At 39.9% G+C, this 71,723-nt stretch overlaps 2 protein-coding genes across 4 annotated transcripts; one reads left to right on the top strand and one right to left on the bottom strand.

Moving 5' to 3' along the window:
* Positions 1-13,145: 13,145 nt before the first annotated feature.
* HEATR1 (HEAT repeat containing 1) lies at positions 13,146-51,448 on the top strand (the record flags this gene model as incomplete). Its single annotated transcript, XM_080341451.1, has 44 exons — positions 13,146-13,287; positions 15,389-15,605; positions 16,528-16,669; positions 17,193-17,294; positions 18,224-18,364; positions 18,928-19,139; positions 20,356-20,489; positions 21,309-21,417; positions 21,758-21,868; positions 22,276-22,393; positions 23,590-23,697; positions 24,111-24,212; positions 25,188-25,276; positions 25,632-25,843; positions 26,114-26,235; positions 26,713-26,910; positions 27,958-28,141; positions 28,407-28,555; positions 30,127-30,319; positions 30,818-30,990; positions 31,317-31,484; positions 32,320-32,562; positions 33,294-33,425; positions 33,997-34,103; positions 35,178-35,321; positions 36,029-36,147; positions 36,412-36,533; positions 37,973-38,101; positions 39,331-39,561; positions 40,237-40,363; positions 41,200-41,366; positions 42,060-42,106; positions 42,962-43,085; positions 43,946-44,086; positions 44,301-44,590; positions 45,337-45,487; positions 46,005-46,163; positions 46,888-47,022; positions 47,280-47,384; positions 47,478-47,646; positions 48,421-48,575; positions 48,936-49,094; positions 49,796-49,904; positions 50,317-51,448. The coding sequence occupies 44 exons, from the start codon at positions 13,146-13,148 to the stop codon at positions 50,403-50,405; spliced, it is 6,480 nt and encodes a 2,159-aa protein (XP_080197577.1). The 3' UTR covers positions 50,406-51,448.
* A 136-nt stretch (positions 51,449-51,584) lies between these two features.
* On the bottom strand, positions 51,585-66,547 carry LGALS8 (galectin 8). Of its 3 annotated transcripts, XM_080343051.1 has the most exons (10): positions 66,440-66,547; positions 64,736-64,872; positions 60,489-60,577; positions 59,577-59,787; positions 58,809-58,925; positions 57,012-57,068; positions 56,906-56,932; positions 55,403-55,491; positions 53,315-53,480; positions 51,585-52,875 (listed from the first exon to the last, which is right to left on the bottom strand). In XM_080343051.1, exons 2-10 carry the CDS (start codon positions 64,829-64,831, stop codon positions 52,726-52,728), a joined length of 1,002 nt encoding a protein of 333 aa, XP_080199177.1. In that variant the 5' UTR covers positions 64,832-64,872; positions 66,440-66,547; the 3' UTR covers positions 51,585-52,725. The 3 variants fall into 3 exon arrangements, with proteins under 3 accessions (XP_080199177.1, XP_080199178.1, XP_080199179.1); XM_080343052.1 differs by lacking the exon at positions 57,012-57,068; XM_080343053.1 differs by lacking the exons at positions 56,906-56,932; positions 57,012-57,068.
* Between the last annotated feature and the right edge of the window lie 5,176 nt (positions 66,548-71,723).

The following is a 71,723-nucleotide window of genomic DNA, read 5'->3' as shown; positions in this document are numbered from 1 at the left end:
AATGACTTTAAGCCTTCAAAGTCAGTAAAACCATCTTTTTTTTAATTCACTATACACATCACAGAGTTTCTAGAGGAAAAGCAGGAAGAAGTCAGAAAAGTCCAAGAAGTTAAGCTATAATGCTCTGAACCAGGGCTGTCCCCTGTGCAAAGAGTTCTCCTGCGCTGACAAGACCTGTGACCTTTCATGCACTACTTCATTAGAGCTTCACACCTTTTCTCAGCACTGCTGTATCTGGGGATCTACGTGGACAAATTCAGGTGGTAGCGTACCACTCCCCTCTGTGCAGTATAGGTGAGCCTTACCAGTACCAATGGCTTCATACTGGGAGGTAATAGTTAAAAGCCACATTTTATTTGTTGGCCCTCAGCCTGTAACACAGGCCCAGAATACCTGTGTCACGAAATAAAAATGGAGGCATGATGATGATAAAGAGTATCCCATCACACAATGGATTAAGACTAGACTTAGATCCATGCCTAGATTTCTGGAAATCAACAGGAAATCTACCAAGATTGTATAGAATTCTGAAAGATAGATAACAAGTTTTTCATAAAATAACTGGATTTGCTCAAAACATAGCTAGCCACTGCTGCAAAGGTACTGTTCATTTTTTCATGGTTACTTGGTACAGATGTAAACTTACTACCTTCAAAACAAAACAAAGAAAACAAAAATGTCATCATTTTTCCAAGGAACCAATAGCTAAAATAGTATCTCTCAGTCTGACAGATAAAAAAAAAATAAGTCAATTCCAAATAGGAATAAACTCACATTTTTATATTAGGAGTAAATATTTCAAAATCCACTTTGGGTAGGTTATATTAGTTCCTTTTGGATGAGAAAAATATTTCAGAATGAAAAATGTGATTGTTTAATTCTGAAAATGTCAAAATAGGAGGCTTCAACTTCATCAGTGTGCATTTTGAGACAGTTGGGCTTTTAACCTATGAAACAGGAAGCTAAATGAAATATATCCATTTTTTTAAAAACTGCTTATCTTTATGGAATAGGACCTGTTTTACATTCTCTAAGTAACTGCTTACTGCCCCTTAATCAGACAGCATGAGTAGGCAGGGGAGATATTTATAGATGGAGCTTTAGGAGGAGTATCTGGTATTTTGTTTACTACTTTAATTTAATTTCATAAACGAACAGTGTAGATGGTAATGAGAAGCATATGAATGGAGGTCTGTAGTGGAAAGAGAGCCAAAATGGAGCTCTGATGCCAAACTTGAAGTGGAAAGGGAGCTGCCTCTTCCAGCTTACCTAGAGAAAAGGAAAGCTGTGCCCAGCAGAGTAGTATGAATAAAGCAGTGTGCTTCAATCAGCTTATTCCCACATCAGAGATAGGTTAGGACTATCCCCACTGAAGCTGGCAGAGTCACACAGCTACAAACTATGTGTGCATAAGGAGAAAGAAAATCAAATCAAAACAGAAATAAGCAAGCTGAGCAGGAAAGAAAGGACAGAAGTCCCAAGTAGAGAAAGAGCAAGAAACACAGTGAATCTCATAGATATGGAATTTTAAGCTGACATGGCAAGATACCCAAGAGTCAGCAGGTAAATTTGAGGACGAAATTACACAGATTGCTTACAATGTGGTAAGATGAAAAGAACACTTATGATTGCCAAACAGATTAGAAAAAATAAGGTGGAACAGGGAGATCAGAAATGGACATGACAGAGCTGAACTGTCAACTCTTTTTATCTTCTATGTGGCAAAAGGCATGCAGTTTTAGTACATGCCAACATAAATGCTAGGAAGGGCCTACCCAGGAGAATCCCTTTACCCCAGGAGAACACTGTGGTAACAAGATATCATTTTCCATGTACAATGAGGACCAGGAAGGCCAGAACTTTCCTACCAGGAGCAGCAGGTCTGTGGGTGAACTCTCTTGGGTATTTCTTAACAGATTTGCAACTTATGAAGGATCTTTGAATCTAATACCACCTAAGTGAAAACCGTCTGGCACACTTTGCATTAAGCTCCTTGAGAATCAAAGAGCTTTTCTAACTAAAGCTCAGTTTTCAGTTTCAGATCTTAAACTGTAACAACATTCAGGGAAAAAAAAAACCTCAATATGTAAAGACAATATGAATAAATGTTAAACTTCTTCATATTTCTGAAATGAACAGACATGGAAGGAAGGCAGAAAGAGAGCAAAGAAGAGAAGCATGCATCTGGGAACCAAAATTCTGATTTTTGTCTGAGCTAAGGAAAAGCACCATGGACACTGAACATATTAGCCCTCACACATCTCACACTGAGAGACACAAACTTTAATTCTGAAAAATCCCCATGCTACTCATGTGTGGTGATATTAACTGTACAGAAGTATACATTATAACTATTTTTTTTTTAATATTTCAAATTACAGGTTTGGAAATAAAAATGGAGAAAGAGTTAAAAAAATGCATTGCTGGCTTCATAGTAACTGACATTGTCAGAAGACCCTGAAGTATTTCATCAGCTATATATAGAGACGACTTTCTCTGTTCCTGAAATTCAGCCACGGATGAAGTGTAGCAAGAAACATTTATAGGACAGACAAATACTACCAAAGCATAGCTTGGGCTTCAGGAGTATGGAGAAAATGTTGACTGCACTGACATCACTGGCATTTGCCAACCCTTTGTGCGGAGGGGAAATCACGGGGCTGAGATATGGGGTGACCCACACCAGCTTAAGATGCCCTATATGACCTTGAGCAAGTAAATTCAGGTAAAATTTCCCCCCCCAAAAAAGCTAAGTGTTAGCCCATTAGACTGCTCTCACTGGAAGATAAACAAGCTCTAAAATAGTGTCAGCAATGCTTCCTTTGGTCCTTAACGTCTGTCTGGAATAAAAACTCCCTGAACCAGAGGCTTTTTCTGTTTAAAAGGCCTGAGGATCCTACAGAACAATTATGATTACAGTGTACTTTACCTGCCACACACCCTTCACTTCCATGTTTGTCTCTCAGGTTTGTGTATAGCCTGCACATGAAAATGCCTAGCATTATTCTAGTATGTCAGGTTTGCTCTGTCATTCAGGATCTCTTATACTCTGGAAGAGATGCCCCTAATGTTTGTAGGGCCACACTTGCAGCCTTATAGCCTGCAGCCGATGGTCCTGATTCCCAGAGAGACTTTACAGCAGATGTTAGTAGGAAACACTCAACATCTGGTCTCTGCCACAGTATCACTAAGCAGTACTGTGATACTAAATAACAACCACAACCTGCAGTGTGAGTGCTGAAAGATGTAATATAGCAGAGGGAAAACCCTCTAGTGATGGCAACTGCCAGGCAGCACTACACAAGATCACAACTGTCATGAATGAGAGGAGCTCTCAGATCTCATATTTGACACATTTCTATTAAAAATTTCAGAAGAAACCATGATACCTGAATTCTTTTACCCCTTGAGCTAGCCTCTGGAGGTTGCCTTTTTTGTTTGATAGTTCTTGTCTGGGTAGATGCAACTCAAAAAGACAGATTAGATAATGAACTAAATAATATCAGAGGTTTCAACAGATGCTTTGCACAGTTTAGAAATATAGCATCAAATGAGAAACTGGGAAATGTGTACGGTGATTTATATACTACACTGCAGTCAGTCTGTTAGCTCACTGAAGTGTAGAGCAATATGCAAACAGTTACAATGTAATACACACGGTAACAGGTGGGGAAACTACAAATAGTGCTGGCATAAGATTGGAAAAAATGGCGAGACAGATCCAGGATTTTAAAAATGGTTCAGTTATGAGAATGCAGGGGGCAGGGCTAGTGGTATAGCATGGCCTATTACAAGCCTTCTGAAGAAATCTTCAAACCATCATGTGTTCCCATAGTCCTGGCTGTGTTCCTGTTTTATGTTGGCTTAGCCTTATCACACAAAGATACTAAGCAAGGAAGAAACTGTGTGACTAGGGCAATGCAAAAACCTGCAACTGACCATACAATTTGTGTTTCATTAATACTACCAGTTAAAAAAAAAATCTTTACTAAGACAGGCTGTGACCCATAATTGGATTACCTGAGACTATTTGTCTAAAAAAGTACATTATTCATCAACAGTTTTGGTGACACTGAAAAAAGAGAACAGAGACATGTGCGTGAGGTAAGGAATGCATAGGCAACATGCCTTTATTTATCTAGAAACAAACACCACCAACTAAGTCAGAGTTTCCAGACAATAATTATCTAAGGGGCACAGATGAAACCTGGCAGGTTTTAAATCACTGAGGTATGAGGTAGAGATTATGGGCACAGGATGTGAGCACTAGATATCAGACACTGCTGTGTTCTAAACTCAGCATTTGTACAGATTAACTGAATGATCTTAGACAAATCATAGTCTCAATGCCCTTATTTCTCTTTCCAAATACACCAGTGCAATTTCACTAATATCAATGCAATTAAAGTTACACACTCAAGAAGGCAACCTGGTTGAATAAAGTGCCAGTCTGCAAAAATGAATACTAACTACTCATTATTCATTCCACAGGAGTGATACAAAGATTAGTAAAAGGGGCAAATACATCCCTGTATAAGGCAGCATTAGGTGCAACCTGAATTACTGCCAAACAGGGATAACATGTTCTTTCTGCAACAGGTATATTGCAAGTTTTCCTCTTCCAGAACTGTTGTCCTTACACCCTGTCCAACAGAGTTTTACTCTGACACTTGGCTGTATGAAAATTCAGCACCAAGAAAAGGAGCAATGTTCCTGTCATGCTTGACATGAAAGCAACAAGGCCTCAATTTTCCAAATCCTGTTCTGAAGGCAATTGTTCGCTGCTCAACTATGATCTCTCTCACTAACTTTGGCCCTATTCTCATCTCAGGAACAATGCCTATCAGTTTTGCACAACATACTTTCCAGTGCGAGACTGGTTGCTCTTGAGATCTACCAGCAATAACCTACCCAGGGTGATGACTCTTGTATATTCTCAGTCCCTCTGAACATGGACAAGTCCTTTGTTTCTTAATTGGCTCATTTCCCTACATGAATCCAGGTTAGCATAAGCAGAGAAGGAGAGGAGAGTATTTGCATGTTTCTTCACTTTGAAGCCAGTATGTCAATAGGATAAATGCAGTGGAGTTGTGCTAATGTGCAGTCTAGATCTCTGTTGTGTCCCATAGTAAAAACTGGAATAGCTGTAATCTTCCAGAATTTCATAATGGAACCTAATCAAGAGCATGTTTGTTGATTGGTTGGTTGGTTTGCATTTTGTTTTGTTTTTCCAAGCCAGATGCTGTACTAGGTATTTTTCCAGTTCATATGGACAATAGTTAACTGGAGGTGGAGTCTGCAACTAGGACAAAGGTGAGTGTATCCTTATAGGCTGCAAGGCTCCACATGTATTTATAGCAAACTCTGGAATTCATTTTTTAGTTGAAATAGTCTGAACACATCTTCCTCTGGCCACTTTGTTTCCATGATAAAAGCATTCAGCAGAAAGCTTATTTTGCAGTCCAAATAGATGTATTCAAATATATCTTGGACTTCTCTAGGGGAGACTATTCAGTTACAAATGCACTTCCAGAACACTAAGACACTTTTTGATTTTTCCCCATGGCTCAGCAGTCCCCCTCGCACCTCCTTCATAGGTAACCCTGGCACACAGATGATCTACGGAAAATTAGGCCAATCAGGCCCTAGATTTGTAGGGTCTGATTTTTTACTGTTAAAGTACCAGTGGTAAAAGTCAGGCAAGTCATAATCTGTACATTCAGTTGCAGGAGAGAATGTTTAAAACAATACATGATGGAAATACCAGACAAATATAGGATCTTGCTGGGCCTAAAGGTTCAAACCACCAGGCCTACTCAATGGGCAAAAAGATAGTATGTAACTGTAAAGCACTTTAGGGAAAACAAACAAACAAACAAACAAACAAACAAACAAATTCCACAGTATCAGCATTCAGTACCCTAAATCTATCCATAGGATGGGGAAATGGAACTGTGAACAGTCTGGGGCACGGGCCTCAGTTTTCTTTCTGTAAACCAGGAATAATACTAACACTGTGAAGTACAAGGAAAGATGTGAAAAACAAATACCCAGTAGATTTGGAATATTTGAAAGACAAGTACAACTGTGATGACCAGAGCTGAAAATCATAAAATATGTATTTGGAAATATGCTGCAACTGAGTGCAACAGATCTGCATTGAATAAAAAAAGAAATATCATAATGCTGTAGCGCACTGCTCATGCAATACACTGAACAAAGTGGGATTTCCAGAGAAAAAGTAGTTTGCAACTATCCAATTAAAGTCTACACTGTGATACATATAAAGCAGCTGAATTAAGATTGCTTGGAAAACTTAACTCTGGCATAGTCCACCAATAACTGACTTGAGATCTTGATGGTCTTGTGAGATATCTGCTCTACAACTAATTATAAATACATTATAAATTAAGTAATCATAAATGAGTTCTGAATTGGAATACAAAATGTTAAGCAAAGCACTAAAGGTTTCAACTGCAGCTTAACAGTTATATAACCACTGTAGCTTCTGCTCAAGAAAGAACATCATGTTTTGCATCTCAGATGTGTTTGTTGTATGTTCACACAAGAGTCTTTAAACGTGTTACAGTGACACAGACAGACTAGGCACATCTTAAAGACTCTTAGCACCACGTGCTCCTGTTCACTACACATTCAAGGCCAGGCTGCCATCCTACCTACCATACTAAATGCCTGTCAAGCCTTCTGCAGAAACAGCACCCTCCTGTCAGTGTGTGCAAGGAATTGCCTCTGATGTCACTGGGCCTCTTAAGACTCTCTCAAGTTATTTCTCTGCAGAGAATGCTCTAAGTCACTGGCATGCACAATACATGCAGAATGACAGAGAGTAAGAAATGCATTGAAGGAAACATTGACATGTACTTTTGTCAGTAGGATTTATTAGCTGTTATCAAGAACATTTCCAGTTGTCAAGACTATTTTATGAAAGGCTGCACAGAGTCTTTACATCATCTCAAAAACGGCAGGGTCACTACTTCAACTCTGAAAATATGGCACCTCTAGTAAATCAGCAAATCTGGAGATCTAGGCTTACCAGTAAAACTCAGTTGCATGACCTCACCATCTACATCAAACATATTATTTCTTCTAATAAGATTTTTCCCCCAAGAATTCCCAAGATACATAACATCATAAACAGTTTCCAATGCACAATGAAAGTAAATATAAAAGCCAATTATTTTTTAAACTGCACTGAAATCCAAATAAAAGTTTGGTTTGATGGTTGCAGATAGTTTCTATAATTCAGTATCACAGAAATGCACTCTCTGACTTTCTAATACTTTTTAAATGCTATAGTATTAATATCTCTCATGTATATATGCATATATACGTAGGTTAAAAAATGGTCAGTTGTTCACAGTGCCACTGTGCTAGGCATTACATGAATGCATAACTCATTCCTACCAAAGAAACAAAAAAAGTAAAATAAATGAACTTTAGAAAGTGGATAAATAAAAACATGTAACTGAATATAACTGAACAGCAAAATCAGCAGTTACATTTTCCCCTCTCTGCTACTGAATGTGGATCATACTGTTTTCAGGCATTATCATACGAAGTTGTGAGCTCATTTGAGTTCAAACCATGTATTCACCAGATATGGAAAAGGCCAAAAACAAAACAAAAACAAAAACCAAAAAAAAACAACCCGGCAAATGGGTGGCTGACAAGCAAATAGAGGTTCGAACAGCTGCAGGTCACAAATGGGTAATTGCAGCATATGAGCCCTACTGCTATTCCAATGCCTGTCAGTTGCTGAAATAACAAGGAATGGAGGGAGATTATAGCAAGACAGTGTACTGCAGTTAGAAAAGCAAGCTGTGTTAAACATGTCCCTGATTACCACTTTTTCCTTCTCCCCATCCTTCAGCTTATTGTCTTTTACTGTTTACAGCCCTGCTAAAAAAGATGAGACATCTAGTACACAACACTCTCCTTTTTGTTTTTACATCCAAGTCCTAATGCTACACTCCAGTTACCAGGTTCTCTCAATGCATTAAACTATGTGATTCACAACTACCACACAGTAGATCCATGATACCTAGTCTCTTAGTAGATTGTCCGGCACAGTTATCTTCTCATAATAATAAACAGCTAACATATACACACTGTATCAGATTTCCCAGCCTAATAAATACCAAATCATTACAAAGGATTATCACAATCACAGCAATCATGAGAGATATTTTCCTATTTTTCATTGCAACAACTATGTAGTCATTAAAATCCAACTTTCTAGCTGACTTTTTACACTATAAACAAAAAAAAATCACAATTCATCAAGGAGCTCCGCACTGAAAGGACTGGGTTTTTTCTTACACTTTTCGCTATCTCCATTTGTCTTCCTTACTCCCCCTGATGCTTTTGGGACAAAGTAGACCTACCCTAAGTGAATGCAAATGGAGTTACAAAGATAGCCTGCTCTTTTCAAGCTGATGCTTTCTCTGCATGTGCCTAGCTGAAACTAGTTTCTTTATTTGGGGTTTATTTCTCCTTGTCTAGAATGTATATTTAAAAGCTTCTGTTACAACCATTTTAATTCAAAAGCCCTCAGTTTGTATTACCATATTGGAAAGCCTTTAATACAGTAAAATCCCCAAAATAGCTTCCCGCCACCCCATCCAGAGGGTTTCTATTTATTATTAGATCTGGAATGCAGCTACACATGAGAATTTATGGCTGGGGAAGCTGCAACAGATTTTCCAAGAAAAGCCAGGGAAATGTGACACCGCCTGCCACAGTGGTCAGTAAGTCGATGACGTGCTTCATACACTGCCTAACAAGGAAGCTTCTTCCAGCCCTTCAGTTCAACTGAAGAATTATTCTCCCTTCAGTCCTGTTCCAGCAATGAGAACTGCAATTCTCTGTCACCTCAGTCACCACTGAACTACACTTGATTGTTTCTGCCTCCAGTTACATCAGCTGCACACTCATACAACTCCACTGACCTCATCAGAATTACTCCTGAGTTTCACTAATGCAAGCATAAAAAGATCAAGCCCTCAGGGCAGGGAAGGTTGATAGGGAAAACAAATCTTAACTCTCTCATTTTACATATTTGCAAATTTACACGATATGACAGCACCGATTTCTTTGCTTCTAACAAAAGCCTAGCCAAGGGAATAATGGCCTCAAGGCCTTATCAATGTATACACTGCAGAAGGGTACTGTCTCATCATTTCACCATGTCAAGAAGTGACTGCTGCATTGTCACAGAGAGCAGAAAGAACTGAAATCAGAGAAAAATACATTATTGCAGCCTTAAAGTACAGAATAAAGCACTGCACTTCCTGATAATTACAGTACATGAACTAAGAACCAAGGGGACAGATTAGCTCAGAGTAGAACAATTTAACTGCACAGCCTCCAAAACTACAAAATACTGGCATGCCTCCTGCAACCAATAGCAAAACAAAACATACTCCATGACAATAAGATTACCTCGGTTTACAAAGTGTTTAATCCACTGCTCCAGAAGACAGAAGGGTTTACAGGTCTTCTGGCATACATATATCCACATTAAACACACATACCTGTTAACACCTACTTTTGCTTTAAAAGTTAAGAGACCTCAATTCACTCTAAGGAGGTTACAGTCTCCTTTGTGTATCCTAATAAGGTTTTAATATTACTTAATTACACTGCAATCAGATAATATTTTAGATGTCAGGCACTGTCACATTGTCTATTAGCAATGGCATAAGGAAATGTCAGGGAACACACCAAGATTATTAGCAAGCAATGGTGAAGCACATGGAAGGTGGCTGTCTTCCATCTCCTTCAGAACTGTCTTAACAATCCAAAACCATGGTGATTCAGAGTGCACGAGGTGGTGCAAGGAGGAAAAAGATTAAACACCTTAGCAAATGAATTAAGAATCTTTTGAGAGTATGTAAGAATACTTAATACAGATACTCTCTAACTTTGTATGTAAACAGTAAATTGTATAGGTAGTACTCAATTCCTTATCTTCATTTTGATATATTACAATTGCACGCTACAAAACTACTTTTTTGTACCAGATGTGATTCCCTTTTCCTCTTTAAATGAAATTCCTCCCCAACTGCTGCCTATATATGAAATGAAAACAGAAGATGCATTCTGAGAGCACACCTAATGGGAATTTGGTCTACAAGGCAGAACAAAATCTAGTCTGCACAAAACGTCTGAAATTTATACAGTGTGACAACGGTTCCTCAGCATCACTTCATTCTACAAATTTCCTCCTACTGGGATGCATTACTTACCACAGCAGATAAAGCTCTACACACACACAGCTGGTGAGGTGAGTTGGAAGGAAAGGAATATAATATTATTAGATCTTTATCTAAATAAAGACATCAGTTATATTTGCTCCAGTGGTAGCACAAATTTACCCAGATGTAAAGAACATTAAAAGTTTAATAGTGTTTGCATTTCTCAATCAAATCTTCTAAAAAACACCAGTACTCAGGAGTGAATGGGCTTACAGAAAATGCTTGAAACAGATCACTTCTTTCCAAAGAAAAATTAGCATATGACAATTTATATCCTAAGACTTCAAGATTTTTAACAGACAATCTAACCTGTCAAATGCCATTTAATAGCAACCATCAGCAGAGGTGATCTCAGTTGTAGTGTGGCTACAAGAATTCCAGCCCCACACACTAGCTATGTGATGATGCAGGCACTCAGAAGCTAAAGGGACTGTTTGAAACAGGCTTTGATTTAAGTTCAGAAATGCATCTCTTTGTAGTTCAGCATGGAGCAAATGTCTGTGATATCCAGCTTCACCACTGGGGAATTACAAATCCAACTAAGCATATTTCCTAGCAGACTTTCTGCTTTTCTATTTTTCCCAGGAAACGCTTTTTCAGAATTAAATCAAAACAACTGTTTTTCCCTCTGTAGGTGTCTCTGTTCCTCCAATTAACCTCCAAAGGGAATCTCAGCTTTATTCTGAAACCAAACAAGGATGGAATAGAAAGCACAAAGGTATAAAGCCTCTGTCTTGCAGCTCCCTATGAGAAAGAATCAAGTAGGATAGGAGTACTGGAAAACCTGAACACATTTCAGCATTTACAACTTCTAGTTTATCTTTCTGGCTAGAGTATTCAAATAATGAACCACATTGATTCAAAAAATTACTATATTTCTATTTAGAAACAGCTTTCTTTCCTTTGCAAATTCTACACAGAATCACACAGAATCATAGAATTGACTGGGTTGTAAAAGACTTCAGAGATCATAAAGTCAAATATCTCAGTGTTTGGTATTTTTAGACATGGAAACATGCATATTTATGCAGGCTTTAACCATGCTAAAAATAGGTCACATGAGGGCTTCATAAAGGAAAAAGATGCACAGAAGCCACAGAGAATGTGAAAAAGTGCAATAAATTGGCCTCTTGGTTTGCAGCTCACTTGCTAGATGATCAGAATCTCAGTGTTAGAACAACCAGAAAATAATAGCAAGCCAGCAATAGCAAATCAGTAATAGTCTCCAAACACCTTGACACTGCTATAACTGCAGTGGTAGCAACTCTTAACAGCTCCGCAATTGCTGTCATTACATCCAAATAATACCATGTCAGAAGTAACATGATATAGAGTTAATATGTGGTCCCTGACAAGGCACCAGCAAACATAATCAAGCACAAAGTCAGACATTGAGCTTCATTTTCTCACTCTGCTCCCACTCCTACAAAGGCTTAACCGAATACAAGCGAAGTGTCTTGTTGAAATCAGTGGATATTCCTAATGGATAAAACAAAGCATTTAAAAAATTCTTTGCAACCCTAAACTTTTATCAGCTTTTTATATTTCTACAGCATGCTAAATGATTGCCAAGTAACACTGTTTTACTATGTGAGCAAATTTCTTATTTCTGCCATAGGTATAGAGATTCTCAACAATATAAGGAAATAATTTTCCAGATCCTCGTGCTGGAATTGTTGTCTTTGGCATCATTTTGTCCATGCACTTACATGAACTGAAATCAGGTTTGTTCTGCCGCCTTCCTTCCCCAGCACCCCAGGCTTCTCTGTTTGTCACAAGCCAGGTTCCCTTTTTGGCTTTGTGCACCAACTTTCAGGTGCAGATCCTGCAGCCCTGAATGCAAACAGCTGGCAAACATCATGGCGTTTCATATTAGGAATTTCTTTTTAATCTGAGGGTGACCAAACCATGGACAAGTGGCTCAGTGAAACTGCAGAATTTCCATCCGTAGAGGTACTCCAAATGCAACTGGATGAAACTCTGAGCAACTTGCTCTAAGCTGGCCCTGCTCTGGGGACAGACCAGATGACTTTTAGAGGACTCTTCCAACCTATACAGTTCTGTATCTGGGATCTAGCCCATACACACTACAGTAGCTTTCAAGGCTTTTTGCTCACGGGAGTCCTGCACTTCCTCTGGCACCACTCACTCCAGACATGGAAAAATCCTGAGGTGGAACAACTCTGGTTGTGCACACCCTTACTACTAAGACAGGATGCCCTCGTTTAGTGGATGCCCACCCACAGCTGGGGCTGTTGCTGGGCAGCAGCACACCTGTGCCACAGACACCTTGCTGAGGCTTCTCCCTCCACCCGCCGGCGCTGCGGGCCTTCGCACCTCGAGCTGCTGCCTGGACCGACCGCTTCCCCAACACGGGCCGGCCGGTCTCCGCCCCAACGCACCAAACCGCCGCTAACGGCGACTCCAACGGCCCCTCGTGCCCAGTGGCCCCCCGCCGCGAGCCAGCACCGCCGCGAGCCAGCACCGCCACGCCCGCAGGTGGCGCGCGCTCGGCGGGGTGGCTCCCTGCCGCTCGGGGGCGGGAGCTTCCTGTGCCGCTGGAGCCGCTCCTTCCGGGTTAGCGGCGCGCGCAGCCCACGTGGGCCCCGGCACGGAGCGGCCAGGTGGGTGTTGGGGTCCGGGTCCGGGGGTCCCGTCACCGGCTGCCGCTGCCCCTCTTCTCGCCCGGCTTGTCCGGGCCCGGCGCATCCCCACGTGTGCGCGCCCCCGAGGGGCATCTGGCAGCCGGGCCTGCAGCGGGGGTCGGGGAGGACGCCGTGTGTCCGTGCCGCTGCTGTAGCCGCCGGGTGGCTGCGGTTCTCTGCCGTTAGGTTTCTTCGGAGGCGCCTTTCCTCGGCACGCCAAGCCATGACGTCCCTGGCGGAGCAGCTGAAGCGGCTGGCGCTTCCCCAGACCGACCCCAGCCTCCTGCAGCGCAGCGAAGCGGCGTCGCTGCTGTTCAGCTGCCGGGAAGCCGCGGCTATCGACAGGGACACGTTCTTTGCCATCGGTGAGTCCGGCTGCCCAGGTGCCCGTGGCTTTACAAGCCGTGTGTCTATCCAGAAACAGCTGGGAAAAGATAAACGGGACAGGCAAGCCCACATACAAAAAAGGTCTTAAGCAGGGGTAGTTTTAGGACTGTAGGAGCAGTTACATTTATACAGTCCTAAAATTACATTTGGCCCTTCGAAGGCAACCGTGAGGCTGATGTGGCCCCTGATGAAAATGAGTTTGACACCCCTGGTCTAAAGGATAATTCAAGAAACTATAGGCTAGTCAGCATCACTCCAGTCTGTGGGAAAATCACAGAGAAGGCCCTTTAGGAGCACATTTCTCGTGAGGTAATGGGAAAGACCCGGGGGTGGTCAAGGGCTGGAGAATTTACTCTCTAAGGGTAGACTGGTGGGAAGAACGTGTTTGGTCTCATTCAGTCTGCAGAAGAAAAGGGTTTGAGGGGTCTAATACCAGCCTGTTTGTACCTGTGAGGATGCTTCAGGATGGATCAGGCTCTCCAGAGTGAATGAGTGGCTGGAGGACATGAAACAATGGACGTAAGTTGAAAAACTAGAGGTTGAGATTGGATGTAAGGAAAAGCTTTTTCACCATGGAGACAGTCAAGCAGTTGAACAGGTTGTCTGGGGAGGATTGTGCTATCGATCCATTTTAAAACCCCAACCAGATTATGGCCTGAGCATGCTGGTCTGATCTCAGGGCTAACTCGGCTTTGAGCAGGGCCTTGGACTCAAAATCTCCCAAGGTCCGTTCCAACCTAAACTCTGTGGCTTCCTGAAAACATGCTGACACCCTGCTCTTTGATAGCATTATGGCCACAAATAATTTAAAGTAGCAAAAACCATTGCTGTGTTTGCACGCTTCAAATCTTGTGCTTATCTCTTTCCATTTTTGTATAGACCTTTACCCAGGTATGTGATAGTTCTTGAGTAAGAAAGCTGTTTTATAAAACCACAAATGTTGACAACATATATTGATTTTAAGTAACAAGTTTGTAGATATATATGCCTGTGATACAACTGAGTATTTTTAATTACTTAAATAGTTACTATAAAACTCCTGCAAATAATAACTTATTTTTTTCCATATTTCACCCAGCCACCTGGTTTCTTTATTTCAGAAGAAATGTTTGGCTTTGTGCTTTATTTACAGGCATGTGTAAAAGAAATCATTCCAACAGTTTTCCAGTCGTGTACATGGCACATTGTATTTTGATTTGTTCAATGAGTTACTTTTACTTGCTTCATCCATATAAAATCATAGAATAATTTTTGCTGGAAGGGACCTCTGGAGCTCATTTGGAACTAGCCCAACTGAGGACAGGGGTAGTTAGCTCAGGTTGCTCAGACCTGTATTTGGCTGAGTTTGAGGATGCAGGTTGCATGATCTCTGATCCAGTACTAGGCCTCTGATCCCATGTTTGAACACCTTAGTGTTTAAAAAAAAAATCAAGCCATACATTGACTTGGGATTTTGTGTGTTCTGGCTTGCATCTGTTGCCTCCAACCCTTACATTGTGCACCTCTGAGAAGGGCCTGTCTCCATCTTTTTGATAATCTATATTGTATCTCATTAAGTATTTGCAGACAGCAGGAAGATTTCCTTTTGACTGTCTCTTCTCCAGGCTGAACAAACCCAGTTCCTCTTTTTCCTTGTATGTTATTGTCCAGTCCCCTGACCATCCTCTCAGTATTCCCCTGCTGGACTTGCACCCATATGTCAATGTTTTTATTTTACTGATGAGCTCAAAATTATACAGTGCTCCAGATGCAGTCTCACAAGTGGAGGGGGCAGTTTCCCTCCCTCAGCCTGTTGGCTGCACTCTCACTAACACAGTCCAGGATGCTGCTGCCTTGCATTGCTGTAAGAGTGCTCTGCTGGTACTCATTAATGTTCTTATTCTTTGTCAGTTAAGAAATGTGTTATGTGTGGCAAAAGTTTTGGTCTTAGACGTGCTGACTATTTGGTTTGATTTGCTTGGTGAGGATGACATGTGCCTGTATAGAAAGGAAGCTGGATATGCCAGTGAGAAGGTAGGTGGAGAGGACCAGGGAGATAAAACGTTTGCGCTTAAAGCAATCTTCTGTCTTTTACCACAGGATGCACTGGCTTAGAAGAGCTGATGGCGATTGATCCTTCATTTGAAGTGTTCCAGTCCAGTTTGTTTAGTTCCACATCCAAAGGCCTGGAACGCAGTGTTCAGTCTAAAGCAGTAAATCAGCAGCTGGATGAGAATATTTCATTGTTCCTGATTCACCTGTCCCCTTATTTTATGCTTAAACCAGCCCAGAAGTGCCTTGAGTGGCTGATTCACAGGTAATCCACTGTCCTACATATCAATAGAAAAGCCTACTAGAAATGCCAGATTTTTTTCCCTGTGAGAAAAAAAAAATTGAATAATTTTACTTTGGTTTTCTGAAAATACAGGTTAAAATCTTAAAAATATCCATTTGGGCTTAGTCTTTACGAGGCCATATGTTCTTTGCCAATTAGATTTTCATATTTTGATAAATTTCTGTGAAAATTTTGATCTGTCGTGCTAGTCTGTATAAAAGCAATTATTTCCTTGCCTGTCTTTCACCAAATTTGCCCAGCTCTAGCTATCTTACAGAAGACCTAGAGAGGCATTTATTTAATACGCTTTTAGAAATGGGCTGTGTAAAATAGCTAATTCTCAATATTAACTGTGAACCATGAATGGCATGCCCTTATGAGCTAACTGTTCTTATTTCAAGGTTACGTAGGAAGGTGTGAAGGAAAAACAAACCACGTATTTGGTGAACTGATGTATTTATTTATGTAAATTAACTGATCCAGATACGTCAAGTGTAATATTTCATGTCACAGAAGAGTGAGAGATTTTGTTGATACAACCCTTGAATCACTTTTTTTTTTAATGTGTGTATTATACTGGCATTCATATTAGATTGTTGTAATGTCAGGCTTAATATTGAAATCTATGCAGAAGACACTAAGATAATCTTCAGTCCTTTAGGGACCTAAAACTATTGAGAATGAGGAGGAAAATTGCTAGCACTCTTTCTTTCCTGTAGCCCATACAGGCTAGTGGCTACCTTGGGATTCTGGACTGTAGGCAGACCACGTGTCTGAGTCAGTCTGACAGTCATCTCTTCTTGCTTAAAAGCAAGTAAGCTGGGTGTTGTGAGAAGAACATGACTGTGTCTTTATTTTGGACTTGCAGATAATTTTTAACTGTATATATATGTTTTTTCCTTAGATTTCACATCCATCTCTACAATCAAGATAGTTTGATTGGTTGTGTTCTGCCATATCATGAGACTAAACTCTTTGTGAGAGTTATTCAGCTGTTAGATATAAAAAGCCCAACTCACAAATGGCATTGGATGGATCCAATAAGGGTAAAGTATTTAACAGATGCAAGTTGGGAGAAACATGAGGGACTGTATTAATAATATCTTGACTCTTACTAAGTTTGATTATAGTCCACCTGTTCATGTGGTTAGTTGTAGGACTGTACTGAAAGATATAATTGCAGGGATGAATCCTGAATGCCCACATGTTGCCCCTGCTATTTTTCCTTAAATATAAAGTTAATTATAAAAAGTTTTGATTGTAATTACTCTTTGTTTTGGCAAAGATGAAGTATGCTTTTAAAATGCAAGTGTTTGCTACTGCTGGGAAGATAAGTCAATTACTGAAATATATGTTTATTTGAATGTAGATCATATGTAATGTTCTTAATTGTCTGTCTTAATGTAGATGCAAAAAATTCCAAAGAGATGTGTGCATTTCCATTACTTATTTCAATTCAAATGGTGTTAACTTATCGGTGGGATTAATTTAGAGATTATACTGATTTTTACTTCAGGTACTTCACTTTAACCTTGAGTATTCTAATTTTACTTTTTTCATCATGTAAAGAAACCTGGAGTTCCACTGGCAAGAGGTACTGTCATTACACACTGCTACAAAGACCTGAATTTCATGGATTTCATCTGCAGGCTGGTGGCAAAATCTGTGAAGGTTGTTCATTTGTTTTAAAACATTACTTGTTTGTTGTCACTTGGTTTTCCCTATCTCTGTATTTTTATAGTATTATGCTATTTACTAATATTTTGAATTATATATCAAATTGTAAAAGGATTAATTTATTAGTAAATAATATGAAAATGTATTTTCTTATTATTTGTATAGATGACAGTATCAGAAATTCTTACAATGAAGTGACTGAGAACCAACAAGCCACTACAAGACAATTTGGCAATACTTTATTACTAAAAGATACTATATTTCTTTAAAGTACTTCATTGTCATAATTTATTTATAAAATCATTCCACTGTTAGTTTGTAACTGCTTTGAATTTGGGTGTCTCTTTTGGGGGTTGTCATGGGTGTTTTAAATGTACGTCTTCAAATATTAATGGGAACTTCAAATTGAGAATGTTAGAAGGTGAACAGATTTATTTGGGTTTTTTTCAGTTAATGTCAAATAAAGAGCTAGTTTTATAGTCTCAGAAGGGTAAGATGTACAACAGTTCCAATTATTTGGAGAACTAGAATGCATGCACTATCAAATGAAACAAAGCACACTCAATAACAGGGTTTGTTCACAGGTGTGGTAGGGGCTGTTAAACAGATACCAGTCGGCTCCTTGGCTGTCCAGTTCTCAGTCTTGAGCATTACACCAAAATCACAAATGATTTAGGTTACTTTATTGTGGTTAACTACAGTAGCTGAGGAATAGCACCTATTTCCTTCTGCCTTGTCTGCAAGGGGGAGCAGTAACTTCTGGTGAGGGTTACTGCTGGGAGGAGTTGATGACTTCAGTTGAGCCTGCGGGAGCTGGTAGAGTTCACGTGCTGGAGTTTTGATGTGTTGCTGGTGTAGGGGGAAGCCAGATGTGTGTTTCTGCTTCTCCTGATGCCCGAACAACTAATATTTCTGTGGTACAGGTCTTTTCAGAGTATCCTGGCAACTCAGCTCAACTGAGAGTTCTCCTTGTGTTTTATGCCTCCACCATTGTATCAGCCCTTGGAGCTGCAGAGAAGATAACAAACTCTATAGTCTCTATGCTACTGCCTTACATCCAAAAGGTACATGAAGCTTTGTTTTCCTTCCTATGTGATGAAGTGTACTGTGTCATGCCAACATGCTTTCCGCAGAAAATATTTAAGAGGAACATCCTATGTGACATGTATCGTGTCACTCTTAACGTGCTTAGAAACATGGGGCAGGTGAAAGTCCACGACTAGTAACACTTTCTCACGCCTCAGATGAGGGTTGTAAGAACTGTTTCCTGTGTAGCGTGTGGAATAGAGCTGTGAGAAGTGGGTACACAGTTTGAATGAACCTGTTTGCCTTAGAGACTTATCATGCTAAACAGTGAGGAAATGGAGTCAGGGTGGACAGCCTGCTTTAATATCCTCTTTCCACCAGGTTTGTTGCTCTGTCAGCAGAGCAACAGTTAATGAATGTGTCTTCTGCACAACAGCTTTTTCTTCTTGGAAGTTGAATTTATAGTTGCCTTAAAAGTTAACATATGGAGAAGAAGGTAGTGTGATTCCATGGATGTCAGAATGAAAATGGTATTTATGTTAATGTACTTTTTTTTTCATTTCTGTGTGTTTTAAAAATCCACCTTTATCTCTTTTTATAGGGCTTGAAATCCTCTATACAGGATTACAGAGCTGCAACATACATGATAATCTCCCAGATGACAGTGAAAGTGACAGTGGAGACTTCATTGGTGCATTCCTTGATGTTACAGATAAGCAAGACATTATCTAAAGTGCCCTCATTAGTCAGGGAAGGGGTGGCGTGCTTGAACCTACTTCTACAAACGCAGAAAGGAGACAACCTTGGGAAAAAGTAAGTTTTCATGAATTGAAGTTTACCACTTCTTAAGAGCTCAGACTGCACTTTTATAATTTTTTTTTTTTATCCTTCTATTAAAGAAACACTTTCCTAACAGAAATTTTGGTAGTTGACATTTCAAAGGGCTCAGAAGTTTCTTTGGTGTACTTTGAAAATTTTTATGCTCACTATAGCTAAGGAGTCTCAGTGGTGCAAGTCTGTCATCTTTTGGTCCCTGTTCTGCTGCTTCCCTCAGTAGAGGATTACTGTCAATATCCAAAACTGAGCCCTTACAGTAAGAGCTTTTCTTGAAAGTGGAAATCCTGGAAGAGAAGTCAGCATAGTAATGGTAGTGCAAATTTGAGGTTATTTGAAGAGGTGGAAGGAAAGAAGTTCTGTCCCTGCAGTGGAAGGGCTTTGAGTTCATGTAGTTTAACACTTGAAGTGTAAGTGCTTCTATACCACCACTTCTTTGGTCCCACAAGTCAGGTGTTCTTCCAGAAGTACAAGTGGTACTTCCTTCTCATCGATCTGTCTGCCCTGCCCTGGTACAGTTTGCTGGTAGTGATGATGTGCAGTTGAACATGGTGATGGAACTCTTGCATGCTACAGGGTGTTGCTTGCTGGCAGAGGGGTTAGTGTGAGTATTTCAATAGAGTAAATCTTTGCTGGGATAAGTACAGTGATTATTTTCCAAATACCTCAACACAGCATAGAAGAGGAAAACGGCTTAAAAGCTAAGGTGTGGGAACTAGGGAGAAGCATGCTTGATGCGCTATGCAGCATCCAGATGAGAGAAACTCCTTGTTAGCAGGAAGGAAAATTGCTTCTCCTCTCTTAGAAGACCTCCTGTCATTGAGCTATGATTTCTCCTCCCTTCCTTTTGCTGCTGCTGGGTGATAGATATGCTCTTTGCAATGTCAGGATAGCTCTTCATGCAATCCATACAACTGTTTTTACTTCTACTACCAACTTGACAAAAACCTATGTATGTTCACTGTGCTCAACCTGACTGGCAGTATTGTGTTTTCTTCTTGGCTGTTCAATGTGCCAATAAACCTCTGGCAATAAGAAAGTGAAACCCTTTAAATCTTTTCAGCATTTGTTTACAATGAGGCTGTTACCTGATGCTGCAAATTGAATCTTTAGGAAGTCTGCATGGTTTGAAAGGGTTGGTAACCCAGATGAGTGTGCATACTTGATTTTTTAATTTCCCTGTTTGATTGTGCAGGCCATTTAATTATCTATGCAAAACCCCAGAACTGGTAACACTTTTGCAAGACCTTTCATCAGGCTACGATATCTCTCCTCTTCTGCGTTACCTCTTGCCTCATCTTGTTTGCACTGTCGTGAAAAGTGATACGGGTAAGTTAGCATACATTTTTACAGTTTTGTTGAGTCTTATGGACACATGGCTGTGGTTAACATTGTAGCTGTGTAATTTTAGTTGCTTCTGCCTTTACAACTGTGCCAATACATGTGAAGACCTGATTGTGCTTTTGTGTATGTGTTGCTGATTGTTTTTCCAGATCCTACAGAGGAGACTATTTTAGGCATTGTTATATCTATATTGCTTTGATTTAGATATTGATTTGCAGTATTTCAGCAGTAACTTAATTTTGACGTATGAAATTCCTGACTGACAATATATCTGAGATGCATTGTAGTACTACAAAAGAATTTTTAGGTAGATCATACGTAGTCCATATGTAGTTTGACATCCATGGTTACCTGGTGAATTAAACTTGCCTGGGAACAGCCCAGGACAGTGAGGCTGACTGGCCACGCACTAGTAGCTGGTGTCTGCACTAGTAAGTCTGTCTGCACTGTGGACTCGTAACTGCCAAATCGTGGTTAGGAAAGCTCTTTTGTTGAAAAGGGCCAGATTAATGCCAGGGAATGCTGTAGGGAGTAGCTGGCACAGGTAATGGTAGCAGGAGGTCTGGAATGTTCCAAAGCATACTTAAATTTATTGGTAGCAATACAGCCTTTGGCATTTTAATGATGTTGATACAAAGCACTGCTGGCACATGGAGAGTTAGTGCTAGTAATCAATGAACGTTGTGGTCTTCAAGTTGTGTGGTTAGTACAGGATGATGCCTGTACAAACTATTAGCTTTAATCACTGTGAGGGGGTTATTCTCAAACTGTTCTTCATCTTTTATGATCACATGTTGTCCTTAGAGGAACAGGAAGAATCTGAGGAGACAGAGAATCAGATTTACATCAGACATCTTGAAGCTATTCTTCAGAGTATACCACTGGAAAAGGATTTAGATCACCTGTTGGCTTCGTGAGTTAACTTTGATTGTTTTTCTTCTGCAGTACTACAGTAATTTCTGGTTTGATAACAACTAGTTCCTGGCAATGTCATTAGCATTATATGAGCATGGGTTTTGGAGTTCATAAATTAACGCCAAACCTGGATTTTTGAAACTGAAACACTGGCTAATCCAGAAGAGCCGTGCTTTTGGTATTTGTAGGACAGAGTGAAACTTGAAGCCAGGAGCAAATCTGTACTTGCAATAAGTAATGCGTATTAATCCTAAGCTGTTCAGCAGTGTGCTTTATAACACTGATGAAAATTGTACCATCCAAAAAATGGTGACTTTTTCTTTTGTTTGTAATTTTAGTAAATTTCTTGAAGAGTTTATCTCCTGTGGTACAGAGGTTGAATCTAATCCCACCAAAATGGCTGCACTCAATCAAAAGGTGCTTCCTCTTATCAGACTTCTTGAGAGAAAGTAAGTTGCATTTTTTTATGACAGACCCACAATCTGTGGTGTGGCGATGTCAGCTATGATCTTGGCTTCTTGTGTGTAGTAGGCACAATATTCTTGTCCGAGTTTTATTCTACTGATCTATTCTTGTATATTTTGTTGTCATTGTAATACATGGACACAGACCTCCTGGCTTTGTACAGCTGTTTGCTGTGGAGCATGACCTTTTCTGTTCATTATTTATCCTAGTGGGCTGCATATTGTTCATCCATGTTAACACATAATGGTTGATTGCCTTTGTTACTTAAAATAGCTGGTTCCAATGAGCGCGTGCGCATTCGTCCTCCTTGTATTTCCCTGTATTTGTCTAGTAAATAGGTGTTCTTGTGTAATGCTCTGTGGAAAACATTGGGGCTTTCGTCTGTTGGCAGGTATCCTAAAGCCTTAGATTCTGTATTGGAAAAGCATCTGGAAGATTGCATAGATGAGGCTGGCCAAAATCTTTTTCACCAATTTATTTCTCTCTCATTAAGCTGTGGCAAATACAAGGTAGGTAGAAGCTCAGTTTGTGATCCTAGGTCTTGTTATCCTGTCAGAAAGCTGATGTTTTGGCAAAGTTCTGCTCTTTCTTCCTCTTTTTAAGTGAAACCTCTACCAATTCCACCAAAAAACCCCACACCTTACTTAAATGTGATTTGGGGGAGGCTTGATCAAAATTATGGTAAAACCAAAAGCTATCAGTTCTCTAAAGTTCATGTTTTTTATGAGCATTCGTAAGCGTGAGCTTTTTTTCGTGGTTAAAATTTACATATTTCTACCTGCCTCAATTGCTATCAACATTTTTTCTTCTTTGGGAACATGACCCCTACATACATTGTACTGGTTGATAATAACAACATGGTGGTGCCCAGCAAGGCCTCATCTTACTTAAAGATTTTGTCAGTGTCAAAGGTGTCTGTTTTGGGAAAGGTGACAAACAACTTGATTGCAGTTGAGAGAAGGTGGCTCAGTCCTTTTTGTTGCACTGATTTTCTGAATGTTTGCAGTCAGTAACATGGAAGAATAGAGTGACTACAGATTTCCACCTGTGCCATTTCGGACGAGCATTTGAAACTCAGCCTAACATAGCATAACCATTAGCGCAACAGACCTGTCCAAGGAATTTATTATTAAGAGATGGTTAGTATTATGACTGTTGTTTGCAATGACTGAACAACTGAAAGCACGTAGGAAAAGATAAGTGGTTGACGTATTTTTGTATTGATTTAACGAAGGCACAGATTCTGTGACTGAAAAACAAGTGGATTGAAATAAAAAACAAAAACAAGGCATGCAGAACACAGGCATATGACTCTCTTCTAGCCTTCAAGGTTCCTGAGATAACTGCACACAGTTGAACTGGCAGAGATGCCTTTTTAACAGTTTCTATCTGTGCTCTGTCACACTGGCACTGTCACTAGAGCTTTCTCAGAATCCTTAGATAAGTGTAGTGCTTTTCTAGGAAAAAAGGTATCTGTGGCTTACTGTACTTTTCAAGCTGTATTCCAAAAACTGTCTGTCAAAGTGAAGACCAAATTCGAAACAGTTACACAACATTGTTGTTCTGTAATTCATGCTTTTTTTGTCTAAATTGTATGGATTTTCTTGGGGTCCAAAAATTTGCTGAAATAATTTATCCCGTTGTCTTTTTATATACTTAAAGTATTTTTAATATGCAGTCATTCACCCTGAAATCTGTGTTTCAGTTTCTGGAAGACTCCGATACCTCCCTTCTGCTTAGTTTGAATCATCCTCAGCCAGCTGTGCGGGTCCTGGCTCTTCAGCATTTGAAAGATGTTATTGAAACATCAAAGGTTTGTGTCCTGAATCTCCCACTTACAGAACTGACTTAACATATATCTTCAAAAAGCTGTTTGTCAGGCATACCAGTTGAAGACGAGTGATACATTAAACTATTCGTATGTCATCCTCACTGTTTTTCCTGGTGATTTCAGTATGCTTCTGTCACCATTTCCCCGTTTTCTGGAGTCTGGATGTAGTTCTTGTTTATTAAGCTGCTTGTAGTATAAGATAAAATCTAAGTTAATGGATACTTCTGTTTTTCTTTCTTTCCTTGTTCAAAGTTAGTCTTCCTGTTATTTGCGGTTTAATTTAGATAATATTACCTCTTTTCTTGTACTAGGATTCAGATATTTCATTAAAAGCCTGTAAATTGTGCTACCAACAAATGATTTTTGTCTGTTGGCTCTTTTTTTATTTTTTTCAGGAAGGCTTTGATCAGTCTTTCATAGAAGAAGCAATTTTTGGTCGGCTCAAGGATGACAACAGAGATGTTGTAATGTCTGCTCTCAGTTCTTTGGAGGTAAGTGTGCATCTTTTGATATGTCAGCTGAGATCTTAACTGGTCTTGAATATGTGTGTGTGGAACATGTTCTTTGTGATTGCCTTTGTTCTTCTCATGTCCTTAGCGTACAGCTTTTGTCATCACAAAATTTAGGAGGCTTCTGTTGTTTACATCCTCACTATTCCCTCCCAAATTTCTGCTTCCTGATCTTTCCCAAAGTCTTTGCAGTTAACCTGAATTTATTTTTTTTAATGTAGCTACTAAAGCATATTTCAGTCTTTGATTATTATGTGAAGTGTCTTTCCTGCTTATTCTGTACATTTTTCTATAAAAATGCAAGTCATATCATCTGCCTTTTGGATGGAAAATGATGCAGTGACAAGTCATTATGTTAGTGAGAAGTGCTCAGTTGATTTTTTCCATATGAGAGTCATTTGATCAGTTGATAGTGGCAAAGTACTAAAGCCCAGCTCAGGTTTATGGCACAGGACTCTGGAATGCATTGTACTGATTGTTTCCAGCTAGAGTAACAGTCTTACTTTATTGCTCCTGCTAGTAGTAGTGGAGAATATTATTAGCAGTAGTGTAATTGGTCTTGTGTGTTCATTCATCCTCAATCACTAAAAAATAGGAATAGAAGCACATGAGTGCTTCTTTAAACTTTAGTGTCTTTTGTTAATGTGTCTTATATTTTTGTCATACTATGTAAAGTAAAAGCAATTCTTATTTAATTATGAAGTGTTTTGCTTATTGTTTACCAAACATTTCTGCATTCAATAAATTCTCAATACTTTAGTGTATCAAGAGGGTTTACTGGGCAGCCTTATAGCTACTGGTTACTCTGATAAAATTTTTATTACCTGATCATCAATAGAAATGCAGTTAGTGACGTTTGATCCATGTTACCACTTGATATAGCACATGGATTTTCTGCTGTGACATGGTAAATTATTTTGTATTTTACTGTATTTGCATTTATTTTTCTTGATTACTTTTCAGATTTTCAGGGAACAAGTCAATCCAGAAGCAGTAGTATCAGGTCTTTTGAACATCTTCCAGAGAGCTGATCTTTCAAAGGATGGAAAGTGGTATGTTTGTGCCTTTTTTCAGTCTGCATTCTATCGGTATACATTAAGTTTTTTAAAAGAATACTTTAAAAATACTTTAAATACTTTAAAAATACTTTCAAAAGTATTAAATACTTTTAATACTTTTAAAAGAATACTTTAAAAACGGTTTTTCCTTCAGATACTTTTTGTCATATGTATGCTGAGTTGCAAGAGCAATGTTCAAATATTTGCATACCGTTTCCCATTAGTTGCTTACGCATTCTCACTGCTATTTGAATTCAGAAAATTGCCATCGAAAATGGAGAAAAAAATCAGAGAAATCTTGCGGGTATGATTGATCAACAGGTTTTCAACATCACTTGTTCTCTTTTAGGTACAAGGTTCTGGAGCGAGCAATACAAATTTTAGTCAAAGAGGAGATTTTGAAAGAGAAAAAAGAACTACTAGATGAAGCAGTAATGCAGTTATTACCTTTTATGGTAATGACTAATGCAAATTCAAAATCTGCAGATTGGAAAATGGCCATTTGTCTGTCAGAATCTGATCTCTGCTCCTTACACCCTTTACTGAAAGGCTGGCCAGAAGGTAAAGCATTAATTGTAACTAATTTAGTAAAAGAAAAATTGTGACAATTTAGGACATCATGCTTATTGAACCAACACACTTATTGAAGGAGACTGCCTGTCACTGACAAGCTGTCATCCTATGAGTGTGAATAGAGTTCTTTATAAAGCTCTTTGGAAAGATGAAGAAATTATCTATGTTTCTGACTGTTTCTAAATATTAAGCCTCCAGTGTTTTAATATGTGATTTGCATACGTAGATTGTCTGGTTATTATTTTTTCCTTGGAATAGCTCTTGAAGAGGCAATTAAATCTAGCAAGTCTGCAGAGTTGATTGGAGTGGCCAACAAGAAAATGATTCTGCTGTTTTCTGAAAACATTACTTCAGGAGACCCTTCCTCACTATTGCAAATGGTATGTGTACCATGTTACTCTAACCTTAGGAGTTTTTACTTTACAGGTTGTCACTGTAGTAGAAAAAATGTGATATGGAAGAACTTTGTATGTGTCCTTGTTAGCATTAGTATGCCATCTTCAAGCTCCTAGGCAAAAATGTATATAACAGATTTCTACGATAACATAAGGAAAAGAAGCAAAGCTATTATCTATTTGGACAAATTACTAGTGCAATTAAATTCCAGGAGTTTTTAGTTTCCTGAAGAAAAATTCTAGGCACTAAAGAAGTATACCTGTGGGTTGTTCATAGGAGCAGATGTTTGTGCATTCTCAGGTTCCAAAGTACCATTATAGCAGGCAGTGATTTGTTATCGATGATAGACGGTAACAAGGATTTAACTGGATATGCAAATGAAACATGGTGTAAAGTCATAGTGAAGTCTCACCATCTTACAGACTTTTTATTGTTGTTTTTCCTCTACTCCCTTTTTTAAGGTTGATGATCTCATACTCGTTGCTGAAGTGGAATCAGACAGCATGAGACAGAAAGTGACTACTCATATAATCGGTTCAGTGCTTGTTCAGTGCTGCTGCAGTACACAGATGAAGGAAAGTTATTTTTCAGTGGCTATCAGAGTCTTCCGTTTCTTGGATAAAAAAATAAAAAATCTCAGAGCTTGTGATCCTGCAGAGGTAAGATGTAAACAGTTTGGAGAGGGCATTTGCTTTGTAATGGAGAATATTTTTTTATTGGAGGTTCAGAAAGCTTGAGAAGGACTGAAAATCACATCTTCATTTCTTTTCAAAGCAAAACCAGACTTGGCAGCTGTACAAGAAGCTGCCATTAAGAATTGCTCTTATATTTTATTACTCCAGTGAATCTGCGTTAAAAAATTAAAGAACTCCAGAGCTCTAGGCTAGTATCTTACCTGCTGATCAGCGTTTCAGTGTTGTGAGCTTGGCACAAAGTTTGGGGTGTTTCTGTCAGCTACCCTGTGGCACCATGTGGTGTCATTGTTTGCCTTAGGAATATCAAGGCGTTTAGTCATTGAGTAAAGGTTTTGCTGACTTGTTCAATAGGAGAAAGAAAGAAATGCAGCTGAGTATGAAAAGAGCTTATGCTAAGAGTGGTTCCGGAGGAGAGCTACAAAAATGGTCAGAGGGCTGAACACTTTTCCTGTTTAGAAAGGCTGAGTTGGGGTTGTTCAGCCTGGGAAGACCTTATTGCGGCCTTTCAGTACTTATAGGGGCTGTAAGAGGCCCATGTAAGCAGGGCTGTGCTTCTGTGTGTGCACCCCCTCACACACACACACACACACAGAGCAATATGTAGTAATTAGTTATTCTGACTCAGATTATTCCTTTAAAGAGTTTTTGTATATACAGATACCTGAAATGTGTGGATTATGTTGCTAGAACAGACCTAGATGAAAGGATGAAACTGAATGTCCACCAAATGCTGTAACTCCTAGTGCCTTTGAAGAGATATTTTACAGAGATTGGTATTTTATTCTTCCGTTACCTCCCTTATGTACTCTGTTAGTTAACGGTAGTAAAAACTGGCCTAGGTTTTAAAACTGCAGGTGCAGGCTTAAATGTAAAATCAGAAATGTAATTGACTTCATAAGGATGCCTCTTTGAGGGTTGAAACTTAAATATTGCTGAATTTTAGTGATAATTCTATGTCTTATATTTGATTAAATTGTTACAGTATACACTAAAATGAATTTTAATTCACAGGAAACTCCCCTAAATTGGTCTGTTGAAACAACAGAGGAAACTTTGGTGCCTGAGGACTTGTTAACTGCATATATAGAAAAGCTCAACAGTGACCAGACAGCTCATGCAGAGGAGTCAGCTTTGTTCCTGTTCTTATTGAAAAACTTCATTAATGGTCTGAAACCTCCTCTGTCCTTTTCAAAAGGTAGGTGTCAAGGTTTTTACTGTCTTTTATATCAATGAAGTGAAGAAGGAAGGTTAACTTTTTTGTCTTCAGAAAACATGCAAATCTTGCTTCGCTGACCTTCTTCATTTGTTGTCACTGAGATCTGTAAAGATTACTTATTTGTGAACATGAAATCAGCCAAATATATGTCTTCTTTTAACTAGAGATGTCCTTTTTCTCATGGTTTCTGAAAGTTTTTATATTGCATCTACTGTGTCGTATTTATAACCTGTATTTTTTTTAGAGAAAGCATGGTGGAATCCCGAATCTCTGGATCAAGACAGCCAAGATTACCTGCACCTCTTATTGGGGCTATTTGACCTCCTTGTCTGTGGAGCTAGTGAGGGAAGCAATGCGGTTCAGTACAGAGCATTGATGAATCTCTTACTGAAGGTAATACTTTTGCATTTGTTGTTCTAAATTATTAGTCATCAACTACATAATCGTAAGGAAAACAGAAAAATGGAGAATGGATCAGGCAACACTGCTTATGGGATGCAAGTACTGTGAGGAGGTGAAATTCTAAGCTTGAGCTGGTTAGTTAACCCTTATTAAATGTAGTAATAGAAAACCAAAGTAAAAAAGCCAATAAGTGGACCAGTTGTGGCAAAGGTAAAAACATAATCCTGATTTGCAGGACAAGGTCAAGAGCTTCAAGTTTGAACTAAAAGTTTTGGTCCTATCTGGGAGCAAAGCAAACAGTTGCTCTGTAAAATGTGTTAGTTTTTAAATACAAAAATTGAAATGAAAACTTTTAGAAGATATTGCATGTTTCCCTAAAACATAGTCTCATGTTTTCTCTTTCACATTAAGTGATAAATTTTTTGAAGACAATGAGGAACTTTGGCAGTCTGAGTTGTAGATGACTTGGAGTCGTAACTGTACGTTCTGAGGAAAAGAGAAGCAAGTTAATTGACACCAAGCCATTGTTACTGGAATTTGATGCTGTTTCATCAAGAACAGCACATGAGAAACACAGAGGTTGGAAAGAATAGCAACATAACTTGTTGCTAATAACAAAACTTGTTTCTGATGTTAATTCTTGGGGTAACTGATAATTAGACAATGTACAAGATCTAGGGAAATGGTACTGACACTGAGAACTTTAGTGGGACTTTTGACTGAGTAAGCTGACCATGTAGCAAGCAAGATACTATTAGGAGACAATAGAACAGCTTCAAAATTAGAAGCTATCGTCATTAAATGTTGCCAGAAATGTTCTAAAGCAAAATTAAGGTAATTGCATGTAGATATGTGAAAAACTGAATTGAATCTTCTTGGAGCAGCTATTCCTATTGTGGAGGGGTAGAAGGCACTCTGCCCTTTGTCTGCGATGGTCAGTGATACATTTATGATTCAGGATTTGTTTATTTTCATCTGTGCTCTATTATTACAAAGCCTATAGAGCCAATCCAGGACAAATTCCAAGAATAAAGTTTAGCATGAATACTCAGCACAGAAAGCTGCACTGTACGAGGAAATTGGAGGCCCACCTCTTTTGAGGCACTATAGACTTATGAAAATCACTTTGTACGACTGATGAGAAAGTCAAAGATTAGAAGGAAATAGAAGTTATTTGCTTTGCTTTATTTTGCATATAGCAATTTTCTTGCGCTGTTGGCATATTTTCATGTGGATGTGGTTTTAGTCTTTTTAGTGTTTTTATAATTGAAAAGAAATCCCTTGCATTTACATAGCTATAGACTATGAGTTATCTGTTAAACTAAACAAGCCAACTGTTAAGCAACATGTGGACTTGTATAGATATGCAAGTACTGTTTACTGGAAGCATCCACTCAATAACTTTTTTCTTCCCAAATGTTTCTGACTCTAGTTCTCTTTCTGGATACTCCTTTGATTGGGTGGTTTATCAGGTGGTGTGAGTAGTAGTTTGCCAAATAAATTAAGGTTATTAAACAAGTGCTTGCTTCTTTTTTTTTTTTTTTTTTTTGGTTAACTTTAAGGTACATCTAAAAGATTCAGAGATTCTCTTCAAATTCCTTTCAATTTTATGGACCTACAGTTATAACCTTTCAAATCACCTGAACTGTGAAGTCAGTGCAATGTTACAGACTCAGGCTCTATATATTGGCTATGCACTGCTTGAATCACAGACATATCAAAAAAAGAAAGAGCTGCTATCACCCTCATCTCCAGGTAAAGCAAAATAGTACCTATCTTTCATCTTAAGACTTAGTCATAGTATTTTTAAATTTTGTGCAATTTTATTATATTTTATACCATGAAGGGTATCTATAGTTATTTATGTTCAGCTGCAGTAGGCTGAGACAACTCTCTTTCTTGCTCATTACTCGCCTAAGCTTAAAAAATTTCTTTATTAATCTTAGAAGTATTAAAGAAACATTCTCCTATGCTGAAGAAGTCAGTTACAGCACCTTACTTTCTGTGCAGTATAAGGATGTGGCAGTCAGTAGCAGTATATGAGTTCTCTGAGCTTCAACACAAACGTGAGGACTGTGATGAAGAAATTCAGAGGCACGGATCTGTGAGATTCATGTCGGTTTTGTGTAGTCTAGAGATCACTTTTTAATTCCCAAGTCCTCTTCAGGGATGGATACAGTAAAATTCTGACCACTCACTTTATTGTATTGTCTTTTCCTCCTTCCTTCGTTCCTTCTCTTGCTCTTTCTGCAGTGCTGATATCTTTGCTAATTAACTTGGGTAGTCCTGTGAGTGAAGTTCGAAGGGCTGCTCTCAACTGCCTCTGTTCCTTGAGAGGGATAAAGGAGTCTCTGTTGCATCCTATTCTTCAGCATTTGGAGCAAAAGACAGAAGAGATCATATCTGACCCTACATACATAACACAGGTATTTCTGTTACTAAGGCGTACATTAATACAAGTTTTGTCTGCTGCTGTGAGCTCCTGTCTCTTCTAAAAGAAATCAAGTTAGCTGTGCTATAGTAGACTGATATTTTAATATTTTTAAAGGACTATAAAAACATTGAAGTGATGTATCATATACAGAGAATTGAGAATATCAGTCAAATAAGAGGCATTAACCTGTGGTTTATTTTTAGATGAAGAATTCTGTTTTTATCTAGATCGCATTATTGTTATGAAAGCATTAAATATTGTCTTAAGGCATTCTTGTTGCAGAGAAATAACTTAATTTTCACTTTGCTAATGAAATAGATTATGGAAACACTATTTGAGGAGCTTGAGACACAACCAAAACAGAAATCCCATAAGAAAAAGTTATTGGAAGCTTTGGAAAGTATAATTGATTGTGTACAGAATCCTATTTTCCCATCATATATTGCAAGAAACTTAATGAAAATTCTTCATAAAGTCCACGGTGAGGTAAGTGCCACCTTTCCAGTTGTTTTATGGGTTCTGCGCTAGATTGAAATGCCGAAGTCAAATTTCATTTAGTAATAATGCTGTTAAATAACTTCATAATGTATTAGACTATTAGGCATTAAGCTGACACCTCTAATAATATGGAGTAATGCTGCAAAGTATGGTTTAATGAAACAAAATACTTGCATGCTCTATCCAGGAATGTAACGGCTGTGGTATTTTGCACTTGTGTTCTTAAGGAAACTCCCTTGATGCTACTGAAAAACACTGTTTCAGAAGATTGTTCCAGAAGAAATGTATTACCTTGGTTAGATATCAGTGAATATAGAGCTTTCTGTACACAATTGTAATGTATTAGGTAGTGGTATCAATTGTATTTGTATGTATTAACTTCCTCTTACCTAGTACATTCAGAATTCTCAAAGTGCTAGAAATACAGGAGTTCATTGTTCAAAAAATGAATGATATTATGAATTTTTATGCTTTGTTCAGTTGTATCTCTTGAAAAGTTTGTGAACCTCATAGAAGATGAGCGTTCTTGCCACACATTTGGGTTTAGTAGGAGACAGCGGTCATAAATCGGTGAAAAAAATTGCCCTGTTTCTGTACTTTAAAAATATGAACTACCACTCTGCAAGGGAGAATAGCAAAGTAGCAGATGAACATGTACTCATGGTAATCTCACAGTAAGTCTTGTATTTTTCCTCTTGAATAGCTGTTACATAAAATAGTGTATGCAGTGTGTTGGCAGAGAGCGGATGTTGCAGTAAAATGAAGCTGTACTATTTTCTTAAAATGACAGTGAATAAAAACTTCTGTTGTCCTCTGTTTGCAGATGATTCTTTCTCGCCTCTTGCCTGCACTCGACCGGTTGCTGGAGAAGGTCTTTAAGAAACCTGAGGCAATGTTGAAAGATGAAGTTGTGCTCCTGCATCTCATCCTTGGAAAGTTTAATGAATATTCAGCAGCCCTCTTGTGCAAGAATCAGCAGAGTCTGGATTTATTTATCAAAAGTCTGCATGCTGCCAATAAAATCTATGAAGAAATCCCACCTTTTCAGATCACAGCACTTGGGCAGGTATGGCTTTATGAAAGACTTTATGCTTAAAACAAATAGCAGTATTTAGGATTGGATTTACAAGGACTCTGTCGGAGAGTCCATAGCTTTTGACTTGCCTTTCTTTTAGTACCAGCTTTCAAGGTCTCCACAGTGTCTTTGAAACAGGCTGCAAAAGTTTCTCTCTTAAATTTACAAGGAGAAATTGCTGCTTACTTCATTTTTGCATTTTGACAAGTACAGCATAGGAATATCGTTGTATTTGCGTGCAGATGAATGCCTGCAGATACTACTGTTCCACTGTCCTTCAGATTTTGTCAATCAGGCAGAAGCTTTACTTCATTTTTCTTCTGAGGAAAAATTGTCAAGAAAACACAGTAAGTGAGAAATAGCCTCATTTGAAAGAGGCTACAAATTCAGGCCTTCTATTAGCCATATATTAGCCTATACTTACCAAAGGCTGGCAACAGCAAGTTTGTTCCCCCCACCAGGCAAGCTGTGTGAAAAATTACAGGGCTTAGTATGTCTGGTGGATATATTTCACAAGTATGTGCTTTGCATCAAAGGATTCCTGGATATATACAAATACATAGTAAATATGCGAATTTTTACAATATTTGTTCATGCTGTCACGTATGTGTGATTGGGTGTGTCATACATAATCTAAAATACCTAAGTTCCATAACTTGTGATTTTGTTACCCTCTTACAATAAATCTCTCTGCATCCTTTTTTTCTTTTTCCTTTTTGTAGATTACTAAACCATTCTTTGCAGCTTTGTCAGATGGGATGGTGCAACAGAAGCTTTTAAAAGTACTGTTTGACTTACTGTTAAATTGTAAGAACCCGCTCTGTGCCCAGACAATTAGCAGTGTCTTTAAAGGGGTAAGTGGCAAACTCCGGAACACAGAAGTATGTTCAAACTTGATGTGATGGTTCTATGGTTCTACATTAAGTAACAGTCGCTGTTTATGTAATTCATAGCATGAAAGGCATCAGAAACTATTTGTCACATTATATAATTGTGTTAATGGCATGAGAAGTTTGTGAAATGAGCAATTTTAGAAGGTATTGCTTTAAAAGCCATGCATCAGTCATTTACTATACTATATAAATGAATTCAGCAGAAGTCACTTCTTTCAGCTGCACTGATTTTCATTTTCTGGGTAAAAACTGCTTTTGTACTGTTACTAGGAAACTTGTCCCAAAATTCATTCATTGTAACTTTCATATAGCAATTTATTATGTTACATGGATTTGTAATCACTCCTTCATTTTATTTAATATGAGAACTACAAGTAGGACAGGCATTCAGAGACTGGTGATATGACTTGAAAATGTGGAATATATACCCATATGTGCATGAAGGGGGTGTGGTTAAAAAAAAAGGAGGGGGCATAGATGGGTGGTATGACACGTCATTGATTGATACTTGCATCATTATGCTTTGTTTCAGATTTCAGTGTGTGCTGAGCAGATCGTCACAGAACTGGAGCCTCCTGAGAAAACCAAAAGTCTGGCCACTGTTCAGCAAACTAGAAGGCAGAAAATGCAGCAACAGAGGTAAAATAACTAGAAGTCAAAAAATATTATCTGTACAGTTTGGAAATGCCACTTGTTTTACTACATATCATAGTTTCTATTGAAAGCATAAGCTTCCTTTCCCCTGCGCACTAAAATAACTCTGAGCTACTTTTGGTAGGAGGAAACCAACCAGTGTTGCTGTTTGAGAACCAATGGAAGCATAATTAAAATTTTTTTAAAAAAAATCCATTCCCAGTACTTTTAATGTTGGCATTTGCTTTTGTAGAATCTGCCTTGACGCAGCTGAGTAAGATCCATTTTTGTAGGTATTAAACTTGGTTGGTAATAAAGATGTATGGACAAATTATATATGCCTAAGATGAGCCTAAAGATGCTCGTCAAAATGTTCTGTTGACTGAAAGATGGTATTTTCTTTCAGTTAAAATGTTAGTAATTGATTTGTAGATCTCTTCATCTTGTTTCTTCTCTCCATTCTCTTAAGGAAAGAGCTATTTTGTCTGCTGTACTTATACTCTCTTTAAGCATCAACTCTCAGACGCTGTTGAAACAGGATATTGAGTTGGTTTTCTTTGTTTGACATAGTTGTTCTTATATTCTCATTTTCCTTCACTTGACCTTTTTTAACAATCATCACTCATCTGTAAACAGTGTCTGTCAGAGTTATAAGCACAAACTCTTGCACATACACCCATCACCTGCATAGTCAGTGGCTGGACAACAGGTAGTTGTGAAGATGCAGGTTTCCAAAATGGCAAGCAGAGCAGCATTTGGACAGTTATTTGGTAATAGGTTTGAGTTTTTTTCCACAGAAGTCTGCTGCATTTTGTAGAATTTTGTACACACAGAAGACAAACTATACTTGTTTTGTAAAGTTTGGTCTGGATTTTCTGTCGATGGTTTAAAATGTGTTATTGCTTCAATCAGAAGCCCACACATTGCCACCTCTCCCAGGAGGAGCCATAAAGGATGTTACTATATGAAAGAAAGTTTGTTTGTTTTTTTTTTACTTATGTGTGTGTTTGTTTGTTCCCTGAAATACTGTACTATTCTCTTTGCAGATGTATATCTTGACTGTTTGTCTTACCTTTTCAGAAAGCCTCAAGATGCAGAAGTGGCACCAGAAACAAGCCACTTCAGCTGGCAGAGGGTTATGCTTATTCTGGAATTACTGCAGCATAAGAAGAAGCTTAGACGCCCGCAGGCGTTGGTACCTGCGCTTTTTAACCTGCTGAGCCGGTAATTGTGCTTCCATAACACAGGGGTCCTTGAGCTTTCTCTTCTGCAGCAGACACTGTAAAGCATTAATATATGAGCTACTTTCTCTCTGCTTTGTTGCCATGTTTTGTAGCTTGCTTTTTCACTTCTTTTAGGTAAATCAGATGAAGGGAATTGGAAGAGGTTTTTTTCCCTTATAAATGATGTCATGGGCTTTTTAAGATGGTTACCTGATGCATAGCTTCTTATGTGCTAAAACTGGCACAATTGACAGGACTTGTGTCTTTTGCAGAGCTGTCATAATAATACCCTAAGCTTTAAAATTCCTCCCAAAACATTGTGGAGCAGCCGTCATCCAGTGCAGACTAAGTAAACTATTGCTTTTCCTGCCAGCCCTATCTCCAGACACTTAGGAAAGTTTATGTATAGATCAGATATTTATCTTTTTTTCTTACAACTTGCCTTTCCATAGACTGGCAGTCCTATTTCAGGTAATCCTCTTATACTCCTGACAGTGCTTTGATAAATGTCTTTTATTAGGCCAGCTGATGTATTTGAAAACCAAAAAGAACAGACACTTATTGGCAAATGCTCTTTAGAAGACTCAATGTAGATATTCCATGGAATGAAGATTGCAGTTTCTTATTTGTATCTAAATATGCAGTTTGGTCACTTATTTTTCAGTCTCCTTTTATAATGCCGATTTTTTTTTTCCCCTGAATGTGTAGGTGTCTGGAACCTATGGCATCAGAAGAGGAAAATATGGAATATACAAAGCAGCTAATCCTCAGCTGCCTGCTGAATATCTGTCAGAAATTGTCTTCAGGTGGTAGTAAAATCCCAGCAGGTAAAAATTGCCAGACCTGTTTCTCAGAACTTCTCCAGTACAGCATTAAAACAATGGCCTCTAACGTTTTCCTTCTCTGAGTCTATGCTGTATTGTTGAAGCAGAATAGGCTCCTTTACAGGGTATACAGATTTGCTTTCTTAATCATTTTTTGTATACCCTTAGGTATAGTCTGCAAATTGAAACTAGCACTTGAGTGTTCTGTTTTTATTCTTACATCGTTGGCCATTGAAGTGTTAATGAGTGAATATTTTTTACTTGCAGATATCATTGACAAAGAAAAATTCAACGTGGAATTGATAGTTCAGTGCATCAGGATATCTAAAATGCCCCAGACACACCACCATGCACTGCTTCTCCTTGGCGCTGTTGCTGTCATGTTTCCTGTAAGTAGTACATGGCCTTTATGTGTCGGCTCTTTCCTTCAGACTCCAAATACTGGGAAAAGGGAAGAACATACAGAGCTGTTCTATGGGGAGAAACTTTCTGAAAGGCACAAGATGAAATTTACAGCTTCCCTGCTCTTTTAGGGCTTTCTATTCCGTTTTACTTGAAAACAAACCTCTGCCTCAGTGCTTTGGCCACTAGTAATTTGTGACTCTCAGTGAAGCCCATTAGAAATGCAAGAAGCTTTCTGACAACAGCCCTGCCTCACCTGGCTGTGGTCAAAGTTCTGGTGCACTCTTTCTTCTTTCCCCTGCTTTTTTATATACAAGAGAGAAAACATCTAGTCTCATAGCACATGGATTCTTACAAGTTTCTATCTTATACAACACTGAGAAATGTAGTTGCAATTGATGATAAAACCAAGTTTCTCTGATTTTAATTGAGAAACAGGTTGTTTCTTCTATGGATGGAAGCGGGACCGTACAATCACTCTTCTAAGTAAGATTTGCTTTGCTTTGAAACTGTAAAAGCAGCAAAATATATCTAGATGTATCAAACTCAGTTTGCAGCTTTATTTTTACTTTCTCCACATATCTGGAAATAGGACGTTTTCTCAAAAGGCAAAACTGGAAAGCTTTGACAAACTTGTGGAGGGTTTGGCCTTTTTATCATTGGGGTTATTTTTCTTTGTCACCATCTTACTGCCATCACTTGCTATAGGACCGAGCTTTTATTCTACACTAATATTGGCTCTTACAAGATTTTCAGGGTCAGAATACAAGGAAATACTTTGTGTGAGTCTCCTTTCTGTTAAATCTAAAACACTCCTTCAGTAAAACTGAATGAAAAATGTATCCATAACTTCTCATTCTAAGTTCTGGCAAAATCTAGGAAACTAGTTCTTGAGCTAGGTAAGACATCTAAACCAACTCTCTTAAAATCAGTTACAGTGATTACGATCTCAGAAAAAAAAAAAGCCAAAAAGTAAAATGAGCATGATTGCTTTCTATTGTATAACTGTAGATACTGCAGATGTTTTACAAATATAAGAAGTTTGGGTGGGAAAGATACTGAAAATCACTGGAATCTGTGTGCCACGGTCATATTTGTGCTTCTGCAAATCTCCCTGTAGCCGACTTGACTTGTCATTCTACCATGGCACTAAGTTGAAGAGTAACAGAATAAGCTCTCGATTCCTACTCTTTAATTACTTGCTTAGAAGTATATCTTGGTTTCTGTAACAGTCAGATAGTAAGTAGCTTAAAGGGACGCTATACATCTAAAATTAGTTAGTGGAGATTTTGGAAGATACTAGTGATTCCCATTTTCTTTTATAGGAATCCGGAGGTATTTGTGGAAAGGAGAAATGCCTTAAGGTATAATATGTAGAGCAACACAGTTCAAAAAGCAAACTAATCTCATCTATCTTCTTTTCCAGGATAAAGTTCTCCACAACATTATGCCCATCTTTACATTCATGGGAGCAAATGTCTTGCGTCTGGATGATACTTACACATTCCAAGTAATTAATAAGACAGTGCAGATGGTTATTCCTGCTCTTATACAGGTAAATTTATCTACTTAATGAAAAGGAATCGGAAAAAAGTGAACAATAATATTATTAATTAAGCAGAGCAAATGGTTTAGAGTAGCACTGGTAGAATGAGTTGTAGCCTGTTCTAAGGTTATTTTTAGATAGATATTAAATTATATGTAAGAACTCTATTAACAGACTACTCTTCATCTGACAACTCTGAGTTCATCACACTACTAGTTCTTTTTAATTGTATGAGCTCCTGCACTTTATAAACGGTTTAGCCAAAACAATACATAACTGTACCTGAGGATAACCTGAAACATACTTTAACTATTTCATCATAAAAACAGCAGGGAAGTTCAGTAGAGGAACCAGTGGAAATAAGGTTATTGATCCTATAATAATATGTCATGGTCATATCAATAGAAGTCATGGTCTGAAGGAAGTGTAAAGGTCAAATATTTGACAAATGCTTTTATTTTTCTGGCTGGTGTTTGTGGGGGGTTTCTTGTTTTTGTCTGGGCATCTTAGGTAAACAATTGTAAACCAAACTGAAAATGCATCATTGTTTTTCAAAAGGGACATTTTTTCTTCAGTCAGATTTCACTTGCATGTGACAAATCTTTATTCTAGAGTCATTCATAGATTTAAACATTAAAAATGCCATATAAATTTATTATGTAAAAATGAATTGGAAAGAAAAAATTGTTCTTCTAACAATGGGCTGAGCGTTTCCTGGTGTATTTTTTAATGATGGGTATACACATTTTGTATCCTCTTGCAGATCTCTGTTAGAGAAATCAAGTTGCCGTCTCTTTTTTTTTTTTTTATAGTTTATTTTTTAATCTATGAACTTTCATAGCAGCCATTACAAGTTTCTATGACAATTATTGGCACAAATAATTGTTACATGTGGGGAGAGTCTAATGTAGCCTACTTGTATTGGTTTTGCTAGGCCTTTGAATCCAAGACCCTAATTATCAGGCTTATAGGCAAAGTTTTCAGGAAGGACGTGGCATTGCTTTCCCTTGTTTCAGTTGATGCCAAGTAACTTTTATGTTTTCCTTTTTAAAAATTAGTTTTATTTGAAGCATCTTCCTTAAACACTGAAAAGGAAGAGTGTGATTGAAAATTGTTTATTTCAGAGCACTCATATTTTCCTTTTGGTAATGCTGTTATGAGGCACATAGTATTTACAAGGAATACCTAGTCCCTGTCTGCGATCGCCTGTTTGAGCTGCTGTGCGTCTTTGTCCGTAGGCTGAGGACAGTGATTTGTCGGAGTCGTCGGGAAGCGTGGAGGAGGTGGTGATAAAGATCATCCGCGTGTTTGTGGATGCGTTGCCCCACGTGCCGGAGCACCGGCGCCTGCCCATCCTGACGCAGCTGATCACCACGGTGGGAGGAGACAAGTTCCTCTGGGTTCTGCTGGTGCTGCTGTTCGAGCAGTATGTGACCAAAACCGTGACTGCGACATCAAGCACAGACAAGGTGGGAAGATAAGCGGGGTCGATGTTTTCCTCAAGAGAGTGATCTCCTCCTTTCTTTCATGGTGCCTTTAAGAAGGTGCAAGATAAGCCTCGTGGTTGTGATAAAATAAGCGGTGAGCTCTGACCTGACGGTGATGTCTACTATGATTTGTATTGCAGATACAAAAGCGTTTTGTCCCAGGGCCTGAACAATAAATCAGATCATACTGTACAGCAATCCTTGACAGAAGATCTGATAATCTAATCTAAACTTTGTGTTTCAATATTTTTAAAATTGTTTTATTTATTTATTATACTCCAAAAACACAAACTGTTTGTGAAATGTGATACTGATCTTTCTGTACAGACCAAGATAAATCATATTATGTTTTTGTGTAGGCAGGCCTTCGGGTTAGGTGAAAACATTGTTTATGGGGAAAGCTAAAAGAATTATTAAAGGAACATTGATGAGAAGATACAGTCTTTGCTGTAACAACTTGATCTCTTTCTGTGCCCTCTGGAACTATGTTCTCTTCAAGAAGTTGCTGCTATTACTCTTGATGTTAATCCTGGCAGTATCTAGCCCACAATGGGAGTTTTAGAAACTCCCTGAGGAGCTTTTGAGCCTTTTTATCATTATTAGTTATATTTTTTTTAATTCTTGAAATATTTTATTTTCTTTCTAATCCATAAACAGGATGCTGTTCTGGAAGCAGACACTGAATTTTGGATTTCCATCTGTTGTGAATTTAATGTACGTTCTCAGTTCCAGAGCATGATGAAAATAATCCAGTACTTGACAGAGCTGCCAGAGAACAAAGAAGGTAACCACAAAGCAGAGCCAGCAAACACATGTAAACCTTCTTATTACTCCTCTAGACAGAAGACTAAGTCATACAGAATTACTCTAATAACAACTTATTTTTTAAAAAATAATTTCTTTCATAAAATGGCTAAGATACCTGATTACTTTTTTTTTCATCCTTTTAATTATAGATTAATTTGAGCACTTAGAATCAAAGGGTAGTCCTCAATTAAAAGGTACAGTACATCATTTAGTTAAAATAAAAAGCTGTTATTCATAGCAAACAAGATCACAGGGCCCACCAGCCATTTTGGGGTTTTTTTTTAAGGTTTCATTTCTTTCTACTCCAATATAGTGGAGCAATAATGAAACAATGTATTAATACTTTTCCAGTCTGTTATTTCAAAGAGCATTGGGGAAGGTGGGTGAGGGTTGTTGTTTGCTTCTGTTTAAGGAAGGACTTGGCATATTTGTTGTTTGAATACATGTTCTCAGCCAGGAAAGATCAGGTAATGGCACTGAAAGTAGTTTTCCCAAATCTGTCACACACAGAAGTCTCTTATGTTTGTAGCCAGTGTGCCACAGCTTTCGCCCCAAGGAAAAAGAAGGTTCTTCCTGTAAAAATGATCAGATGGAATGGTAGTGAAATGGTACTGCTTCTTTTGAGGCTGTTGAAATGAAAAAATTATCTCTCGTGGTATTTCAGAGGATCTTTTTTGAAACTTTGACATGATTTTGGATACCACAGAATGGCTATCCTGGATAGGCACCTGACTGTAATTTTGTATCTGTAATCAGAAATCAAATGTCTTTTTTCTGTTGGCTGCAAATTTGTTTTGTCAGTGTTTTCAACAGATGATTCTGGGCCAAAAATGTCAAGAACACGCAAGGCAAAGCTAAAAAATCAGGATGGGCAGCTCTTCAATGTGGAGTCGCATTCAGACAAACAACTTCGGCATTTCAAATTCTTGTCAGTCTCTTTCATGTCACAACTTTTATCCTCTCAGAGTTTTGTGAAAAAGGTAATAAAGGCAGATTGCTTTTAAACTGATCACATTAAGTAATTGTGCCATACTTTAATAGACGAAGTTTAATTTGCTTTTCAGTATGGCTTTATGTTCAAAGGGGATTAAAGAATACTCTCTCCACTGTGTCTTGCTGACGCTTCTGTTGACACAGTTTCGAAACTTCTCAGTAATGTTAATTATTTTTTAATAAAGCCTTTCCACATAGACTCAAGTTTGATGAACAAGTAACAAAGTGAAATTCTGGTCCCTGTGGGAACCCACTGGGATTTTGGGATATAATATTTTGGGATATAATATTTTGGGATATAATCTCCACAGTTTTTGGAGTCTGGGATTTCATGTGTGGTCTGTGTAAGTGCAAGTTTAGGGTGGGTTTCATACTATTAGCTCTAGAAAGACAAAATAAATGGTACAAATCTTGGGCTGTAACTCTAGCTGGAAGTAGTTCTCAGTGTTTCAAATGAACATCATACACCAGCATGAAATGTATTTGCTACTGTGACTCTATTACCCAAGATGCTCATATTTTCTTGTAGAACGATGGCTTAAGTGCAAATGTGGGGAATTCCTAATTACCATGTTAGTGGAGATTTCATTCAGAACAAACTAATTTGCATATACTGGGATAACTTAATGTGGGGATGTAATTTTCACACCTATTGTTTTCATTCTTTCTTTTTAAACCAGATAGTTGAATGTGAAGAAACAGAAGAGCTGCAGAAGTTAGAACAGAGGTATGTATGCTTTACATCTGCTCCGCTCCTCCTATTGATCGCTTTTACTGCAACCTGGGAATATTTTCTAAACGTAGTAGTATTAGAACTTTTTTTTTTCCCCTAAGGACACTTATAACATTGTTGGCAACAACAAGCAATATACGAGTTACTTGGGTTTTGTTGGTTTTTGTTGTTGTTTTTTAATACGAGGTGGAGTTCTTTATTTCTGAAAAATTACCCAGTATTCACTGTTCTCTATTTGTGATAGTAGTCACTTACATACTTGGCCATAACTATTATGCTGTTGATGATGGAGTCTCTAAAAGAATTCCAGGTTTTTAGCAAAACATATCACTTCATTCGTAGGAAAAAAAAAATACCATTATTTACAGGTATTCCTATGTTGGTGTAAGAAAATTACCAGTAATCACAGATCACAATCGTAGTCGTTGGGCTATAATAGCCAGTGATGCAGAATTGAGGGTTTCTTTTGCAGAGGCTTAACTTTTATGTTTGTTCTAAGTGAAAAAGGGTGTAGGATTTATTCTAAATGCTGTATACCTTAAATGTTCATTTTTAAACATCTATTTGTTCCCAGCTATTTTTTTGTTTTGAAGGAGAGTTCTTAAGTAGAACTACTGTTGCATGTAGATGCTTATCTGGGGGTACCAGGTAGAGTTGCCTAATATGTATATGATTTTCCGTAATGCCATAGCTTTTTGTTAACATGTAAATGTGATCTGGTAGTCTCTCCATTTGGTGTTGCATTTTCCTTTATTGTTGCTGGTTTGTGAAATTTTGTGCTTTCCAGTAATAAAGTCAACTTCTTTAATGTCCTTCTTAGTTACTAAAAGATGCTTCCTTTCCATCTAGGCTATTAGAAGAAGTTCTTCACTATATAAACACCGTGGCGTCTTCAGTGGAAGGAAATGTGGACAAGCCAACAGCCAAATTTTGGAGGGTTCTGCTTAACAAGTCCTATGATATGCTGGATAAAGTATGTCTCGTTAGCCCTCATGTTAGCAGTGGGACATTTCCAGTTTTGCTTGTTAATGTGATTATAACCTTTGTAAGGATTTCTTGTTGGATTGGTACTAACCTTTATTGGAGGGTCTGCAACCTGGTGCATCATTGTTTAAATTTATCTAACAAATTTGATAACTACAGCTAACAGATTAGACAGAACAACCAGAAAAAAAACAAATCAGGAATGTTTATTTCCTCTAGTTAGTATTCTGCTGGCTGGAAGCAGTCGTTTCACTTTCTGTCTGGTGGAGAAGAATGGCTTTTGGCAGCCTTTCTCACTCATAAAATTATTTAACTAAGACTAATGGAACTTTAGTAAACTTGTACGTGGAATTTAAGTGGATAAAATCCTCATTCTATTCTTTCTAATCTTTTTTTCTGATCAGATGTGTATTTGTAGAATTCGACTGGCTTTCTCATTGCACGCTGTTGAGCAGACATGTTTTCACGGCTTGGATTTTTTCTTTTATTTTTCACCGTGAAGCATATTCCAGTTTTCATGATGTACATGCACAGGGCACTACCAGGACTGTTTTAGGGTAAGGAAGGATGGCTCACCAATGTAGACAAAAGGAATAGCTGAGGAAAGCTCAGAGGTAGTGGATATTGGCTGGTTAGCAGCCAGTGAACGTACTTCCAGTACTGTAACTAGAACCTGCTTTGTTCCTTTGCTTACCTCAGGTACAGTATTGCTGGCCTGTCCTCTCTTCTGTGATCCTGAAACCCATGTTGAGAAGTTGAAGACAAGTTTGTGTGTTGCATTTGGAGGCTACTATGTCACAGTGCAGGGAAGACCATTTATGGTATTGTTTTGTTTGCGTTTCCTTGTAGGTCAATGCCTTATTGCCAACAGAAACGTTCATCCCTGTAATTAGGGGACTAATGACAAATCAGCTCCCATCGGTGAGACGTAAGGCAATGGATCTTTTAAACAATAAAGTGCAGCAGCGCACCAAGTGGCAGAAGAGCCAGGTGAGGCAAAGTGCTTAAACTTGGTTCCTTTAGCAGAAGTACTGGAGAGAGTCTGAAGCAGAAGTAGTTTGCTGTATGTAAAGACGTCAGGTACCAGTGCCAGTCTGGCAGGCAGCTCTTGAGCAGTGAGATGTAGGCTGCCTGCCCATAGTTACCTTGCAGGTTCTGAGTTTCTAATTGTATGTCTAATATGTGTGTTCTCTTGTCCTCTTAGATCCTGCAGCTTTTAGAGCTCATTCCTGAGCTCATTGCTATTGTGCAGTGTAAAAGAAAGGAGGAAGAGGAGGAGCAAGCCATCAACAGGCAGACAGCTTTGTTCAGCCTCAAGCTGCTCTGCAAAGGTTTTGGCACAGAAAATCCATTGCTGTTTGTACCTGTTCTGAAAACTGCCATTGATCTAATTTCTTCAGAGAAGGAGGAAAAGAATGTGATGGGAAGTGCTCTGCTGTGTATAGCTGAGGTCACCTGCACACTGAAAGCCCAAGCAATACCTCAGCTTCCAAGGTATTGTTTGGTTCTTTTGAACAGACCCAACTGCAGCAGCAATTAGTTGTACTAAAATGATGACTGAAGGAATGCTGCTGAAGGCCAAGTGGCAGTCTGCCCATGCGTGTGTTTTGTGTCGATAAGAATAAGGGTATTTGTAGTGCTCTTGAAGGTGCTTCTTGGTTGTAGAACTAAGAAGCTAGTGGGGAAATTGTAGGAGTTTTATAATCAGTAGAGTTCCTTACAGAGAGGCAGTCTTCAAGACAGCCCATACTCTGTATGGGCAGATTGCATTTGAAAACAGGAGGACCAGTACAGTTGGAAACCTTGCATGTTACATTATTTTATTCTCCCTGTTCATGAAGAATTCAAGCATATAACTTGTTGCTTTATAGGCTGTTTTATCTCATTACAAATATAAATTCCTTATTGTCATTAAACTAAAGGTGGGGCTCTGAGCAACCTGATCTAGTGAAAGATGTCCCTGCTTATGGCACAGGGGGTTGCACTTGATGATTTTTAAAGATATCCCTTGTGACCCAAACCAGTCTGTGATTCTAAACCTAGTATCCTTCCTTAGCTTCAAACAAATGAACCACAGCAGAAGAGCCCAGAATCCTGAATTTTCTCAGATATGTTACAATTCATGTGAAAATTGTCCCTGCAGGCTTAACAGATAGATCTTATGTGAAATCTTATGTGGAAATGTGCCTCCAAATTTTCAGTGGTTTCACCTTCCTGTATTTATGGTTGTTTTTTCACAGGCTGATGCCAGCACTGTTGAAGACTTTAAAAAATAAGAAGGAGCTGGTCTCCAATGAGATTTACTTGTTGAGCGCGATCACTGCTCTGCTGAAGGTTGCAGAAACGTTACCGCACTTCCTTAGTCCTTATCTTTTGGATTGCTTGCTGCAGGTGAGCCATCTGACTCCTACAGATACATCAAGGGAGGCAGGATCTGCCCAGTTACTAGAAGCAGCTACAGAAATTGTCTTTCTCTCTCAAACTGAAGGAGAAGTGTCTGGCAACTATGTGGAAGGTCATAATGTATTATTCTTCTGTTCATCTTTATTTGCAGATAGCTAAGATACAGAATGTGTCTCCTGCTCCTCCCTCTGGTAGGCTGTAGTTTGCCTCTTTGGAAAGAGAGATGAATCCTGAAGGATTGTTCTGTAATATCCATGGTCTGCTAAAATGTGTAACTAACAGCTCTAGCAGGGTAATTCTGACCCTCTGCTGCTGACATGCATATTTTTCCAGTGTTTGTCTTTCTGAAGAAAGTGAAGCTCTGCACACATTCATCCTAATGTAAGGTGTTCCAAGTGGTGCAAACAGCAAAACTGCCATCTAACCCTTGCAACAGACAACTACTGCAAAAGATGTTCCTGAGTTGTTTTAAGTATGCCTAACTTTTTTTTGGATTTCCTGATAGGTTGTCCGCTTGGAAAAGATTGTGGTCAAGTTTGGTCCTTCTTCCCACATAAGTTTACGTGTAACATCATTGAAAACTATCCTAGCTACAAGACTTGCTCCTCGAATACTCTTGCCTGCACTTACAAAGTGTTACAGTGAAGTGGCAAATACCCGGAAGGTAAGGATCTTTTTCCTTCTTGTAATTAAAAAGGAAAGAAAGACAGAAAGAGAAAAAGAGAGAAAGAAAAAGAAACAAGCAGTGTGAAATGCAGTTCCTCTGTCCCCTCCCAAGCTCTGGTCCACCACGAGCCCATTTGCTGGGGCAGCAGGGTGAGAAACAAAGTCTTAACTCTGTGCAAACACTGTTCAGTAATACCTGAAAGACCGGTGTGTTACCACTGTTGTTTTGGTCACAAATCTAAAACACAGCAGTGTATGAACTACTATGAAGAAAACTCCATCCCAGCCAAACCCAGCACAGTCTTCATAAATCTCTGTTTTCTCTTTCTACTGCAATGGTGGTTCAGGAAAGTTAGACCTGGGAGAAATGTGCCAGTTTAATGTATTTAGCATGTTAGATGACAAATGCTGGAGAGATCATCCCATTCATAAAGGCCTTGATTTATCTGCTAGGAACTTGAGTCATCATTTTCATCTAGGCTTTGCTCCTGTCTCACAGGTATAAACCTTTCAGACTTAATCTCCAGGAATGGAGAGGGGAGACCAAGCTGTTTTCAGGAATCCTGCTAACTTAAACTCCCAAGAAGTACAGGAAGTAGTTTGTTTATTTTATTGACAGTATTTTAATGAGTAAATGTGTGAAATGTGAAAATCCAATTTCCTTGTTATGCTTCTGTCAGTATCACAGTTGCCTTCACATTGCTTTGCTTTTGTTTTGGCAGAACTGCCTGGGTCCCCTTATGAACATTTTGAAGGAGCACATTGTTGGTATGGAGAGGGAGCACCTGATCTCCCATCAGTCTGAGCTGACGGCATTTTTCATGAAAGCCCTGGACTTCCGAGCAGAGCATGCGCAGGTGCCTTTTTTAGGGGGATGAACAGAGGCAGCTCAACATCTACATGTTAATTCTGTTTGCTTTTGAAAAAATATTAGTAGTTTCCATTGCATATGTGCTCTGAAATTCTGTGTGTCGAATATTCTGATGTGGAATTGTTTGTATGGTAGAAAACATTGTGGTTAGGGATTTAGTCTGAAACAGACAAGATTAAAATGTGCTTTGAAAGCTAAAATTCTTACATTTCTGACTTGGAGTTATGTTTTCTATTTCGCTAGGATGATTTGGAGGAAGTCGGTAAAACAGAGGCTTACGTTATTGATTGTCTAATAAGTATGGTTATGAAACTTTCTGAGGCTTCTTTCAGACCCCTCTTCTTCAAGGTAGGAAGTTTAAATAAAATTAATTTGCATCACCTTATTGGTATTTTCCAGTGCACAGACACAGGAAAGAGCTAATCTGCCTTTCACTTTCAGCTCTTTGATTGGTCCAAAACAGAGTCTACCCTAAAAGACAGACTGCTGACATTCCACCGAATAGCAGATTGCATTGCAGACAAGCTCAAGGGGCTCTTCACCCTGTTTGCTGGTCATTTAGTGAAGCCATTTGCAGAGACGCTGAACCAGGTCAACGTTGCTAAAACTGGTAAGTTTTCAGTTACTAGCCGCAGAGAGGCATTGTCAGGCTGACTCTAGTTGCTGAAAGAGGTTAATTATAACTGCAGAAAGTTTAATTTTGTAGGATTTACTTCACAGCACCTCTCATTTCTCTCTTCTTTCTCTCATAAATAAGACATCTTTCTTATTCTGATGGAAGTAAAAGTAATTTCTCATCCATTGGCTTTGAGCTGTCAGTACAAAGTTGAGACCACATGAAAATTTTCAGTGTCAGGCCCAGTGAGTTCCCTGAGAAGGAAATTGTATGGAAAGAGGGTGATTTGTTTCCATTTGTCTTTTTTGGTGTTTTGTTTGTTGGTTGTTTTTTTTTTTTTTACCCCTCTGTCATTCATTGACTTCTCTTATGTGCTACCTGGTATATTCAGACTCCTCTGATTTCTTGGCAAAAAATAAAAAATAGGTATTACTTTTTGTATGGGAAGCTGTTTGCCCATCCCATTTGTAGTGATCTGAAAAACTTCTCCTTACCCGCAGGTCTGGCCAAGCACTTTTTCTATAGCCTGTGGCTGTTCTGTTTTATCCCCAGCTGCTTGTGAACAGCAGTGGCAGACCTGCTAGGGCATTAGCTAAGGGCCAGCTAACATACTGCATCTACTGTCTTGTTCCAAGGGATGAGTATGTAATTGCTATGTAGCACATCCTTTAGCTATATGCATGAAGTAACAATGTTTCTCTCTTGTGGGGAAGTTTTGTATTTTCATTTTTTAATGATTTTTTTTTTTTCTCCTTGATTGATGTGTAGATGAAGCTTTTTTTGATTCTGAGAACAGCACAGAGAAGAGCTGCCTGCTGCTGCAGTTCACCCTGGACTGTCTGCACAAGATCTTCCTGTTTGACACCCAGAATTTCCTCAGCAAGGAAAGAGCAGAAACCTTGATGATGCCTCTGGTTGATCAGGTATTGACAAACACAAAAAAACAATTCATAGCTGATATTTTTTTTAATCCATCTGAAAGATCTTTTTGTAACTATCAGGCCTCTATCCTCTTCCTTAACAAAAAGGGGCTACAGACTTGCCTTTGAGCTGCAGACAGTATTAACTGCTTTGCGTGAGGCTCTCAAGGACTAGATTTTGTCCTCTTTCTAAAAGTGTTCATTCCATAAGGTTCGTGCACGTTGCTGAGCTCTTGCAGACCAGCACACTGCCACTGATGCTCTTTGATGTAACTCTTGAGTACCTGAAAGCCAAAGCTACAAGTGCTTTTGGCTGCGTTTATCTGAGCCTGGACCTGTTTGACAAGCTTTTTACTTCCACAGCTAGAAAATGTGCTGGGAGGAGATGAGAAGTTCCAGGAAAGAGTGACAGCACACCTGATACCCTGCATAGCTCAGTTTTCAGTAGCAACGGCAGATGATTCTCTTTGGAAACCACTGAACTACCAGATCCTGCTGAAAACAAGACACACGTCTCCTAAGGTTGGGAGCTATATCAGAATTTCCACGGGCTTTCTTTGTTGCCTTAGAAAATGGGGACAGTGCTCCAAAAACCACAATTGGATAGCCAGGTCATTGCTAAAATACTAGCCTAAATTAAAATATCAATATTGTACTAGAGAGATGTTTACAACATGCCCTTCTGCATTTACTCCAAGCAGTCAATATTCCACATGTGGATGTCTTCCATGCTGTGTGATTTGGGTTTTTTTAAAGATCTGGTAGCTGTTGGAATAAGAGTTAGCCTGTTTGTGTATGAAGAAAGGGGCACCTTAGAGGGGGAACTGGAAGACAGTTATTTCTCAATCATCAGACCTCTTTATTATGTGGAGTTTTGTCAAGACTCTCTGATCTGACAGGTTATAGATATTTAGGGGGAGTACTTTGGTTTTCGTTGTACTAAGTCTTTCTGATGCAGTGGAACAGAGTAGCATTGAAACAGGAAGTTAAAGACCATTGTATTAAATAACTTCCAGCAACATACCTCCTTCTTGCAACCGATTTTTCCTTTGACATTTTAATCCAGATTTTAAGATTTGAATTAGCTTAAAACTAGTTCCCTTCAGTAGGGAAAGCTAGTTTGCAAACTTATATGGAAGGAAGCAGGAGGGCGGGCAGGGAGAGGAAACAGGGAACTATACTGTAATATTTATTTCCTTACAGAGATTATTGTTTTGGTTTAGGTCCGATTTGCTGCTCTGCTTGCTTTGGTAGAAGTTGCACAAAAACTGAAGGAGAACTACCTGGTGCTGCTACCAGAATCTATTCCATTCTTAGCTGAGCTCATGGAAGGTAATGTTTTAAAATGGCTTCAGTGCAGGCGGACAGCTGGCCTATGAGCAAAAAAGAACAAGGGCTACTTATTTCAAAGATTCAGACAGTATGATCGCTATAATTGCATCAGTCTTATGAATTAGTATATGGCAGCTTAAACTCTGCAGGATGCAAACTGAAATAGATTGTATCCAACACACTTCTAAAGTTCAGTTAAATTACAATAGTTTCCTTAGCCTGTGCACACGTCCCCAGTTGTATGTTTTAGATCACTGTTACAGTTTAAGTAATTCACCCAAGTCCTGAGTCAGCGCCAAAATATTTTTGAATAATTATCTCATACCTGGTATTTTAATTCAGTTCTAGCCTTGATGGCGATAGCTTTGTAATCACTATTCCACTTAATTCCAGCTTTATTTCTTTTTTCTAGATGAATGTGAAGAAGTGGAACAGCAGTGTCAGAAGACAATTCAAAAACTGGAAGTCATTTTGGGAGAACCACTCCAAAGCTACTTCTAGTTTTATCCCCTTTGTTTTCAAATTTTGTCTGAATCATGTTTGTTAGCTTCACACATGCAAGTGCTACAGGCAAACTCTATTCTAATTTTTATCAGAGTTAAGATCTTAACTTTTTAATAAAATCTTTTAAGAATCTGGCTTTATAATTTCTGGATCGTCTGGGGACTTTTCATGTGATTTTTCCTTAACTGCTCTTAACAGTGGGAAACTGGAACAAGCTCTAACCAAATTTTGAGAGCTGGGCGCAAACAGTGTGACAACATGTGAGACTCACTGAATGCCACTGTGCTTGGGGTACGCAGTTACTGTCCCTGTGGAGGGACACTCACACTACAATGTAAGCATGTTATTCACTGGAGTACTCACATGCACTGCAATCCGGAGAAAATGCTTTTCTGTCATTTTGAGGGAAGTAAAAAGTGAACCCACTGAGGATACTGAAAAGGAAGTTACAAGAAGCCAGGATTCATAGAGGAACTAAAGCTGTTTTGTAGTCTTTAAAGACTACTATTTATTAGCTTCTTATTCACCCATGGATCAAGAATTAATTGCTTGCTATGTTAATGAATTTACCAAAAACCTTACCCCCTGTTTTGTACCAGCAGCTGGTTCATTACACTACCAGTAAGGCACTGAGACTCTGTTACGTATGGCTTGCAATACCACCAGTTAGAGGATAATCTTACATCCTGCCAGGCACTGGGAATGGGCCTCTGCTCAGGGTGCAGTGTGCCAAGCAGCTCTCATCTGTGGACAGGTTACCCCATTGCGGTCATTCACGCTCTTACAGGAGTTTCTTAAAAGAAAATTATTAACCATGTCTGCTGTCAAACCAAAAGGATGTTCACCTGAGAACCTCCTGCTGAACTCTTAGCTAAAGGCAAGGACACACAAGTGGTGCAATTGCCGTCACTGAGCGGGAGCTGCCTCCTGGCTCCAATGTCACAGTCAGACAGCGAAGTTTATCCTGCAGCCAAGGGACCTGCCATGTACAGCACAATTCTGTTCTGAGGCCTCCCCAGCACAGCCGAGGGCTGGGCCTGCTCTGCTTCACTGCTCCGTGGATCACCAACCCCTCAATGTGGAAATGGACCTCCAGCCAGGATCACTGCGGCACCTTAGAGAGACTGGTAAGATAATAAATTAAACAAGACCAAGAAGGGATCGTAGCTACCTAGCTACACTTGGAAAAAGCAGAGTTCACAAATGTGTTTATTTATGCTTTTTATACATTAGATTTGGTAATTTATCTTAAACAGTCTTTCAGGGTACATCTTATTCTTGAAATTGCTTCACTCTTAGCAGCTCTTAAGATAGGAAAATCCCTCAGGCATGTATTGACAGCCAGTAGCAACTTATTTTTAAAAGGAGTATAAAAATTAAGACTGACACTTTATGGAAAACTGATTAAATAGGAACAGCTTGTTTCAGATAGTAGCATTTTAACACAAGACTGGAAAAGGACTCATTCTCTCTTTCACTGATGAGTATCCAAGTCTCTTCTCTGCTGAAACCCTGCCTGGAGTTCACACATATTTAAAAAATGAAAACCACAAACATCTACTTCAGTCCCTGAGCAATCTGAACTCATTTGGGTGCCATTTCAAATCAACCTTTCAAAAGTTCACACAATTAGAAGCAGCTACATCATTTTCATTTGTTTCACTTCGGAAAACTAAAAGCCTAGAAATGCTGCTGCATGTTTGATTTAAGCTACTTAAAATCAGGCGATGACATAACCACGAGTGTCAGAGAAGGTACTAGTGCAGCAGCAGGCTAAGAAGTAAGATCTAATTCCTTCTTGCCTTTTGCTAGAACTGATGGCTCAACTGTTTGCCTAATCCAGCCTCAGTAAAAAGGTTACAGGTGCAAATATAAACTAAGAAGCAGAAGAGTATATTTCATAATTCTATTTTAAATGAATTACTGATGTCCCTTTTAGGATGGAGGACCATATCTTCAGATCCTATTTTAGTCTTAATTCTGCTTTGTAATATTGAATGTACGCTATCAAGGAACGCTGAGGAGTAGTTTAACTTATACTGAGTGCAACTGTTAGACACAGTATGATGCAGTGTTTTCATATTGCTAGGTGCATTAATACAGATTTATCTGCGCAGACAACTTAGTTAGCTTGCCAGGATACTGTAAACTAGAGGAGGATTTAATCTCACAGTCAGCTGTTCTGGTACACGCCTAACTCAGAAGGGCAGACGCAGAAGCCTAGATTGATAAAGGCAGGCTCAGCACCTGTTTGTACTTGACAAGGAGGCACTGGCATTAAAAGAGTTTTAATCCTTTTAGTACTGACTGAAAAGAACTACCAGCTCCTCACATCTAACAACTTGACATCTCCTGTGACTTCCACTACATTAATTTTTTCCAGTTGTTTAAAGCGATGCTTGTACTCCAGAGTGTGAACACCATTAACCGCAACTTTGAACTGGTGGGCATCGCAGAAAATAATCAGCTGAAAAGGAAGAAGAGAAACAGTTCTAAGTTTTGAGCTCAGGTTACACAGGGAAAACAACCTGATCTAGCCTAGACTTGGGCAAGCCCTGCTTCTGTTACAAAGAAGGCTTCATACAAAAGAAATATTTTACAAAGTGAAACTTCAACAAAATTAATAGAATCACAGAATAACTCAAGTTGAAATGGACCCATTAGGATCATCAAGTCCAACTCAATTCAAATTCGTTCTGAGCACAGGCTGCATCCTGGCAGCTACTTAAAAACTGTCATTAAAACCAAGTCAACCCAAATCTCTGCTACCTATGGTCCCATTTAATCCTAAGTATTCTCAAGAATGCAGGAATGGCAGTTTTACTTAAATCTTTATTAGTGACATGACATTTAAGCACTGTTTAGGCAGATTTGCCAGTTTGATGCTATGTTTCAGTTAATCTTACCTCAAAATACATGCCTGGACTGAAAGGGAAATTAGCAACTTCCTTTTCTTCTTCTCCCCAGCTGTCATTAAGGTATGAGTTTCTTACAAATATTTTATTTTTCACTCGGGGGTTCAGATGTAACGCAATGTCCTTTGAGTCACTTGGTTTCAGATTTATCGCAAACCTGGAAGATATTTTTTAAAAGTTTACCAAGCATTGATAAGTATACCAAGCATTTATAAGAATTATGTCCGTGAGTCCATGGTATTTATCAAGCCTAGGCCTATACTCAGAACTGCTCTGGAGCCAGGGCTGTGACTGACCTGAAGAACCAACCAGGCAGTTAACATGCAACTGTCTCCTTCACGCAGAAACCTTTGCTGGAGGCAACAAAGGTAGGACATGACCCTGCCAGATCTGCTTCCTCACTCACAGCTTTCTGCTCATGTCTCAGCAGGGAGCTACTGAGCCAAGCGGGCCAAGTGCTGCTCCCCTACAGCACCAGGAAGCAGCATTCTCACAGAAACCTATGGTGCTACTTGCTCCACCATCTCTTTCTCTTAACTCGAGCAGTGGAGAGTGGGGAAGCTTTGTTTTACCTAAAGACATTCTGCTCTTTCTGCCAACAAACCAGTTAGAGGCCCATAAAAAGCTCGAGAATTCTCTCTGTACATTTAAGATCGGGGGGGACACCACGCATACGAAGCGTCACTGTGCAGGTAGCGCAGTTCTGCCCAGGCTGAATGAACACAGACAGGTCCACAACACAGGGCTCCTAAAGGGGAGTTCTGGAGAAGAGTTATCAGATGGAAGAGCTATCCAAATTCAGATGAATGCTTCAACCTAGTGGCATTTGAAGAAGAAATATTCCTCCCCCAGGATTCGCTCCAGCTGTCAGGTTATTTCCCTCCTTTGAGAAGCCTGGAATTGCCTAGTCCAGTATGAAATACAGCAACCGCCACACTTCCAAACTGTGATGTCCTCTTTTTTGCTGAGAAAAAGGAACATCTACAACTGTGTGAACTGAAAGACATTAAATAACTTACTTATAAACTCTATAAAAATCTATACGTTTAAAAGCACAATGAGGAGACAACCTGCAATGCTTTAACCAACACCCAAGACCCTCTTCACACTTGTAAATAGTCCATCCAGCACTTGAAATGTGCTAATAAGCTCTTCAAGCCAAAGAAGGAAAACAAATGCTACTATTCAAGTATTAATTATCCCATCCAATTCAAAGTCCATTCAAATTTGTTGATGAGTTTTCTAGGCCTTGGTTTCCAGTATTAATATAAGCTCTGAGTGCTGTTGAGCTGCAGGGAAGGTCTGTGCTCTGAAGAAGCAGGAGCGCGATGCACACACACAGCGTAAGAAGCATGCTTCTCTTCATTTGCACTAATTACTTTGTTTTTAGGCATGTTTCTGCAGAGCCAAACCCACCCTTCAAGCAAAGGGCATGCCAAAGCACAGACATTTCCGCAGCTCCATTTTGACCACGTTGCGCTCCACTTTTTTTTTTCCCCATCTTTAAATCATGTTGGGAAAATGTCTTCTTTACTACTTTTTGTTCCTAATTTGCTATTAAAACTATAGCTCATACTCCCATACCAGCTTTCATCACTCAGTCGCTGACAATTAAGGACCTTCCTGCTTCTACAGTCCCCAAGGAGGTTGTCCAAGAAATACTGCAACATGCAGCATGTGAGCACACCAGCAACTCATCCAATGCACCTATTTTCCACCTACTTCTGCCCTTACTCTTGGATCTCTTTAGAATAAATGCTGCCATTGTATGATGTGATTCTGGGACTCTGTGATGTGTGTGCTCACACACCTTGCACAATGGAAACCCTGAACAGACATGCAACCTTGTGAATGAAGCAGATTTAGTAGGTAAAAGACACTCAGGTTTTACCTTCACTTTTCACAAGTCCTCTCTAAAGTGCCATCTGCCAGGTTCCTGAGAAAACTACTGTGTAGTTTCAGATGATTCCAGATGAAAAGTTGCAAGTGAGTAAGAACATACTGAAGCAATGGAAAAGCCTACTCATTCTCAAGAGTAGTTCAGTTAAAATAGCAGAAAAAAAAATCAGTAACACTTACATCCTTGGGTTGTTATTCACTTCTCCTTTAACGGCAACTGTGCATCCTGGACGAAGTGCAGTATCAAGTTTCCCAACATAAGGAACTCCCTGGAAGAACACCACCAGTAAATTTTTTTACTGTGACTTACATTTTTCAATATGCAAGCTGAACTTTACTATAGCAGGAAGAAATCTGGCCTATAATTGCAAATCTGCACTTATAGCTAAAGTTATTCCCACCAACATGTCCTGGGATACTAATACTATAGTGAGATAAACTTAGCAGTGTGTTGGGCTTTTCCTTTAGACTACCACCTTGGGCTCAAAATAAACACTATTTACAACTACTTCTGCCACCACTAATGGTGGAAGGAGGGGAAGAAGAGGGGAAAAAAAAAGTAAGCATGAAACTCCCTGCACTAATTTAAATTTGTATCACATCATTATTCAGAGGCAGACATCCCAACCTCTCCTCTCTGAAAGCTTCAGTTATGCTTTAAAGAAGAAGATTCATTCTGGGTGTGTACTCGCACAGTTGCTTAAGTACTAGAAGTAAGGTCACGGAGTATTCTGTCCTCCTGGCACCAGTTCATAATGACAGATAGTGCGAGTATTCTATCTGCATTTGGTTTGGGGTTTTTCTTGTTGGTGGTTTGTTTATGTGGTTGGTTGGTTGTTGTTGTGTTATAAGTTATTCTGATCAGGGAAAAGGAGTGAATGGAGAAGTCCTTCTCCTTTATATTCTGCTGAAGTCCACAACTTGCAAGTGACGATGTTGCATGTTATTTGGTTTTCAAAAGAAGACTGAGGAAGGCAGCCTGTCAAGGACAAGGCAACTAAAATCATGGCACTCGCTGCCACTTCACCTTCTCCACAAATTCTATTTGTATATATTCCTGGCTTCCAACCCCTTTTCAGTTTGAGTGTGGTCCTTACTCCAGTCTGGATACTGTCCACCTGTACAGCTTTTTGCAAGAAGATGAGCACTCACTGTGTCTGTGTGCTGTGCCAGCTGGGTGTGAGTCCCAACCCTCAGGTAGGATGTTTGCATCCAGCCACCTGATGTGTATACAGGGTGAGCGTGGATCTGTCCGCAAGACGAAAATGTAGCCAGACAGGTTCTGAGATATGCACATTAATATAAGGCCATTTGGCATACTATAACTGTAGTATACTTGTGTTTTGCAGGTACTTCCAAAGGTAGAGAAAACTAAATATGCTTATTTGAAAAAAGTCCTTAATGTAATTTGGTCGTTTAAAACTTCAAGTACGTCGCTTCTTATTTCTCTGTTTATGGCTGTGTATGCTGCATTTATCTTTTCGGGTTTCTATATACTTTAACAAATAGCTTCACTTTTACTAGTAGCACAATTACTCTCTACAAAACCTCACTGATGATCAGCTCCCAGAGGATTTTCAATTCCCTTTGTTCTGTGCATATTTTTTCATGAATAACTGAGATGTTTTTATTTTAATTTTTTCTACTCTTCACATTTACCACAAGTGTACACAAGACACTTACAAACTGTGAACCATCTGGCATTTCCCCCTACAAGAGAAAACAAACAATATTAACTATCTAATCAGACAAATGGGAGATTCATTCAACTTCTTACAGACATACGTACATTTTCTGTGTTTATCTTTGTTACTCCTAGAGATGATGGCTGAGAGCCTTGTAAAGACTGCAGAAAGAGAGACATTTGGATGTCACTGCTAACGTCATAGAACTTTAACATAAAGTTGGTTTAGAACTGTATTAACAACCTGTGCTGCTTGGAAGGCTAAGCTGTTAACATGGAAATCTAGGGCTATGGTAAAGACAGCCAAAGCCCTATAAACTAAGGAGAAGAACAAGCCAAATATATATTTCTAAAGACCACCTCGCTACAGTTTGAATCTTCATTTAACAGGCAGAGCACTGTTTAACCCCTTAGCATCTGGGGGTACCCACTGAGCTTTCCTCTCTGGGGTAGGAATACCAGCAGGGCAGGTCCATGCAGGCGTCCTTAAGAGTCCTATGCATCCCTGTTCATATGCCATGGGAGGGGCATATGAGCAGTATGGCCATGCAGAGATACAGTTCCAGCCTAGCCCTGGCAGATTGTATCTTCAGCTGCTTTATTTCAATACAAGCCTCCCTCTTCCTCCTCAGAAGAGTATATTAGAAGCAAAGACAAAAAGGAAAAAATCGCCCTTCTCCATTCCTTTCTTCCCCAAAGGATACAGCATCAGCAACCATAGACTAAAACAATTCTTTTGTTCTGTGCTTGGGACAGAAACCAACCTACAGCACCTGCTTGCCCCCAGGCTCTTCTCAGAGTCAGCCCTCCAAGATCAGGACTCAGACAGCTTTGAAGTAACATTATTCTGGCAACATGCCCAAGACCAAGTGATGAGGCCCACAAAAGTTTGTATATAAGCTTTGCAATGATCAGTGAGTAGATATATATTTAAAGTTCAGACTCAATTTTATTCAGGCCCAAACCTCCACCTTCTATCAACACAGTTATTAGTCTGCTGACCTGAGTTAGACCTGATGTTTAGCAGCAAGAGATCCAAGCTTTGCCCACAATGTAGTGAGGATGGGGCAGAAGAGACCCAGAACATCACACAGGACTAGGTAGGCTGCCTTAGTGCAGGAGAAAAGGGAAAAGATATTCACCTTCTGTATCTCCCCCAAATTTCTCACCTGCCGTTTCTGCTCTAAAAGTCTCGCCCTTCCAGAGAAGAAACACCCCTCCTTCTGCACAGAGGAGAACACATCGTTCAACTCCTCCCTGTTGGTTTACTTTCTCTAGCAGAGCTGGCAGCCGAGAGGAATCACAGTACTTCCTGCACTTTAAATTCGCTGCAGTTTGGTCCAAGAGCAAGTCAAGCCACAACATCTTCGAGAAAGGACACCTCACTCGCCAGAAATAAACATACACTCCTACTTTTTATTGCATTCAAGAATTCAGTCATTTTAGTAGGAAAAACAGGATTATGTGCAAAAGCAGTTCCAGCTGTGGCTGAACTTGGCATTTGGAAGCCCGGCAACAAGTTACAGCTGTAGCTGAACTTGGCACTTATAAACACTGAATACTGACAGTTCATTCTGGAGCTTCTGCAGTATTTGAAAAGTATAATAATAAAAGTATAATATTCCTAGATCTGGTATCCAGTCAATTCTTACACTCTTTGTCCTGTTAACTTTGTAAGCTGCAAACTTTGTCACCCTTTTGCCCCTAACCTCAAGACTAAAATGGGAAGACAAAGATCCTCACATGAGATTCACATGTTGAAATGCAAGGAAAAAAAGTTTTGTTACTGACAATAAACTGTGCAGCTGCTTTTCTTTACTTCCTTTTCACTATAAATCCTACTCTGCAGTTTAGTAAGACAGAAAAGAAGAATCAAACAAGTCAGCTGTCTATATAACTTACATTAGAAACAAAGTCTATGCTTTTGATCTGCACTTTGCCATATATTCCAAGTGTATCTATTCTTTCAAGGCTAATTCTGTGGTTGTAGAGCAGCAAGTGCTTCTTGTTTACAGTCACCTGAAGAGACAGGAAACAAAACAGGAAAATTGTATTAAATATACATTACACCAGCCAGGTATCTTACTGAATGCATATATCTCTGTTTTACACTGGTTTGGTACAGAAGCAGCGAGCGTCCTAGAAATTTCAGAGCAGCTAAGCTCAGCTGCTCCATGATTCAGTCTCTCCATCACTATGAGAGAGATGTGACTACACTAAAATCTGCATTTCACACCTTTTATTTCTATCACCTGATCATTTACCAGTGTGGTACCAATCTAATAGAATCTGTTATAGCAGTTTAGCAGAGCAAGACAGACCTTGTATTTTATCTCCAAGAGGACTGTCCTACGCTAGTCACAAAACAGGCTTATGCTAAGGTCAGCCCTTGGCACATAAGAAGAGAAGGAAGGGTGGAGTAGCCATTAGCCACAGCTGCCAAGTTATTTGCCTACCCATTCAATTTAGAAGGAAGCAATACAAAATTAAAGGCCTGATTTACTTAGCACCTCCCTAAAGAAAAGCTTCTAAACTTTTCTGTACTTAGACTATACCTAGGTAACAGAGAAACCAAAGCTTACAACTATTTATTGTAAATATCATATACAAAATACCTCTGTTTTACTGGCCGGACAACTGGCTGTAGAGAAAGCATTGACCCAGACTCACCTGGAATTTATCCTTTAAAATCATGATTATAATCTCAAATGACTTCCCTTTTTGGAAGGGCATCTCGTAAGTGATCTCCTCCCAGCCCCATTTTTCCTTCTCCAGTGTGTTGCAGACAATGCAGCCAGACCTTCTGAAGCGGGGGTTGAAATGAAACGCCACATCAGCTCGAGGCTTTATACTGCTGCCACACTGTAAATCCACCTGGAACCTAATCACAAAAATAAGACAAACCACATTCAGCTCAGTCTGTCAAGAAATCACCTAGAAGCTCAATACACTTGCAGAGCCTTAGAACAGGCAGATATAATAAGTGTTGCTGGATAAGGAAAACAAACAAACATATATTTGTCCAAGTCCTACACATTTGTGAAAGGTTCTCCCATGATTTATTGCAATGAATTAAAATATTTGTCATATTATGTCATGTAAGCTCCTCACTTAATGCGTTCACTACCTTCCCTCCCATCATCTTCAGTAGAATAAACAAATGAACCTTGGGTAAAATCAGGGAAGAGAATGGCCATAGTGGGCACACACACTGGTTCATGCCTCCTTATCCCAGTTTATGTTAATTCCTTCATGCAACACATTCAGTTGTCAATTCTGTTAGTCTCAGAGAACCTCTTTAGAGAAGCAAACACGTTCTATGACAGGGAAAAAAAAAATGCCAAAGCAGACAAAGCAAAAAGAGAGAAGAGAGGATCAGCAGAAAGCAAAAAATCAGTTCATCCTCCACTTCTCATCATAAAGCTTTCCTTGGCCACTTAAGCCTGTTTTCACACTGACGCCACCACAGGGATTTAGATCAAACCTTTGTGTGCCATCAGAAGTAGGATCCCTGTAAACGTTTTATCCATCATATTCTTGTTCACGTGGTGACACTGCAAAAAGTGACACTGCAGCCACTACCTGTCTGCATCATCAGGAACAGTCCCATGTATCACAATCAGCTGTCCAGGAACAAGGCCACCAAGTATGGTCCCAACATAAGGAATGATCTAGAAGAGGGGAAGAAAAAAAAAACACAACACAAAACCACGTTTCAAATAACATTTTGTGAAGGAGGCAAAAAATCCCACAATAGTTTTAAAAATAATATTCTAATAATTATGTGATGCTCTAGCACACTAAAAGAAACACAACTAGCATTTCATTTAAAAGAAAACAGTAGAAAAGCACTACCCACCACAATGTGAAGGAAAAACCCCACAGATTTTCATCTATGACAAACAAGTTTCTCAGAGAAAATTAAAATTTCCAGCCTCTATTCCTAGCTCTCACACGATGAATGGCAATATTTTATTGCCTCGCTTTTCATAAACTATAAAGAAGATTCACTTCAAATTGCCTAGGGCTGACTTTTATCAGCCCTTTGGTGGTAGCAGAAGGCACCTCACGGACCCTCCTGAGCTCAGACTCCAGCACCTGCCTTTTTGCTTGTTCTTGCTCCATGTTGGAAAACACTCATGGGAAGTGACTATGGCAGAGAACAGTGTCTTCTTAGTAAAAACTACATGACAAACACAACAAAATACCCTGTCCTAATGAGCTGAGAACTGCAAGGTGCACTGAAATAGCCCTGTCCAGGGGTCTTGGGCTTCACGGTACCTACGGTACAGAGCCCAGCTCAAAGCCTGGCCATCTTTGCTTCCTCATTAATAGCTGGAGAAGGTAACACACGTGCATTACACTAAATTGAAACGGCAACACAGTAGGACTTGTTGGGTCATGTGAGGGGACATGTCTGTTAAAATAAAAGCCCCAAACACCCCAGTATGGCTCTCTGACCAAAGCCCCCCCCCCCCCCCCCCCCCGCAAACAGCAGCTGGTACACCCAGAACTTCGGGGCAGGAAGGGCAGCACCTTCACGGAAAACTGTGGGAGTCACAGGAGACCGATATGAAAGCAAAGCTAGAAGTCTGCATCTCATCACCTGTGCTTTAGGTTGAAAAATGAAGTGAATAATAGCAAATATCATACCTGATCTGGTTAACAGACAAAAATTTCTGCCAAGGTTGTGTTTTGTATGTTTTCCCCCAAAATCCCTGATCTATGGAAGAGCATATAAGATTTTACAACCTCTTTAAAATGAAACATCAACTGCAAACAGGAGATCCAGTAATTTTACAACAAAAAATGAACAGACTGGAAACTCTGCTCTCGAATGGAATACTGGACCACAAAAGGACATGTTGAGATTTTTATTTTTTAAATATGTGTATCATCACGCAAAACAGGAAGATATAAAAATGGGATATGTTCACCGACACCTATTCTTGTGAATTTGTGAGGAGAGAAGAGGGAATGACAGCAAAAGTTCTCAAAATCCAGAGCGTTGAGCATTTGTGCCAGTATATAGACATCCTTTTCTGCTCTCTCTCCACTTTCACAGTATCACAGTATATTTGGGATTGGAAGGGACCTCAAAAGATCATCTAGTCCAATCCCCCTGCTGGAGCAGGAACGCCTAAGTGAGATTGCACAGGAACATGTCCAGGCGGGTTCTGAATGTCTCCAGAGAAGACCTCCTTCTCAGCTACCCACACATTGCACAAAACATAATTTGCAGTCATATTCTACATCAGGTAAAACAGACTTAGAGAATTTGCTTCTCAAGCATAAGCTCACAAATGGTCAAGTTGGCTTAAGTTTCATGTGTATTTATTGTCTTGAGCAGGTACAGTAGAGGCAAATCAAAATGTGAGAATAACCGTTAAAAGTGAAACAATAAATAGGCCAAAATCCCTTTGCTTACTGGTAGTAGCTTGGTTCCTTAATATACAAGCTGTACACAAGAGGCTCAATTTTATTCAAATAACAATAATACTAATAAATAAGAAAAAACATATATTGATTATTTTAGTTTTAACACACTGCTTCTGAGGGACAGTAGCTCTGAATAATGCAGTAAAGTAATGAATTACTGGTTCAGTCTCCAAAGATGAACCAGGGAAACATACAGACACGAGCCAGGGATGTCAGGACTTAACTACTCTAGTGGTTCAAAGTTATTTATCCCTGGAAGAGAAGCTGTGGCAAACAGACTTCTTTACAATCAAAAAAATGCATTTATTTAAGAGAAAAGAAGGTTTGCCCATCAACTCTTCAGAACCTCAAACATAGAATCTTCAAGGCCATAAAAGAGCATTTCCTGGGTGCAATATGTCAGACTTAATAAGATTTGGTCATCCCAGAATGTGCCTGTAATTACCTCACGTCTCAAGACATTCTTCTACTAATTTTTCATCATTATGAAGAATAATGCTTGTAACATCACATAATCTACCAGTATCCTGGCTCTCTTCTAGACCTCAAAAATTACTTCTGAAGCCACTTGGTCAATGTCAACTGAGTTTGAGAGGTCATGAAGTTTAAGTTCTTTCTAATATTTGCCAGTTTCCACAAAATAAAGAGGACAGATGATGGTCTTATGGAGGAAAGGACTGTGATAACATAGCTTTCATCCAGCTTGCTGGGTAGCAGACAGCTGTCCCATCAGAGGGGGCATGACAACATTTCTTGCCGAATCGGTGGAATAAAGGGCATAAAGAGGAAAGCAGGGTTTTCTGGATGATGCAGAACAGTACAGTAGTGAAGAAATAAGTCTCAGACTCAAACCTGTAAATAAAGTTCTTAAGTTTTGCTTCTTATAGAACAATCCCCTGAAAAACTAAAGTCTTCATAGCCTGCCCTTCTCCATTCCTATTAAGTTCATCTTGTGGTATCACACAGGTGACAGAATCACAGAAGGGCTGAGGCTGGAAGAGGCCTCTGGTGTCAATGCCTTGCTCAAAGCAAGGTCAGATAGAGCAGGTTGCTCATGCCCTGCGTGGAGGCTGTCCTGAGGTCATCAGCACAATCATTCCCCCAACTCCGCTTCCATATTCCAATCCCAAATACTCACTCTTACTCCTACTTTAGGCCCTTGACCCCTAAGCCCTCATTTACCCCTTTATATTCTCCAGCCTGGTCTTGTCACCCATCAAACTCACCAGTCCCCTCGCAGCGACCCAATTTTGCTGAATTCTTACTCACTCTCTTACACAGATTATTTGTCCTAAACAACTCCTAACCCTCCACTTCACACCTCCTCTCTCACCAAAATCCCTATCTACCAACTTTCATGCTCCCTTTCCATTTGCAGTTCAGTCCTTCTGCCTTCTAGTTAATCTCCACACAGCTTTCCTTACTCTCCCAGCTGGGTTCTTGTGAAGAAGGTTGAAGCTATTCCCCTGTCATCCCTAACTCTATCCACTTCGCAAGCAGTGAACATACAGTGGGACCAAACAATCAGATTCACTGAGGGCACAGGTGTGTGTCAGTGCAAACTGCAATAGATAAGGAAGTCCTGTGCAGATCTGTGCTGCTGAACACGCCACATAGATACTCTGCAGACTTAAATACTTTAAAAAGAGTTCTAGCATGAAATGTCAAAAAATACTGTTTTGTGCAGGCTCAAAGAAACTACTGTTTTAAAGACACAATGAAAATCACAGCTCCGGCCCATCCCTTTAGCTACATGCCAGTGTCAGGCTGCTGTCCCAGATCATGAGAATACTAGACCTCAGAGAATGTCTCCAGACTCTGAGCTAGGCAAACAACATTCCGTCAAATTCACTCTCTGCAATTGCTCAAGTCTTCCCTACAATACGGGATTTAAGGTAAGGTAAGATATCAGCTATCAAAAAAAAAATCAAGTTTAATTGTTCAGACTGTGGTTACAAGTACCACAAAAAAAAAAAAAAAAACCCAAAAAAAACCACCATGAGGGCTGCCAGGCACCACCCATGTTTACAGAAAATTTGGAGAGAAAACAGTGCCTATCATACTTTCACTTTGAATCCAGCACATTCTGGAAAAATGTCAGATATCCACATAAGCTGTGTATGAACAAGTATTAGCCTCTAAGGCTGCCAGAATTTCCTTCCTGTTTCGGACATCCTGTGTATGAAGCATCCATTTGCTTACAGCATAATTTCTAAACACCATCAGCTCCCAATGTCACCTGTGATGTTCTCCTTTGAATACCTGAGCGATGCAAAGAGTTCTCAGTAACGTCCCTCACTGTGCAACACAGCAGGAGTACTAACTATTGACATAAACCAGCAAAGTCTCATTTCCCAAGAGAAAAGTTGTTGACATGAGAGGGGAGTTACCGGGTTCATGATTGTCTTCTGCGGTCCATCCAAGGACATCATCTTCCCTTCTCTATTTAAGTTCTTCAGTTCTGTGTGACCACTGCTGGAGCACATTTAAAGGACTCACAGGTCACGCAGCACCAAAGGAGGGATCCCTTCAAAAAAAAAACCCAAAACTTTTAATTAGGAAGAAAAAAGTAACACAAAAGAAATGATGCAAACTTCTTTCCTTTCCAATAAATTTGCTGGGATTTTGAAATTTTTCCGCTTTTACCTTACATAAAGTTCAGAGATACTGGGCAAACAAACAGCAAGGAAGCAAAGAGTGTTTTATGTTTCCTCCTCCAACACATGCAATCCCTGAACTCCCCACATAACTACAGAAGTTTGTAAAACTTGCATTAAGTACACAGCATTAATAAGGAACTAAAAAAACAGCTTGTGAGTATATCAAGCTACATTGTAAAGTCTTTGGCAAATCTTCCAATGATATGACCAATATTCAGGTCCCAAGTGAAACTAATAAGTAGTTATTTCTCGTACATTCTGAAGAAACAAGGTAACATGCAAACTGTGTGGTGATGACAGGCAGACAGAGAAAAAGTCAAAGGTGAGGGTTCTAGTACCATTGCTGTGTGACAACTGCTACCAACATTAAAACGAAACAACCACACCAAACCAAACCCCCAAGGTCCACAGGGTCCTGGGGTTAATCTTCTACAATGATTCAACAAGAGTAGCACATTGCAACATCTGGCTTATCTTGTGGGAGATTTGAGCCAGAAGGGTATTAATTCTCTTACTTAAGACTAGTGTCTAGAATGCAATTCAGAGCATATAGGGTGCCTGCATGGCATAACTGTGTTGGCCCTTTGATCTTCTCATGAGAGACCATCAATTTACGAAAGGAATGTGTAAAGGCAAACAAATTTCATTATTTTTATTTTTAAAAGGAGAAAATAAAGCAGACCAGGTGGAACTATGGCAAAGTGTCGGGTTGGGGGTTGTTTTGATTGGTTATTAGGTTGAAAAGCTCATGAAATAATGAGGAAAAGCTGCAATTCAGGCCTGACAAAAGAGGAGATGGCCATACAACTGCAAGGTGCTCCTTTATTCTGTCAGAGGAAGCACTGTCAGTGCGTGTTACACCAAATCTTAACTCCGCAACACCACCAGGTAAGGTTTTCTTATTACACATTTAGAACTGGAAAATATACACATGCTTTCCTGTTATCTCACACACTGCAAAGCAGCTGAAAACCTCTTCAATAAAAAAAAAAAACAGGAAAACAGGCCAAGAAGCAGCTACTAGCCTGTCCCACTGTGACATGCAGAAAATGTCTTTCATGAGGGTAGTTCTGGTTAGACTTTATTATAATCAGAGCTAGGTTTTACATCAAGGCAAACAAAACTCCTGCAAGAAAAAGAATAAGCGAGATACTTTCCGGATATTTAAAGCAATTTAAGTACAAAACACCAACGGGGTCCCCCACCCCCGGCTATAAACCCAATACTACAAGGCGCTGGAAGGACACGGAACCAGCTTCACCAGGACACCGGGGCCACTTCAGCCTTGAGGCGCTGCGAGGACGCCCCGGCTGCACCCAGCGCCTCCTTCTGCCGGGCCCCCTCTCCCCCGCGCAGCCGGAGTATGCGGATACTTTTACCCTTCGGTTCCCCTCTAACGAGACGAGACGCTCCCTGTTCACCTGCACAACGTACCTCCGTGGCTAGCAGCGCCCGCACGGCCGCGGGCTGAGGCCGCCCTCCGCTGCCATCGCCCCCCGCCGCCCGCAGCTGCCGCCGCTCCGCGCCCGGCCTGGCCCCGCCCGCCGGCTTCCGGCCGCCCCAACGTCACGGCGCACGGACACGGACACGGTCACGGACACGGACACTGCCCGGGACCGAACGGGCTGGCAGCCGCGGCCAAGGGGGCGGCCCTTTCCCGGAAGCTGCGGCTGAGCTCCCGCGGGGCTTATCGCAGAGGAATGGAAAGCAGACGTGTGTTTTGTTGCAGTAAAATAATAATTTGACAGCGTTCAATGAACCGACGGGATTAAACAAAGATAACCGTGGTTTGACAAAGTTCAACGAGTTCTAAGGCAAGGTCCACCTTATTCATTACTGCATGGAGGAAATATACAGAGGAAAACTGAGTTAGCCTTGAGTTAGAAAGATTCACAAAGACTGGAGATGCTGTGGGGTCCAGGTCTGATTTTGGGCTCGGGAAGGTTTCGAAATGATCCCAAGAGTGAGATTAAGACACAAATGAGGTCAGATGCCACTGAACAGTCAAGATACAGCAACAGAGTGATGGGGGAGGAAAATCAGGAGGAAAGTTAGGCAAGCATGGGGGAAGATAAGTAAGAGATAAGCAAGAGATAGTCACCGCCAGGGATCCAAACACCGTCTTCCATTGGGCAGCTCTCAGGGTTCAGGCCCCGGTAGCGCCGGCCATTCGCAGGTCTCAAGTTGTGCTGGTATCAAGGGTTCAGGTGCCAGTATCAGAGTCTGGGTCCCAGTAGTGCTGGCAGCACTCAGGTCTCAGGTCCGCCACCCGTGGTGGACGGCCACTCTCGCAAGGCATGACCTGGGCATTTTAGGGCAGCTGGTGGCGGGCACTGCCTGAGCACACTGCAGGCCTGGTCACAGATGTTGGTGGCTGGTAGAGCTGGAGCTTCGCTTGAGCTTACACAAGCTTCAAGCATTCTTTGAATTTTAGCAATTCACAATGATCATGCACTTTCCGCTTTATCTTACTGTAGTTAAGCATTTACAGCAAGCACTTTTCCATCTTGTTTCTTCAGAATAAGCAGGCCTTGAGCATATTATTTCAGCAAGCACACTTTTTAGACAATAATTCACAATATCTCAGCCTTCCACACTTACACCGTGTGTTAAGGACCACTGCCTCTCACACACACACCATGTGCTAAGAGCCACCGTCTCTTACAGATGCAAAGGGTAAGGAATATGAAGGTTATAACAATTAATAGAGTCACTACATGGATTAGTAATGGCTCATTAGTATAAATTCAGCACACAATCATAGTTACCACGGTGAAATCAACGTTACCATATAACAAGTCACTTACCAAAGATCTGCCATCACTGAACGGTCTCTCTGCCTGGAGGAGCAACCTTGAGAGGTGTCCCAGCTCAAGGGGAGATCACTGCCACGCAGTCACACTGCCGAGCAAGGACATCTCACCCAGGCTGTCATATTTATGGAATGAAGTGGTTGGCTGAAATCATATGTATCAGGAAAGGCATACATGAGGCTCCATGTACCCTTGATAAATGAGCCTTGGCGAAACAACGCGCTATTTATACATCTATTGCATGATCAGTGTTCCAAGCTTGTATGCATTGGTGCTCACTGTGCTACTCTGCTCCTTTGTGGGTGAGCTGGAGGAGCTCATGGCCCAGCTATGGCTCAGGCCTTTGCCTCCTTTGGGGCCTGCACCAAACCACCGCCAGTCTGGTCAAGGGGTCAGCACACCTGTCACAGCAGGGGTGCTCTGCCACCCTGGGAGGGTCCCTGACACTGCAGGTGTGTTTAATGTGTCCCAGGGAAGAAGGCTGTGCAGGGGCTGCATTGTTTCTCAGCCCAGGACTTTCTGGAGAGCGCAGCCGGGCCCAGGCCAAGCCATAGGCCCCCGACCCGCTCCTCTGGCACGTGCCCTGTGGGCTTGGTTTTACAAGCAATAAAGTAACAACTTCGCTGTGAAATTAATTCAGCTCTTTAATGCTACCACAACTTCCCCTGCGAACCCTTCACTTCCTCTATGCTCTGTAGGTCCCTTGTTACAGCCTAACCCCATCTCCTCCTAGCCAGATGCATCTCCTATGACCAGACCCAAGTGCAGTTTTCAAAGCTCCAGGACTGTGGAGTTTCTGAAACCTGGAATTCTCTTACCTACCCAGAATCTTACATCCACAGCCCCAAGGCCGTACATTTATCCTCCCGTTCTCTCAGAGGTGTCACTAGGTGTGCTTTTGGCTGGTTTGGTCTAGTAAGGAGAGAGGGCAATGAAGTCCCTAGTAGTTTGACAGCTCATGATGTGTAGCAGCATGCTGCTCAGAGAAGCACTATTTAAAGCTCCCCCTATTCATAGGCTGGATGGGGGAAAGATAAGCACAAAAATAAATGTTGCCATAGAAAAGGCCCACAAAATTAAATCACTGCATCCCATTCAGTTACAGGCATTACAGTACCTCTTTGCCTTGCAGGAAGCAGTGCACTTGTTTATAGCGAAGTTTGTGTATTCAGCCACTCTTGTCACAAAGACCGTTTCAATATCTCAGCTAGAAAATATCTAGTCTTCTATTCTACAACTAACCAGGACGAAAAAAAGTACACCAAAGCGTATCTATCTGAGTTCTGCTAACAGTTGTAGGATAGCTGCTTTAAGGGGTACATCAGGTTAGCAAATCAGATTTGAAGGATTAATTCACAGAGAAGTATGACAACATTTCTTTTGAGGAGAACTGCAGAAATGAGCTCTTTATATTAAATTGCAGCAAAACAGATCACTTGAGGAAAGATACCTTGGAGTCATCCACTCTTTGAGAGAGGACTGAGAACTGTTGCTGTAGTTGGGTGAGAGCAAAAAGCCTGCTATTCAATTGTTCTACAAAATTCCACGGCACTTTTTAAAAAGAGAAGAAAAGGTCCTAGAGCCTAAACTACAATTGAAGTTTCCTTTGAAGCTATGGCTCCAGGCATTCCCGTTTAAAGAGTAGAACGTTTTGATAAAATCAGACTGACAGAAGTACAGTAAATGCCATAATTTCTCAGTATTAGAAAGCAACCTCAAAGCAGGTTGGAAAGTTCAAGTCAAACAACAGGGACAGAGAAGATGCTGAAGGGCTGGAATAAAAAAGTAGTGATGCTGAAAGGAGATGCTGAAAGGAGGAGCAATAAGTGGAAGTGTTTCTAGAAGGATCACAGAAAACAAAGTTTTACTATTTTACTACTACTTCTAGCTCAGAGAGTCCTGCATCTGGGCAGGAACAACCCCAGGTTCCAGTATAGGTTGGGAAATTACATATTAGAGAGCAGTGTAGGGGAAAGGGACCTGGGGGTCCTGGTGGACAGCAGGATGACCATGAGCCAGCACTGTGCCCTTGTAGCCAGGAAGGCCAATGGCATCCTGGGGTGTATTACAAGGGGAGTGGTTAGTAGATTGAGAGAGGTTCTCCTTCCCCTCTACTCCGCCCTGGTGAGACCCCATCTGGAATATTGTGTCCAGTTCTGGGCCCCTCAGTTAAAGAAGGACAGGGAACTGCTGGAGAGAGTCCAGCGTAGAGCAACAAAGATGATTAAGGGAGTGGAGCACCTCCCTTATGAAGAAAGGCTGAGGGAGCTGGGTCTCTTTAGTTTGGAGAAGAGGAGACTGAGGGGTGGCCTTGTTAATGTTTATAAATATATAAAGGGTGAGTGCCATGAGGATGGAGCCAGGTTCTTCTTGGTGGCAAAAAGTGATAGGATAAGGGGTAATGGGATCGAGCTGGAACACAAGAGGTTCCACTTAAATTTGAGAAAAAACTTCTCAATAAGGGTGACAGAGCACTGGAACAGGCTGCCCAGGGGGGTTGTGGAGTCTCCTTCCCTGGAGACATTCAAAACTTGCCTGGACATGTTCCTGTGCAACCTCACCTAGGCACTCCTGCTCCAGCAGGGGGATTGTACTAGATGATCTTTTGAGGTCCCTTCCAATCCAGAACATACTGTGATACTTGTGGGAAGAAACAATCCAAAGGAAATACAGTGATTTAAAGTACACACTAGTTCTCTACTGAAGCAGAACAGCTGTTTCATTAACATTCTGATCACCTCTTCGAAGGCTGAGTCACAGGCAGTTTAAGAAATTTGCAGGAAAATCCCTATTTCAGTTCCCAAACTTAATGCACCACTGACAATGACTCAGTTGGGTTACAGCTTGAGTAGCCTTGCACAACACTGCAGTTGTTTTGTCCATAGACTGTCATTTTCATGCTGATTTCTTGTGAGTGCTACTTTTAGCATCATTTACTAATGGCCGTCATGACAAGGAAAACAAAGTCTTCCCTTATTTCCACGGTCCAAGTCTTAATTCAGGCTTTTGCTTTTAAAGCTACACTTGCACATGCACACAACCATTGATGGGACTGTGTGCTATCCTGTCAGCACAGTCTGACTTCCCATGGTCCAGCAGAGTTTTGCTTGCTGGGTAAACAGAATTGCTTTGTCAAGACAGAGGCAGACAATTTCAGCTGAAGCAAATTTAGCAGCTATTTTTGGTCAGAAGGCAGCATTTGAGGGACAGCCCTGTTACCCTTAAGAAATTTTACCTCCCTTTCTGCCCCAGCTACAAGAACTGAGAGAGGAATATTACCAAAGAGACTGGCAGTGCAGGAGGTGCTACTGCATGTTAGCTGCTGCTGTACCCAACCAGCACTACTGAGTACAGCCTGCTTATTTTCAGTGATAATTAGGTGATCTTCAAATCTTACATATTCCCTCTTGGCTACCAAGAACTGTTTTGATTAATCTCATTAAAAACTGAAACTTCATCTTTTACAGATTTAGCTTTCCATTTACACTCTATTTCCCCTTTCGAGAAGAGACAGACTTAACACTTAAACAGCAGTATCAGACCACAACACACTAATTAGGACAGCCTGATGGTATCTAGCACCATTTTACACAGAGCTTTTGGATCTATGTGATTGAGTCCAATAGTGACGGTGAACTTTTAGAGAAATATTGTGCTTGTTGAATGTACTGTCAACAAAACTGGATTTGATACAGTTGAGTACAATCACCTATATAATTGTAGCAGGCTACAGTGTAAGCTTCTAACAGTAACACAGGCCATGCTGATTAACAGTTAAAGCCCACTCAGAAATCTGGGAAAATTGAACTAAACTGATGAACTGGTACTTTTTTAACCCCTCAGGTTAACCCCTCAGTCAGTCAGGTAGCTTAACAAACACCACTTTATTGGACTGAAGAGTATTA

Source organism: Nesoenas mayeri (genome assembly GCF_963082525.1).
Source record: "Nesoenas mayeri genome assembly, chromosome: 3".
NCBI lineage: Eukaryota > Metazoa > Chordata > Aves > Columbiformes > Columbidae > Nesoenas > Nesoenas mayeri.
The sequence above is the reverse complement of the archived record's forward strand: the minus strand, read 5'-3'. Positions and strand labels throughout refer to the sequence as shown.

Coding starts and splice junctions, on each gene's coding strand:
- LGALS8 (XM_080343051.1), bottom strand. CDS start 64,831: ATGTGCTCCAGCAGTGGTCACACAGAACTGAAGAACTTAAATAGAGAA. Junction 60,578..64,735: donor AGAAGACAATCATGAACCCG/GTAACTCCCCTC, acceptor CCCCTCTTCTAG/ATCATTCCTTATGTTGGGAC. Junction 56,933..57,011: donor CAAAGATAAACACAGAAAAT/GTACGTATGTCT, acceptor TTTCTCTTGTAG/GGGGAAATGCCAGATGGTTC.